The sequence below is a fragment of the Vespula pensylvanica genome, chromosome 21 (genome assembly GCF_014466175.1).
Source record: "Vespula pensylvanica isolate Volc-1 chromosome 21, ASM1446617v1, whole genome shotgun sequence".
Classification (NCBI taxonomy): Eukaryota; Metazoa; Arthropoda; class Insecta; order Hymenoptera; family Vespidae; genus Vespula; species Vespula pensylvanica.
In genome coordinates this window covers 1-59420 of record NC_057705.1, presented here as the reverse complement: position 1 = coordinate 59420, position 59420 = coordinate 1, and the positions used below count along the sequence as shown (strand labels likewise).

Here is a 59420-nt window from a genome sequence, read left to right as displayed (position 1 = left end):
GCGGCTATCGTCGCTCGTAGGTTCGTAGAATCGTACACGTAGCGCTCGTTTTCGCATACTCGACGTCGTTTATGGCGCAAAGTTAGATTAGCTGGTTATAGTCGGATACGCGCGGCGTTCGCCTAGTACGCGATTTGCATTTTGGTCCACCCGGATTTCGTAATAATTAACGGGAAGCTCGCGATCGTCGGGAAACCGCACGGAAAGCGAGCGCGCGAATCTACGGGTTCGATACTACGATCGGGTTTCTCGATATCGAACGTTGAAAAGATGCCATTCGCTTCGAAAACGTATCGCGATATTTGTACAACCGACTGTATGCAAAGAAGGTTAAAGTCTTGTCGCGTAAAAGGTGTCGGAGAGAAGGGAAAGTTAACGCGTCGATAAGCCGCATTCGTGCAGACGGTAGCAGAAACACGTCGTTCGATATTCCATCGAGCGCAACGCTTCGGCGTCGGTCCCTTGTACGACTGCAAAACGGAATATTAAGGAGCAACGGCTCCGTCTTATTGAGACACTTTAGAACGTGATCGGTCTATCGGCAGTCACGTCGATTCATTTCCGACTCCGCGCGATTACGCGCTCCTTTGCAAAGAATTATAAACCGATGTGAATCGCGAAAGGTTTCTTTAAGCGACTTTAAGCCGATTTCGAGATACGGGTAATAAGAGATAATGGATAAAGAAGAAGAAGAAGAAGAAGAAAAAATAGTAAGCGAAGTAAAGACGAAAGGATGACGGAAGTTGATAATTGTTCGTAAAGAGAAGCTTCGTGGATCTCGATGGAGGGACGCGCGAAGAAGTAGCTGCGCAAGCGGCAGCCATACGCAACCATCTATACTCCTCGAAGCACTTCCTTGTTTGCCGTGTTTCTGCAAGGATAGAGATACGTACCACGGCTATGTATACACGTAAGCCGACGGCACGTCGTATGTGCGATGCGTATATAGACGGCGGACGGACGGACGGACGGACGGACGGACGGACGGACGGACGAACGCACGCACGCACCGCGTACGCGTGTGCGTAAGCGGAGCTTCGCCGTTCGTTAACGCGTGTGTGCGAACGTGAAACGAGAGGCATATAGTTTACGCCGTGCATCCAGTCGGGAAACGTGGCGCCAACAAAGAGGAACGAGCCGGCCCGTGGCTATAAATAGACATAAGCGCAAGATAATAATCGATACTCTGATGCCCACATAACGAATCGATTTATATACGATTTATATACGACTTATATACGACGCGCTGTGTACATATGTACCTTAATGCATGACCGTGCATTCGCCTTCTCTCTTCTTCTCTTTCGTGCATGTTCACGCGGACGCATATGCACGCGCAGTGGCGCCAAGAGGACGAAAGCGGTAGAACGTGCAATAAATAAAAGGGGAAACGCGAGTTGCTCGTCGCGTGCGCCTTATATCTCAATCGTTTCGTCATCTCATTTCGATAATCTTTGCTGGAACGTTACGATTCGAGAATAACTTTTCGACCCGGACGATTAAAAAAGATACAAGAATTATTCCCGTTTCGATAGTCCCGTTTTAAGCGCCAATATCATTAATATTTATTAGTCGAAGAACCAACGCGTAGAACCGTTCGCCGAGGGAGAGCGAGAGAGAGAGAGAGATCCTTCCTAGATTATCTTAATTACTTACTTGTTTACTGTCGCAGTATACACAGCTCGTTTGCATGGACGTATTCGAGTGCCGTTTCGAATGTTCGCCTTGCCTTGACGAATGTTTAACGCCATTAAGTCGACGAGCTCGAAGAAGCTTTTATACTCGAGATTCTCGACTAATACGGTCGTAAATGGATCCTCGGTTATAAACGTAAATCGAAAAATTTCATTTTTAAATCGTTACGAATCAAGGAGCTTTTCGTTTCGTTTACGCGAGGCGCGGATAAAAGAATTATAATTCAGTACAAATATAGGGAACTTTCGAAACGTTTTCTCGTCCATTGTAATTCGAATCGTATATCGTAATATCAAAGATATCCGATAAGCGATCTCGTTATGATCGCGATAGCTTTCGCTCGTCATAAATCTCACCTGCATTTATATCGTACTCGCGATGCGGCAAGCGTCGAAAAATTTTCCAAACGATTTCCATTCTAGGACGGAACGGATACGTGGCTTAAACTTGGTACGTATTTCATAAAATCGCGTCGAATGTAGGAAGCGCAGAATTTAAAATAACCTACTCCGAAATTCAAATGATATGAGTTTTAACGCGAAAGAGCTCTATTTCCCGTTTAGTCGGCTGCGAAATCAATTTTACGTCGACTCGTCGAAATATTCGACGAATTTTTGTCCTTACGTAATCCTCGCGGAAAGAACCTCGAGAAATGGCCAGATCGCAATTTTCCATTTCGTTGCGATTCGCAATTCGACGCGATAGAGAAATTTTGTCTGGACTCTCGCGAGGAGGATTCGAAGAGGAACGATCTCGCGCGTTCGGAAGTTGCACGAACGGAATGCATTATCGAGCCGGCTGCGATTGCACACAATTCTAGCCGGGCGCATTGTGCTTGGGAACGCTACGTTTCATTATTCCTCGGAATCTCAAAGGAAGGATTTTTGCATATTACAATAAAAATCTAGTGAAACGGCAAGAGATAAGTCGGAGAAAGACGGATGTACCTACGTACGTAGACCGCATGCGAAAGAAACTTTACTACGGACGAAGGGAAGGATTCGACTACTTTCCTTTCTTTTTTTATCTCCAAATATTCCCCGCGTCCTTCCTATGAATATTAAAGAACGCAGTGGATAAAGGACTAAAATTTCCGACGTCCCGAGGATCGATCCTATAGAAAAATCCTCGACATTTTCGAAACTACGCCAGGCGTTAACTGCTCGTAAATCGATTAAATCGAACGATATCGGGATAGGAAACATCGAGTATTACATGTATTTTTATCCTCGCATAGAGCTCTTTGTTTGGCTCGGCACTTCCATTTACTCGGAGAAAAGGAAACGAAATGCTAGAGTACACGGAGATTGCGCGTGTGTGTGCGCGCGCGCAAGCGAGGAACACCATCGAAGAAGCTTCGCGTATAAATTCGACGGGAAACGTGGACGTGGTCCATTATGGGAGAAAGAACGCCATCGGATAAACGGCAAATCCGGAAGCCGTGACGTAAGACAAAAGCTCTGGAGCGATTGGAAATCCGAAAAGAAAAAACGAATCGTTTCCTACGATCCGGCGATAGCGTTATCGAGACGGAGCATTGAAAAATAGCGAGAGCTAATAAAGTCTTCGAGTGCGTCAAAGAAAACGTTTAGCGAGAAGATTACGAAGGCGAAACTCGTTAAAGATTTTAAATGAGGATTCGAAGCTCGGCGCGTACTCTTCTACGTCGGTATAAAGATATTTTAAGTCGAAAAAGCAAAAAGGTAAACGTAGACGCGCTCTCTCTCTCTCTCTCTCTCTCTCTCTCTCTCTCTCTCTCTCTCTCTCTCTCTCTCTCTCTCTCGTGGCATCTCGAAGGCACGTGCAAAACGTTAGCATAAAGTAAGATGAACGGGGACAAGGAGGAAGACGAACGGAGGCAATAGTTGTCAACGCTGAAAGCGCGAGGGCCAGCCGAGAGAGCCGAGCGATCGAGCGCGAGGCTATTTCTCGCGTACAAGACCTAAAATCCATGAAAGGTTAGAACCTTCACCTTGCCTCGGTTCGACCCGTGAACGAGAGTAAACTCGAGCGCGAATTAATCACCGTAAAGCTCCTATTTCTTCGACGAGGAAATAAGATCTTGGATTCTTCCGCGATGTTAATACAACGTCGGACATTCTTCGAACGAGAAGGAATATTGAAACGCAGGATCGAACAAAGCTCCGTGCTTCGTTCGAGTAGTGTACGTTTATCGAGCCAAAGTAAAACAATCAAAACGGTGGTCTACTACGCTAGATATTCTTGTACCGCAAATAAACCTCTTTTGTTAATATTTCCGAGAAACGGAGGAACTTTATCCGAGGGAAAAATGGAAAAGCGAACGAACGAAAAGGGCTCTTCGAATCGAATAATTCTTTCTCCGATTTCCCGAGTATTCGCCGTGATTCGAGTTTCCTACGGCGGCAGCTCGTTTCCTGCGTGGAATATAAACATTACGCGGCCCTGCTAACGATCCACGATATTTCCGAGAACGTTAGAATATTTCCGACATAGCAGAAAAATCGTACGAGTGAATTCGAATGGAAATTGAACGAGCAAGGGACTCTTACCTCTTATCCCGAACGGCGACGATGTTAGAGAAAGGAAAGCTCTCCGTCACGTTTCGCAAAAGGAATCAAAAGTACACGTATACGTCTATACGAGAGATATACGTCCATCTATATGCGGGAAGAAGATCTTCCGGAAGATTTTGCGCGTAGAGACCTCAGCCGAAGCGTCGAACGTTGTTGCGCTTTGAAGATTCGAAGGCCATGGCTCCTGAATTGTTTCGCTATCTGGAACAAAATAGACACGATGTCAGATTAGATTAGATTAAAGTACTCGAGTCAGCGTCATTGCGTTAACTCTTCTACGAACTTGCTAGCACGCGATTTTTTCTCGATTAGGAAGAAGAGGATGAGTCGTTCGCTGCGTTCGCGAAAACTCGCATATCGTATCGAGCAGGAAAGTCGACGATCGAAAACAGCAAAAGCGATTAAAAAGATGGCAACGAATCGCAACGAAGAGGGAATCGGTAAGAATTCGCGATACGTTTCACGTTCGTTTCCAAGGATCGTCAAAGAACGAGTCAATTAAAGACCACCCAGTGCGGCATCTTCGGCTTCTCTCTCTCTCTCTCCCTCGAGTACGTCGTAAAATGGGAAACGTGCCAAGTCGACGAAGGAACATCGATTTTCCTTACCATCTCTACCGTCCCGCAGCATAATCCGATACTTTCATGTAAAATCTACAACGCGAAAGGACGTTGATTCCGTTTCTCGAGAGATTTTTCAAAGCCTTTGAATTTTTCGTTAAAGACGTTTTTTAACGATCCGACAAGAAGCTTCCTACTCGTTTCGACTCGAATATCGAATTACTCCGAATTTACCGGCGAATTTCGCGTTGCGTGTCCCTTGGACGCGGGGGGGAGAGAGAGAGAGAGAGGCGACAAGACAGAAACGCCGAGGGAGCTCTTCGTATCGATCCTATTTCCCTTCCTAGCTGAAGGAGCGGCCTGCACTTTGCGTTCGAGTCGGTCTCATGATCGGCGAAGGGCAATAAATTCCGAAAGAACTCGAAAGGGAGAGAGAGAGAGAGAGAGAGAGAGAGAGAGAGAGAGAGAGAGAAGGTGGAAGAATTTCAACGAGCGCTCGCGGGGAATCGCGTGCCCTCGAACGATGCCGCTTCCGGCGCTCGAGAAAATGTATTATTTTCACTCTAGAAGGATTAGCGACTAGGAGCAACGATCGCGAGAAAGTTTGAAATAAAAATCTCAAGCAGGCTTACTCTGGCTCTCGAGGAAGCGAGTCGACTTCCGATAATCCCTTCTAATCTTCCTCTCGATCGACGCATCGACCAGATTCGATCTCAAAGACGATCCCTAGCATTTAAATGCTCGTAATCTCGCAAAGTACGGCGCTTTACGAGAACGTAAAAGGAACGACTCGAGCGTGCTCGCGAATTGTCACGAAGAACGAGGACTTTGCGAAGATTAACTTTGACTCGTCGACTTTGATAAAACGGTATTAACGTCGCGCCGCGTCGCGTACGAGCTATTTTATTCGTTGTAAAATAAATAAAGTAAATGGCAATGAGATCGTAACGAGTACGTAGGTTTGCCGTTACGTCGAAACGTTTAACCGCACGTTCGATGGATCGCGAGGAAGATCTCTCTCGGAAAAAAGGGCTACGCACGGTAAGGTGGAACGACCCTCCGTTCGATTCGCGAAAGGCCATTCATTCTTTCGGCCGACACCGAACGCGTACCAACGACGACTGACGGAGAACTTTCATCGGCGTCGAAGGCTCGTCGAGTTTGCAAATTGGGTTCTGCGATAAATATTTACACGCTGTCAAATATTTACGCGCTGTTCGTGCATATCGCGGAGTCGTTAGAGGACAGAAGAGAGCGCGGCGGTAAATGTTATGGATCGGGCACACACCGCCGTCGAGGATACGCGGCGCGCGCGATAAGAGCTTCCTTTTCGGCTTTCGCTCTTAATTGCTCGCTTTTATCGCTCTTTTCTACCGGCCTACCGAACCGCCCCCGGGCTTTCGCGAGGTCGTTGACTCGACGGTCCTAATCGCCTGCCGATACCTTTCCATCGACGATTCCTAAGCGCGATCTACGAGAGGAGTCGGGAGCAGAGAGGAAACGGGAGAGTTTGACATTTTCGTTTCTACGCGAATTGGCCCGTATAGCCGTTCAAACGCTTCTTCAAATTCGGTCCCAGCTTCCGTAACCGCGCATTTGCAAATTTTCCAATCCCGCATTTGCGACGAGTCTCCCTTCTCTCGGGAACAGAGGAGAATAGCCTATCTCGTGGCTCGTACGAGCGTTTACGTACACAAGCCGAATTGGAATTTTCGCGAGTGAACGATCGCGAAAAAGATTCCATAGATTCTTCGCTCCTCTCCGCGATTCCTTTTTACCGTGCGACCGTACTCCCTCTTCTCGCCGATCGGACTCGGAATGCGCGGATATTCTCCGAGGATGCACGCTCTTCGAGCATAGCCGTCTTTCTCGCCTTTGCGAGTCGCTTCCGCTTCACGAACGACTGAAACGGACGGTGAAAGATTTAACGACGAAACCTTACGGACTAATTCTTTCCAATGCGAGCGGACGCTTGCTCGAGTTCCTCGTAACTCGAACGCGTCGGATATTTTCTCGGGATCGAGGGCGAGACGACGTCGCACGTGCATCGTTCGCTTATCAATCTTTCCTCGGCGAGCGAGCTCTCAAATTTGTACCGCGCGCGTAAATCGAGTAAATTCGACTTTCGATTTCTTCGTTCGAAGCGACACTCGACCCAAGAGCGGTCCGAGTGGATCGTTGAACGTGGATACCCTACACTCGAGGACTCTGACAGCGTGTCTGCGAGGAGAAAACGGTCTGGCTTCGCCCCCCGGGGAGCTGGCCGATGGAGAGGTACGAGAAAAAGCGAGCGTGCGAGGGAGAGAGAAATTCGGTAAGGGAAGGCGAACGATCGTGAGAGAGCAAGGGTGAAACGAAAGGCCGAGAAGGAGCAAGAAAGAGAAGAAGGAGAAGAAGCGCGTTCGATATTCATATACCACCTTCCCGTCGATCGATTCGAAACTACTCCGAGGAAAGGACGAATCTAAGAAAGTACGCGTGTAGCGTTCGGGATTATTAAAGCGTACTAACGTTTATATTCTGATCGTCTCTTCCGGAGATCTCCCTCGTAAGCGTAATACGTCTTGACCGTTGCGCAAGGCGATCTCTTCGTTCGAGACATCGATATTATTGCGACGGTTAACGCGTTCGCGACGTCGATATACCTACCTGCTCTCTTCGGCATAAAGAGTACAACGTTTGAATTCGTTTCTAAGAAACGCGTCGTGCTCCGAAACGCGCGAAAATACTTGGGACGAAAGCTACTCGAGCGAACGCGATCTTTCTGTTGGTTTGGCACTTTATATATCGCAGCTACTAGAATCTACTCGAAGAATAGGTCGATCGTATTTTTTTCATCGGAGATGGCATTTTCTCGCGCGTCTTACGATCCGTGCCATTTCAAAAACTCGATAAGATCGACTAGTATTCCCCCTCCCTTCCCCCTTTTCACGTTTGAGACGCCGGACTCGGTTAAACGCACCGTTTGCTTCGTACACGTCCGGTGCATCGTGCTGCATCGATCCGATCGATCTTGCCTCTCCCTCTCTCCGATCCGTCTATCTCTCATCCATCTCGATGGTCCGGAGAGCCTGTGTGTGCCTCCATCGAGTATACCCTGGCGCGTCAATTAATACTTCGCTAACTAATCGAATTATTGCATCGTCGAATGCAACGCGCCATGTCATAGAGGATAGAGAAGGTTCGTTCGTTCGTTCGTTCGTTCGTTCGTTCGTTCGTTGGAGAAAAGCAGCACGCTTCTACTCGTCTTTCAAAAGACAGCTCTTGGACGTCTTTTCCGAGTCGCATACGTTACGTCATCGAGAGCGGAACGTATCTCCCCCCCTCTGACGGATCTCTCGCTTCGATATCCGCACGCTCGGGATTCTATTCGCGCCGATCGACGAATACTTTCGCCGTTCCCTTTGTCCTTTCCGCCGGTTCGATAGTTCGATCAGTAGTTCGCCGAACCTACTTCCGATCGAAATTCTTTCACTTTTCTTTCTTCCTTTTTCATTGAAGGATCAAAGATTTGTCGATCGAGTCGTAGTCTACCTAACGAAGGAAGATATTACAGAAACCGATCGCGAATCGTAACGACGTGTCAATTTTAAATTATTAATTCGTTCGATTCGAACGTTGATATCGAAATTGATATTGAAAATGCTTTCGACGAAAGCGACTTCGAGTCGTCTGTGAACGATTTCGATCGGTTCGCTGCTTAAAGTTTATCGACTTGAAAGCGCAAGCGGAATAAAAAGTACACACGAGCGGTCGAAGAAGGTAAGAACGGTTCGAGGCAGGTGAGAAGCGAACCGGGGTCGCGACCTAGTCGAGGAACGCACTGCGGTACCGTGGATAGAGGCATCGTTTTGCCGGCGCGTATCGTCTCGTATCGTATCGTGCACCGGTCGTGCACCGTCGGTCGGCCGGTCGATCGGTCGGTCGATGCACCGTCCGATGCACCGTCCGATGCATCTCGAAACGTCGCACGCAAACCTTCCGGCGCGGCGGTCGCCCTCCTAGCAGTACAATGATACCGCATTGCAGGTACCGATAGAAACCTCTCTTTTCGCAGTTCGGACGTCGTTCTCGATCGTCGGCTAAAAAACAACGAGCGATCCTCTGCCAACGCAATCGGTTAGAATCGCTCGCGATAATTACCCGTTAAGCATATTTTCAAACGGTTCCGACGTAAGAGATCTTTCTTTCTGCGGCAACTTCGACGCGTAGCTACTTGATATCGCGAATCGTTTCCTCGTTATTTCTGGCATCGACCTCCGGATTTCTCCTACTTCGTAGTCCTCGTTACGACGCTATTATACGGGACGCTTTCGAAAGAGACTCGAAGGGACATCGACTAGGGCGCGGAGGAGCTGCACTCGAGGTAGACTCGATCGTTCCTGGATTATATCGATTCCGTCGAAAATAAAAAATATAGTTCGCCGAGTTTTATCGATTACTTTACTCCACCGGTTAAGTTTTATTCCCGTGTCGACGAACCCGGCGATTCGCGTCTACCTACGTGTTTTCCCCGCGTATCTCCCTCCGCGCCAACTCCTCGAAACTTTATGAATGGAGTAGAAAACTGTCTCTCCCGTACTTTACTCCGTCTACGATGACTTTAATTTCGATCGCATACAGTTTTCGGATTACGAATCCGCAAACTTCAATCTTCCAACGTAAATCGAATCGAGTTTCGTGCCGAAAATTGTTAGGACGACGAGGAAAATTACAGCGACCGCCGAGAATATTCAGGATACGCGATAACGTGCCGTTCCACGGATTTATATCATTCTCTATTGCTACGCGATACGTCTAGTTGCTTTCTTATCGCAAATTAAACCTTGCGATTACGTCGCTTTGATATCGTAGTAGGTGATCGAGCGCTCTCTCGCTAGCTCCTTCTCGTTAATGTTGCCCGAGGACGACGACGGGAGACAGAAGAGCGTGATTTTCTATAACGAGCGAAGAGGCCGACGGAAATAAAGAAAATGAAAAGGAAAATAACGCGAAACGACGGCCGTGGCCATCGATTTATCGTCGTAGAAGGGGAAAAAGGAATAAGAAACCGCTCGTACTTCCTGCGATGCAGCTGCAGCCATTCTCGCGCGAATATCGACGAGGTTTCAACGTCGATGACATTAACGACTGGAAAAGAGAAGAGGAGCCGCCTCCCGGAGGATCGCGCGCTCGGTAGCGACGAACGGCCGCGAACGCTTCGCTCTCGTAAAATCGGCTTTTAACGGATTAGAGAGCGAGCTCGTTTGACCGAGCGACTCGCGTACCTTTGCTTCTCCCCCGGCTAAGAAACGAACCGAATCGAATCGTTCGACCGAATCGATCTACCTAATCGAGCCTCCGAGGAACCGTCGATGGTATCGAAAAGAATGGAACGAGAGCTCTAAAAAAAAAAGGAACGAATCCAACGTACCTGACGTACCTGGCCAAACCTAATTCGTTAGGTTTTAATTTCGTTACGCCAAGTAATTTTTTCGTACGGAGCGACCATCGCCGTAAGCAGTCCCTGCAATTAACGCGCTCCGACGAGAGAGCTTAATTACTTTTATAACAATGATAATGATAATGATGATGATAATGATAATAATAATTCTCGATTAATTCCAACGCGTCAAAAGTAGGATACGAGCGGGCGTAATTCGATTACGGAATAAGGACGGTTTTCTGATAAAATCCAAGGGATGGGAACGCAATAAGAGCGCGTAGTAAGTACCTGAGAGCGACCAGTGTGGTGCTTTGTCGAACGCGAAACGATTAATTCCGATTAGCGTACCTTCGTTAAGCAACCTCCGCTCGCTCTCTTTCCTCGATCGTGCATTCTAATCTCGAGGTGAAAAGGAAGCCGACGAACCTACGGCTCGCATCGAAGAGTGAACGTTTCTGAAGAAATACGACCGACCTGTTCGAACGACGAGCTAAAACGTGCTTCATATTTTCCGTTTAAACATTCGTGAGGATCAAATCCCTCTCATAGCGATGCTAATGAATTTATCGAGTTTAACGAATAAATATTCTTTTCCACGATAATTTCATTCAAGAGGAAGTTTGTGGGACGGAAAGCTCTTGGGCCGATAAGGAGCTTCGTAAATTATTCATGTTCGCAAAACTGCAAAGTCTGAAAATTATACGGCGTCGAATAAAATATTCAAAGTAATGGATTATGCGGCTCGATCATACGCTAGATAGATGCAAACTCGAGATTATTTCGAGAATACAACAAATAGAGGAGTACGTTAGGAGTACTTTTTCTCCTACGATCGGACGCGCGATCCCATGCGATGCGCGATCGATAAGAGTTTAGTTGGCTCGCCAACTTGAACCGGGATGGCACGTAATCGGCTACGTAATCGGCTACGTAATCGGCTACGTAATCGGCTAATAACGCCACGATTCCGGTAGATTCGGTCTTCGACAAAAAGCTTTCGAGGAGCATTTCGAAACGAGAAGAAAGCTTAGTCGACTCGGCGTTTGAACCGGCGACCGTCGGCGCGACGTAGCACCGATCGGTGATTTCGAGCGCCAACTTTCGATGTAAACGTCGAGAAGAGGTCGGTTACGACCGATAAGCCAGTACTCTTGCTCCCGACATGCGGATTACAGATGTAGCGCGTAAGATACGCGTCGGATTATAACTCGTACATACGCCGGAGAGCGGATATTCGCGCGTAGACGCGTAGCCGAGGGAATCTTGCGAGGTGCATCTGCGAGTTAGCTAACGCCGTGCAAGGGAGAGGGAGGTGGCCTACAGCTTATAGGATGCATCGATCAATAACTCGAACCGCACTCGGTCGTAGCTATCGGTTCGATGGATCTTAGGTTAGTTTCCTCCCTCTCGGAGGACGACTCTCTCCGAGCTGTCCCCTCATACGCTTGCAAAACTTTTACGCGCTGGAGACGCGCGTAAAGAGAGACGTGCCAAGAAGAAAAGTAACCGTCTCGCTTCTCGCGTTCGCGATCGAAGATACGATACGCTTTTGTTCTTTATAAAACGGTTCGAGACGCGCCTTCGGCGACGAGAAAATTTCAGTTTTCACGCTGGACGATCGATTCGACGGCGTCAAGTCGCGCGTTCGAGGGTGGGGCCGTTTTCTCTCCCCTCCTCTCTTTCGACACAAGTTTTTTCGGTTTGTTCCTAACGATTCGTTCGATCGAACAGGTACTATGCGGTCTAACGCGGCCGTTTTTCAAGACGGAAAGATACGAAACCGTCAGGTCTACCTTATTTCCTCGAGCGATAACATTTGTCTCGTGCCGATATTCAACGCTTTCCTTTCGACAAAGGCACGATTCGGTCGAACCTATCGATATCAGTTATCGATTAATTTTTGCGAACGGCGAGAGATAGGAAGGCGGAAGAGCAGACAGATAGGAAGAACGGAGGAGAAGCAAGAGAAGAAAGAGAAGAGAGGAGGGGAGGAGAGGAGGAAGGAAAACCACCAGCATGCGGCTACTCCGCTCGTAAATTCCAGCCGCCGTCGTCGATGGGCACGTTTTTACGAGAAGGACGGCGTTAGATAAACGACGCCGCGCGATGTGGACCTAAACCGAATTACGCGATTCAGAGCGAGACTCGATCTGCTGACCCCTTTCGCTCTCCTCGCGTTTCTCGCGTAATTTTATTAAAGAAGAAGAAGAAGAAGAAGAAGAAGAAGAAGAAGAAGAAGAAGAAGAAGAAGAAGAAGTCTCTCGATCGAACGAAATCGCGCGCGATCGTTTCTCAAAGAAACAACGTTGCCGTAAAGCCGAAAACGCAGCAAACTATGGAAAAAAAAAAAAGAAATAAAGAGAGCGGAAATCGTTTAATTCGTCGCATTATGCGCGTTAGTTTCCTCGTGCGTTACCGTCTCAGGGTCGGGGAAATACATTAAAAGCGAAAGCGTATGAAGCTTGAGAGAAGGAGAGAGGGAGAGCAAATCGGAAGCAACGAGGTCCGATTTAGTATAGTCATAAATCCAACCCACGTATGACACGCGTATTACCTACGTATTTACATACTTTGCCGAGTAGCACGTATGTAGGTACGAGCACGTGTCGTTGAAAACCCTCTGTCTACATCTTGACATACTGCCGCGATACCGCATCATAAACGTACGTTTACCAGTTTCACTTTTCGTGAACGTACGATGGAAAGATACATAAATTAGCGAGCAACGCGTTAAGAAAAAGAGAGCAAGGAAGGAAGAGAGGTGGAAAGAGAGAGGAGCTAGGAGATAAGTACTTTGCGCGTAGAAAACGCGAAAGAACTCTTCTCGCGATCGCCACGCGCCATTTACTCGCGCGAAACATTAATTATCGCTAATAATGGAGATATTTCGTCGTTTCGTAACGACGATAAATTCGACGATAAACTCGACGATAAATCCGACGATCGAGAGAAACGCTAGGACGGATCCGTACGATCACCGTGGAAATCGTGTTGGAAGACGCGTATGGGACACCGTAATATAAAGTATCGGGAAAGGCAACGTAAACGTTCTCGCAGCCGTATACCGTTTCCGCGTACGTCCTCGTCTTTAACGAATGTAAAGCGCGCATCGGTTATATCTATTTTAGAGATAGAGATACGATCTACGAGAAGGGGTAACCGTGTCCCCCTTCTACGAGTCGAGCAAACATTTGCAAATTCCTTATGGAAATTCGTTGCCGCAAAGTTTCCGCGGTGCGTTTACGCAAACTTCGCCGCTTTACCTTCTCTAGTTTGTTTTCTCTCCGTCTCTCCGCATCTCCGTGTCTCTTGCACACTCGCGTCCTTGCTCTCGGTTTATAGACTTTTGTACCGGACGCGGTACGTGCCGACACCGAATGCATCCCAATTCCTGAGAGCAATTACTTCTGCCGAGTATAATTATGCGACGACGCGACAAGGACTACGTCTACGTCGACGTCGTCGTCGTCGTTGCCGCCGCCTGATAAGAAGATCCGGACTCGCTCTCTCGTCTCGACTACGGCAGTCGACGAGAGACAGAAAAAGATGGTCGTTCGAGATGCACGAGGAGAGAAGAACGAGAGGAGATGGAGGACCGTGACTCGGAGGAAGTCAGAGGAAAAGAAATTTCCGAGAACGAATCCGGAGTTTTTCGCTAAAAGACAGAGGTTTCGATCTTAGATATGCGATCGAACGAGAACGAGACGTACAAATCCAGAAAAAGTCATTTAACTATAGGTACTTTAGATGTAGGAATAGCGGAATCGTCGATTCGAGCATCTCCGTAATATTTACTTGCTCGAGAAGAGAAGAGATGGAAGCAACTTTGCGTTCTCTCTCTCTCTCTCTCTCTCTCTCTCTCTCTCTCTCTCTCTCTCTCTCTCTCTACCTCTCTACTCGTGCGTGGAGGCAGATAGCGTGCCTAAGCCATGTTTGGTCATAACCGGAGACTCGCTACTCCCGGTTTGTTCCGCAAACGTTCGTTCCACGGCGAAGAGTTACTTGTGCTGAATCTCACTGAAAGTAAATTCTTCTAGGGACGTCTATTACCGGCGAATAACACGGTTTCCCTCGCGCCTCGAATTCCCTCTTTGACGCCATTGAGAAAGAAAATTCAAAGTAAACATTCTTACGGAGAAAACTTCAAATAAAATGATTCCAGAGGCGAATCGTATTACGCTGTCGTCGATTTTTTCCCTAAAATATCACTAAATTATAAACACTTATTCGCAACGTAACGCAAGATGATAATGCGTTTCAAAAGAGACCCTCGTTATTTCGGATCAGTTCGTTGGCGTCGTTGGCACGATCGATCCCAGAACGATCAATCTTCTTACTACGTAACGTCGTCGTACTACGTTACGTAGGACTACGTTAAACTTTTTGTTCTTAGGAAAGAGTTTCTTGCTTAAAACTTTATCTCTCGATGTTCTCTCGACCGTTCGTTTTACGCATAGAGATCGTATTTCTACCTTGTAAACTGATTTCGAGAATAAAGACGCTTCGAAATATACCGTAACGACGGCTGCGGTTACGGTCCGTTTTGTAGTCGCCTAGCGGCTTTACGCGACGGGTCATGCAAATTGGAGATAGCAAATGATGCAAGGCGGAGAAAGAGTTGTCGGAGGAAAGCCAGGAGAATGACGCGTGATGCCGAACGAGTGCACAGATGGTATGCGCAGAATGCGTATGCGATGCACCTGCTTCGAGGCTTCGATTCGAGAGAAGAGAAGAAAAAGGGAGAGAGGGAAAATCTTCGCCTGCAGATGGGGACGCTCGCACGCGCGGGAGTAGGAGGAGAAAAAACGCAAAGATGCACGAGAGAGCGCGGGGGGAGGGTACAAGAGTAAAAAGCAGCAGTTCGGTCATGCAAGAGATTCGAGACTCGATTCTGACGAGCACGTTGTACCGCGGTACGCTCGTGCATGCATGAAAGAGCAACTCGCGCGAGAGAAAGGGGCGTTTTATCTGGCTGAAAGTGAGGCTTATTGACCTGCCGCTAGCCGTCGGCCACACCGATTCGCCTTGTGGCCTTATAAAGGCGCGCTCGCGACCCTAATCAAACTCTATCTACGTCTACGAGCTCGTATAATTTCTATTCGTCTACATTGAAATGTGACAATTTACGAGCGACATAACCGAGTTTTAGAAAAGGAACGTTATATCCTACGTCGTTATACGATGCTCGAAGAAACGTCCCGATTATCCGATGAATCGTCATAGATCTCGTGAAAAAAGTATCGCTCCGTTGACTCTGTACTCTTCTTGCGTAGTTCATTTTTTACGCGTTCGCTTTATAACGATTATTCACGGCGGAGCCGATGCAACAAATAGTAGATCATCCAACGACGTTAGTAAATTTCCGTCAAGCTCCGTCCGAGCGATGACGGAAGATCGATCAATCGTTCGACTCTTAAATTTTCTCAAATTCGATGAATCCATTAGGACGCAAAGTAAAATATCCTCCTTCGTCGAGATACGCGAGGAAGAAACGCACAGCGACACGGAACGTACTGCGATCCTTGGTACTTTCCTGTTTACAAAAAAAATCTGCGAGGAGAAAAGAAAAGAGCATTCGATCGGAAGAGAATTCGTGCGAGAGGCAATCGTGCGTCTTGAAAGGTAGCACAACGTCGATGTAACAACGTCGACAACGCTCGTTCGACAAAAGATCGTTCCTATCGAACCGATATCGATCGTCCCGAGGCAGCCCCGAGACTCCATAGGTTGCAATAGCTCTTTATCTTGCGGTAAACCCGGTTGCGTCTCACGATATACTTATCTTTCTCGGCGCGTACCTTATTACGACTACGGTTCTCGCCTACGTACGAAAGGAAAGATAGAAACGGTAGCGCTGAAGTCGCCTTGTAATAGACTTCTGTTTCTTGTTTTTCCATCAATCGAATTATCGATAAAACCCGAGAAAAAGAGAGAAAGAGGAGGATTTAAGTACTTATCGAGTCGAGTAGATCGAGATACTTGGACGCATTTACGCGGCTTATCGCGCTACCGAGTCGCGATTCGCTGGGAAAACAAAACTATTCGACGCGGGGAAAAAAACGTAATCGAGACCGGGAAATACAGAGGAAAATCCAAGCTGCGTCGAGTGGTCAGGCTCGTAGATATCGCGCGTACTCGTGTACATTCGATATCGCTGAAGCGGGACCGATAGACGGTTTACACGGTTCGTTCGAAAGCGCTCGGCCGGTCGATCGGTCGATCGACTAAATCGCTCGATCGATTACCCTCCTTGGAATCTCTATATTGAAATCGATCGGCTCGAGTGCAAATCGCCGATGTAATTTAGATCGATTCTTTTATCGAACGTCGTTTGAAGCGTCGTCGACGACAACGACGAAGGAAAGTGCAAGGACGTAACTGGCACCATCGATAAAGGACACAGCTCCGTGAACAGGGGCTCGGACGCGCGACTCGCTTGCATCTCGATCGCGCTTGCGTTCGCGACGAGTGCCTCGCGATTTACCGTACCCCCGATTCGAATCTCTTCTTCTCTTCTCCGATTTCTTTCCTCTCCTTCGAGATCGTTCGCGATCGGTCCGCGAACAACGAGGGACATTTAGGCTCGTACGTAAGAACGATCGATTTGAGAAAGAGCAGGAAATTCTCGTGGAACGCGCGTGTTCTCCTGGAAGCGCCGTCTTCCAAGGCACGTTCCTTCAGCGGCGCTGATCGCGTGGGCAAAGCCCATCGGGAGACAATAAAAGCGGCGCCTTCGCCAGACGCTTCTGGAATCCGGCCAGACCCTCGCGATTACCTTTCTCTCTCCCCATCTCCTATTGCATCCTAGAAGAGGCCGACGAGGACCACGCTCGGAAAGTCGATTCCTATCGATCACCGAGGGCAAACGCTTGGCGTTTGGCGCATCGACGCGACGGAATTTCTACGACGGTGAAAGAGTTTGAGAGAGCGCGCTTCCTCTTTGCTTTTTTCTTTTCTTTTTTCTTTTTCTTTTTTTCCTTTTTTTTTTCTTTTTTTTCCTTTATCCCCTCAAATCTCGAACGTTACGACGTTAATAACTCGAGGTGATCCTTTCGTTACGGCACTTTCCTTTACGTTTTACGTCGAAGCTACGAGCTACGGTCCATAAATTTTACAACTGCTCCGATAAAACGAAGCCCGAATGGCCTATCTCGTTTATTTATTAGTTATCAACGTCCAAGTACGTTCCTCTCGACGTTATATCAGAAGCCGCTGCGCACCGAATTCCGGTAGACCGTGCGCGTACCGCTTTATCCCCGGTTGCTCCGCTACCGTTCTCCGTACCTTATTTTTCCTATAAAAGCGAGATGGCGATTCGCGCGAGAGAACGCGCGATAAGCGGGCCCGCCCGTCGCTCCTTTGCCGTTTGCACGAACGAACGGATATGCGTGTACATAAACATAACGTGTATAGGTATATCTCTCTAATTACGACAACGCTTCCTTTCAATGGGATATCATATTCTACCGATAACTCTGGCAGACGCGTTGTTAGCGAGCGTTATTGTAGAACCGTTTGGGGGAATCTCGCCGAAAGATATATAATAAATCCGTTTATCGAGCGCTGTACATACGCGAAACGCACATATTTTCCCAAGTAGAGAAACGTAAAGGCTCGGAGCTCGAGGTACGGGAGTAGAGTTCTCTCGGGTAAAGAGGAAGGTACCTATCCCTGGCCGTCGGGTGGGAAGAAGCACGAAAGTCTCGAGCGCATCGACGAGAATCAAGGACGAAGACGAAACGTTTCCTGACGTTGCGACGAACGGACCATACGGCCCCTCTATGAATTTCCTTTTCTTTCGCTTTCGCGAGAGGAAAACGGAGCGGAATATCAGCGCCGTTCCTCCTTTCGTCCACGATGATATTACATCCTCTCCGCCGATCGAATTATCCTCCTTAATTCCTAACGCGTCCTGGTAAGTGATTTCGATAATCGTAATTTCAGGCCGTCCGGTCTACAATTTCGCCGTTGGAGGGAGAGCCGAGGGAAGGTCGGTGTCAAAAATCACTATAATTTATAGCGAAATTGCGCCAGGAGCGGGTATAAATTTGATTCGGCGGCTCATAGAAGGAGAACGCCTTCTCGCGTCGCGAGGGCTTTACGAGAAGAGAAAAAAGCCTATACTACGTTTGATCGATTTTCGTCTCGCGAGGAGGATACAAACAGGGAAGTAGTCTTGCGCCGACGGGCCATCGAGCGACTCTCGATGAAATTTCTTTGGGAAACGGAGACGTCGTCATTATTAATCGCGAATAGTCGTCGAGCGCGTTCGCGTGGTCTCTAAGCAAAGACAAGATATATAACGCGGATATAGGGTAAATAGAAAACTAAGGGAATCGAAAAGATGGGAGCAAGACGGTGGTTTCACGACGCGGCGAGTACTCGGCCAGGTAATTTTAACCGTCGTTCCAGCCAGTTTAACCACCGTATAGCAATTACAGATCGAGCGTTATTATCATCGGGGCCCACCTGCGGGGTCAACGACACATATCGCGGCTGCATCTGCATCGTCTCTACGTTCTCTACGCGCGACTTTAAAACAAGCGAATCCAGCAGGAGCTCCCTTCGATCTACCAACGCTATCGCAACTTTTCCGCTCGATTTCTCCTTCTCGCTCGTTCCGACGAGCAGGCGCCATCGAGCGTAGCGGTCTCGCGGATCGCGCTTCGATGCTGGCCCGCGAGATTGCCTACTAGGGTAATTCTACTAATCGTCGGTGGGGCGATTAGCATACATCCGCTGCGCGTAACGCGCGTAACGCACAAAGATCGTTCGATATCATTGCCTTCTCCTGGACCGCGCCTTATGGCCGGCCGAGTGCGGTCCTTCCTCGAACGATAATAATCGATTAATCGATATAGTATCGACGTACACTCGACGTATATTCGACTTGGTCTCTCGCATCGATCAACTCTCGAATCACGGTCGGATCGAGATTGTGATATAACCACCCGCGAGATATCCCCTTTTATTAGCTTTATTTAATTAAATTGTACTCGTCGATAAGCGCGATACATGGCGCGCGTCCCTCCTATATACGGGAAACGTTACTTTATTACTTTAATTAACGCGTTGCGCTTCTCCGGCGCAACGTTTCAAAAAGGAGCAATGATCGCGCGAGTCAACCGCAAGAAACATTATTTTACCACGAGCCGCGGTCGAAAGGAAATTCTTCTCTTTTCTAGATTTTTATCGAGTTTTGCATTATCTCTTCTACATAACCCGTGTGTACGTTATCACTCGCGTAGCTCGCGAGGAGCTCGGATCTCTTACGATATCGCATCCGAGCAGGTGGTCGTTTGACGCGTCTCGTAGAGCGATAAGAGTAATAGCAGAGGAGTCGATTCGGTCGGTCTCTTTGCAATGAATTTATCAAATCGAATTTAGCAAATCGTGGCAACGCTCGAACAACGTATTTGCTCCGGAATACGCGCGCACGTTCGAAGATCGACGCAAAGATCGACGTTTATCGCACATCCCTGGTCGCTGCAATAGAATAGACGTTAGGTTGCGCGCTCGAGGCGTGTCCGTGGCGCGACGTTTACCGAATCGGCCGATTCGAAAAGTCGCCTGTACGAGGAACAATCGATCCATTTTCCGGAACGATCGTTCGGAAGCGATAGCGTCGAATGGAACAAATGTTGCAACGGAATCTAGAAAAAGAAACGGACGAGCGCGAGCGAAGAAGTTCTAAAGCGTACGCATTTATTTCGAGCATCCTCTTTGCATCGATGGAAAAACAAATAGACGTGCTCGAAATTACATAAGACCCCTAAGCTCGACGGTATCGCGGTAAAAGGTGCCGGCAAACGAACGATATTCTCTCATTTTCTCTCCTACGAAGCGCAGTCGATTTTTTCTTGCTCGGTCGGACACGAACGCTCGTCGTTGCCGGACGACGTCCAGTTTCTATCACGCATTTTATCGCATAACAGTTACCTCGAGTCTCGGCTTATATCTTCGATGGATGCTGACCGATAAGACCGACTCATCGCCGTTCGCTAGATTAGAAACGTATGGAAAGGCGCGCGATGCTTGCCGCGAACGCGGACGAACGCGTTTTTAAAGGAATTCGGCAGCGCGTTTCTCCTTTTTTTAATATCGAGCAACGAATCGTTCAACGAGAACCGTCAATCGTAAACGTAACTCGTTAATTAATATCGTAAAACGTTGCTTGTGTACGCGCACACTTCGCTATAGATATAAAGCCTGGGCTCTCTAGCTAAATTCAGATAATACTAAAGTATCGTCAATATTTGTACGCGATACACAGAGAAACTGGATTGCGTCGTGGCGATTTCCATTGAAATTCGACTTTGACGCGTTGTAAATACGCGTTACGAATCATCATTCTCCCTCTTTCAAATCTTTTTCCTTGCACCGTGTCCAGGAGAAGGTGGTGTCTCGAACGCTTCCAAACACGAAATTTACTTATACGACGGCCGTTGATCGATCCGAAAATGACGTCGAAAAATGACCAACGATAAGCTTTTAAGAATATCCGAAGGTGACGTTCTCGAAGACGAATCGAAGACTTCGAGACGAGGAACGGTTCCGACTTTAGTCGCCCGACTATCGCAAACTTTTTTCTTATTTCCTCTCTTTTTCTCGCACGATCGAGCTAGAATTTCGAGGTCATGGAATACGCGTCACGCGGACGTCGCGGAACTTGTACGAGCAAACGGCCTGACAAATAAGTAGGCGCTTTGAGATCCTCGACGGCCATCTCCTTCTCTCTTTGCCATCGCTCTTTGCTCCTTTCTCGCTCTCTTACGCGCACGAACGCACGATCGCACGCTCTTCTTTCCGTCTCTTCGGACTCGATATACATATCTACGGGTCGTTGATATCGTTAGCCTCATGTTTTCTCGGATAACGTAAATGCTTACGTACATGCATATACATGTACGCGCACGTATGCACGTACATGCATGTACGTACGTGTATATACACGCGCGCGTATATACGTAGTAGATCTCGGTCTAAGTCTGCCACGTACTTTGCGACGTGCATCGTGCGTCGTCTCGAGGAAGCCGATCGATGTCGACGAGAACGGCGATAATAATTATCGGTAGATGCGATCGAGGGCATCTTCCGCCGCTTCATTCTTACGGTTGAGTTGAATAAGAGTACCTAAGTACGGGTGCATCTTATTCGATTTATTCGAGTAAAAGCGTTGAAATGCGATTGGATTCGGGGGGGGGGGAGCAAAGAGAGAGAGAAAGAGAGAAGGATAAGAGAAGAGTCATCTCTCCCCGGTGCTACGAATTACCGGTGCAACAAACTCGCTCGTACCAAACAGCGTACGAGCTTTTAACCTTCTTTGCGTTCTCGTGCAAATGCACCTGGCTGCAAGCTAGAAAATAGGGTCGCATCGTATGTTTGTTTTTCCACGATGAAAACACGACGCGCGTACGAATGGATGTGATTTCGGGGAAACGCAAACTTTCAACGCAACTTTTCACTACGAAAAGTGCAACGAAAGCGTCGTTTTCTCGCCGTTTTTTCGCAGTTTTCGCGTGCATTTCAATGCGTTAGAAAAAAAAAAAAAAAAAAAAAAACAAGCAGAGATATAAAAGAAGACGAGAGATCGTGGAATTGCTCGCTCGGCAGAGCTTCACGATGTCACGAGCTAGTTTTGACATTCATAGAATAATAATTGAATTAGCATAACAATGGAAGTAGCAGAAACCTATATGCAAAACCGTTGGACGTTTCAATGGAAACTGAGACCATTGAGAAAGCAGAAAGAGAGACAGAGAGAGGGAGAGGGAGAGGGAGAGAGAGATCTGCGAGCAGATCGAAAAGATCGAAGAGATCGAAGAGATCGAAGAGATCGAAAAGATCGAGAAGGAAGAGTTCGTTCCTACCCAAGGTTCAGCGTCGACCTATCGACTCGTTGTCTTTCGCTGGCCGCCATTCGCTCGAAGCGCACCTCCGACATATCTCGATCAATGCGGACCGCTCGATGAGATACCAAACTTTTCGACGGTGAAATTTCTTATCTCCGCGCATCTTGTTTAGGATCAAAGTTCCTCCAGCGTAATTAGGATATTCCTGTAAGATCGCGAAAGGGAATAAATCTCGTTGAAGAGCGTACACGAAGCGTACGCATACCTATATATATATATAAAGAAAGTGCGATCGAACCGTAGCGATTCTCTCGCAACGGAGTAACTCGAGCTTTCGCGTATAACAAAGTGCTTCGCAATATGAACGCGTTGCGATCTGTTGCCAGCAACGTAATATATTACGATAGAGATAATGCGATGCCGCAAATCCGATACCGCGGCGATACCGCTACGATACCGGTGCGATACCGGTGCGATACCGGTACGATGCCATTCGCTCCGTCGTTTCGCGTTCGGAACGTTGCGCGAATGACAAATGATCGCGCGACGATCTCGTCCGCTTAAATTTACTCGCGTCGAAAAATGAATTTTGATCGATTCGATCGATCGCGCGTCCGTTTACACGGCTAACCCGGTACAAATACGATTTATCGAACTCGGTTGTTCGGTAATTTCCAAGGAAAAGAGGAAAAGAATGCGATGAGGAGTCCTTAATGCATTTCCCTTCTTTATGCATCCGCTTACGCGTTTGACAAGAATTTAGGAGTTTTTAACGAATTCTCTTTCTCTTTCGATTTTTTGTTCCTTCTTTCATTGCCGTTAATTACACTTCCGAATTAGTCGTTTTCTTCGTTAAAAATTCGTCGGATATAAACCGACGGACGGAGACAGATGATACATGATACGACGAAGATTAGAACGAAAGATTTAATAGTTCGCTCGATGCACGTCGGCAATGACTACATTAGCTTAATTAATTAACACGGACTAATAGTACACATCGATCGACCTAGAATCTATCTTATAACTTATAAAGAGGCCCGACGTCGACGGACGATGCAGTTGTTAAAGTTTCCAAGTAGAAAAACCGTTCGACGTATGTATTCTCTACGGCACCGCTAGAAAAAGTGTTTCGATGAAAATGAAACAAGCTGAAATAAAAGGCGACGAGAATGCTCCTTTACGTAGATCTTTCTACATTGGCGAAACTATGAAAAGAAGAACTGTAAACGTAACGACTCGCGAGAAACACCGTACTATTACTTTACAGACGTTCGAACGTTCCTCGTAAAATATTTTATAATCCGATATACGAGTAACGCGCGCTGATAATTATACAATTATTTCACATGCAAATATTAAAGTGCATTCGGAGAAGATTAAGAGAAAATGTAATTTAGCTGAATTGTAAACTCTTTGAAAAAACAAAACGCGGATAACAACGCGGAGAGAATAAATAATCGTGATTTTCACCGTGATTGCCATCGTGGCTAAATCGAGAGCCACGATACTACGAGGATCTTGGCGAAAGATGCACTTTGCGAGCTCGTAGAAATCGACGATGCGGATTCGCGGGAAGCGTCGCGTCGCGTCGCGGTCAAGTAAACGACCTCCTCTCCTCTCGCTCGCTCAAGAGCCTCTTTCTCTGTGTGTGTGTGTGTGTGCGTGTGTGTGAGAGAGAGAAAGAGAGAGAGAGACAGAAGCAGGGAGACACAAAGAGAGAGAGAAAGAGAGAGAGAGAGAGAGAGAGAGAGAGAGAGAGAGGCAGACAGAGAGAGAGGAGATAGCGAACTCTCATCTCGACCTTCGGCCATTTCATTCGGTATCACGACGACATTGCTGACGGAGACTCACCGATCTCTCTCGTGGGAAAAGCTCCGATCGTCGATCCTCCTTCCTCCTTTCTAGTCACGAGCGATAACCTCCTTCTCCTCCTTCTTCTCCTTTTTTACTTTTTTTCACAGAAAAATCCTCTCTAACGAAGAAAAGAGCGGACGGCGTTTACGACTCTGCTCACGGTCAACGAAGAGAAAGAGCCTCCTTTCTGGCACGCGGTCTTCCTCTTTTTAAGAGGATCCTGTATCCTCCGCGATCCCCCTGTATCTTCTTCGACGCTCCGACGTCGAGAAAAAGTGAGAAAAAGCGAGAAAGACGGAGGAGGCGAGGGATGGGATGGGATGGGATGGGATGGGATGGGATGGGACGGGATGAGAGGGGGTAGAGAAACAGAGAGAGAGAGAAAGAAAGAGATAGAGAGAGGGAGAGAGAGGGAGAGAGAGAGAGAGAGAGAGAAAGAGGCTCTTTTCTCCTCTCGAAGGAAGAAGCGTCCAACTATCTTTCTTTCCCCGCAAAAGAAAGACACGCTCGTGCGCGCATATAATGTATATTATAGAGTATATCGCGAAGCGTCGTCGTACGACCGAGAGAAAAGAGAAGATGCGCGCGCAAACGAAGGAGCGAACGCGCGAGCGAAACGCGAACGGCACGTCGCACGCTCCTTTGCAATACACTGAATATATTTTGAGCTGTGCGCCTCTCTCCGCGGAGACTCACCGCCTGGCGCTTTGCGCGCGCTCGCTTCCCCTTCGGCTCGGGCTCGGTCGACCTCGGTATTCTTCGGTCAGAACCGGTGACCAATCGCTCAGCTTCCCGGCCGGCTTCCCTCGGTTTCCCTCGGCCTCGTTCGGCTTGACGACGAGTGCAGCGCGCGGCCTCGCTCGATCGGAGCTCGAGGAGCAGCGCATCAGCGCAGAAGCGCAGCAGCGCATCGCCGTACCCATCGTCCTCTTATCGAGTCGCGCGCTACTCTCGACCGCTCTCGACCGCTCTCGACCGCTCTCGACCGCTCTCGGGCGCTCTCGACCTTTCCAATCCTAACGAACCTATTTTCTTTTTTTATCCCCTCTTTGCTTTTCTCCCAACGTCGGCGATTTTTCTCCAGCTTTTGTAGCCCGATTGGATTTTGGCGAGACAACGCTTCTCAACCGCTCTTGTAATCCTCGTCGATCTTTCACACCCACTTTTTCGAATTTGTCGCCTACCCTCGAATATTCCGCGTAACCATTTGTCATTACTGCGGTCCTTGCGATACTGGTTTTGCTCCGTTGAACGGACATACGCGCGTCGGCGACGATATTCGAAGATAAGTAAATCGGTCGCTGCAAAGCGGCGATCAGAAGAGATCTTTATCCTTCGCGTCCGATTTCATTACGCGAAGGAAATCGCAAAGCTGTCGTTCTCTTTCGCGCGAGACAACGCTAAGGCGAAATTCCAGACTAACTTTGCGCGAAAGGAAGACTTTGCGAGAGAAAGGTGGAACGAGGAAAGTCCTCGAGTCGATTTTTTCGATCCTACATCCTGGAGATACACCGTACGACGACGTACGTTACGTGCGACGCATTACTCGAAATCGGTCGTTACGACCGGACCGCAGCATCGCTCTTCGTTAGATCCCAAAGCGAGATTTCGAAGAGATAACAATCGTGAAAATAATCGTACGTAAGAACGAAGAATGTTAATGGCGTTGTCGCCTACGTATCCGTTAACGTCTAGTACGTACCGGTACGCACGTCGATATCGTCGGATATCGTCGACAGAAGGCGCCTCCGCTGGAGAATTCATGTGTACGCGGAACGTACACATTTGCGCGTATACATTATGCAAATTGATTCCATCGATTGCCCGCTTAACCTTACCCCTTACCCTCGAGAAGCGCAAAACTTGTTGCGCTTTATGGCAAGCTCCTCCTCGACGAAAGGTCTTTCGTCGAATCGCCGATCGAATCGGATTCGCTCGCGTTACCGAGTAGACGAAAATCTCGCGAAAGAAATGCACGCGGTCGCGACGTAATCGCCTCGCTGGCGGAAGATCTCCGTCCAAAGATACACCAAGAACACGTTCGATCGAAGGCGCGAAAGGCTACGAGGAGGAGAGCGGGAAATGCATCGGAAGGAAGATCCAGCGTGGACGCTCGGACAGCGCTTCTCTCGGAATCGACACAGTTCTCCTATCTCCGCGCGAACCTTTTCAATTCGCGATAAAACGAGTGGTAATCGCTTCGAGTTTATAGTCGATTAACGGTCAACATAATTATCTTAAAAGGTTTGCGCGTAGGAGCGATCCGACGACAGGTACCGTGCATACGGCGTCGACGATAACGATACCGTGCTCCGCGTCGGGGGGCGTTGCGTCAGCACGACTTTTAGCAACGACTTTTTCAACGATCGATCCGTCCTTTCGTACGAGCACGCGATTAGAGTATCCTCCAAGTTTCGTAAGGTTCGACGACATTAGAGAGAGATTTTTCCTTTCTCCTAGAAAGGCGCGACGCTACCTCGAGAGAAGCTCCCCTTTACCGAAGGAGGCGCAATCCACGACCGAGAGGGAAGATGGCGCGACTCGACGTAACGCGGTCGATGGCGCAGTTTTCGTTCTTTCCCACTGCTCGGGGCGAGCCCTCCGCGTTACGTCTTCGTCGAAAGGGGACCAACGATGGAAGAAAGGTGCGAGCGTCGAAGCGAAGATCGGCAACGACGATACAGTAACGCCGTGCTCGGAAGGTGCCCATTAGGGCGTGTTGGACGTTGCGGCGCAAAGGAGAAAGACGTCCGTTCGATCCTCCTCGCGAAGACGCCTCGCCGCAAAAGAGAGCATCGCGAGAGAGCAGCGGGACGTCGTTGGCCGCGATTGCTCAAGAACTCGGTGGGACGATGACGAGAGAGGCTGCTCTCGAGCGTGCAAAGTCAACCGTACGCAATTACCTGAGGCCGATAATGTGCGGTTGTCGTTCCTACGATCAGCCGTCGTCTTCTTCCTTTGCGAGGACGCTCGCCTTCACCCTGTCGCAAATCGATGCGATTGTGCAACTGGACGCGACATTCTCCCGGCTACTTGATAAAGAGAGAAAAAAAGAATTGAGTTAAAGAGAAAAAAGAAAGAGAAAGAAAAACGAACAAGAGAGTAGATTTACGTTTATTGAAAAATGGAATGAGAGTCGGCGCGTATCTCGATAGGAATACGTAAAGGACAGATATTTGCAGTCGTACGATCGATCGTAAGGGAAAGGAAACGAAGGCGATCAGTACTGCAAAGATCTCTTGGTTTGTATGTCTTCCAGGATCGTTCGTAGCTCCTCGTCCTCCAGACGTCCTTCGAGGCTCGGAATCAAGGCTTTGGCTTCTTCCGGAGTTTCCGGGCACAGGTTCGCCAAGGAGGCGAGTTCGAACTTGTGCAGTTTCTTTTGCATCAACAAGCTGTAACGTAATCAATCGATATGTGGCTTTAATGAACAGGGTGCAAAGACGGCGCGTAAGGGCGGTCAAAGAAGGGCCGATGAAAACGCGCTCTAAATACGACGAAAGGTGGATTCTCGTTAAAGAATCGCCGAGGAAAGTACTCGACGAGGGATGTGTACCTTCGAACCGCTGCGATGGTTTCTTTATTTTTAAATCTTCCAAATCGATTGGTATACGTCAAACTCTTCATAAAGACCTCCGAAAATTCTTGTTCCTCTTCCGCGGACTCGTTCTGAGCTTTCCTATGTTCCAGCAGCATGTACACCTCGGATATTAACAGCGTTTCCGCGTTCTCGAATTCTAAAAAAACCAATCGCTTTATCTACGCTGCAAGCAGAGGAAAGGTGAAATTTGACCGATCGCAACGACGACGACGACGACGACGACGACGACGACGACGACGACGACGACGACGACCAACAAAAATACGGAGAAAATTCGTTTGCGAAGAAACGGTAAAGCACCTCTCCGCCTAGTTCGCGCGTCCGGATATCGCGGAGAGGCGGTACGCATAGGCTATCGTCCTCGAAACGTAATTTCTCAAACGTTAAACTTAAATTTAGCCGCGGCAGTGGGTGCGCGCGGACGACGAACGTGTACGAGGAAACACTTACGCTTATGCAGTTTCGTTCGATACGCTATCGTGCCGTTAGAAATCGTTAATTCGGTTTACTTATGTATCCTTCGTCCGCCAAGAAGTCGTATATCTTGCGGGTTTTATTGACGTCGATTTTTAGGAGAACGCGAGCCTGTGCCAAACGCAGAGAACCACATTTTTTGTTTTCCGCGATTAAAATGTGTTTGTAATCCAAATAGCTGGCGGGTACCACTCTGGTCACGGAGCACAATAGCTTTTCGTCGCTGGTAAGCCTTTCGTAGCCTGGAAGACCGTTGATCACGAGAGGTGGCGCCGCTCTTCTCTGCGGGATGTTATGTCCCATCGACGCGTTGGAATTCGCAACGTTATCCGGCAATACGCTCCTCCAACTGTACTCCGGATTATTCAGATATTGCTTTCTCTCCCTCTCGTTCTCCTGGCGGAGCTTCGATAGTTTTTGAAAGATCGAAACGCTATGGAAACATCTTATCCCGTTGATGCGAAAGTCGACGAGTTTATTGATATAGTTTTTAAGTTCGCCAACGCGATGGAGACCTTCCATGAGGTAATCGAAATCCATACCCCCCGTGAGTTGCATGAAAATCAAGAGCCTCTCCGCGAGGGCTCGCGTTATCGTAGATTCGTATCTCTGCAACCAAGACATCGTTCTCCTTATCGCGATCAGTCCGTGATCTCGTATGATCTTCCTTCGTCTCTTACGTTCCTTCAGTCTGTTGTTGTAAGCTTGAACGATAGCCACTTGCAAGGACTTTCCCAACTCCTCGTCCGAATCGTCCGGATCGAATTGGTCGTAATTTAAGTCGGACACGAGTAGCTCCGCGTGATTGTCGAAGTTCACCTCGAAGTCGGATCTCGCGGCATTGTATCCAGCTAACATTCTACAGTTGAGCGTGTCCGAAGCGAATCTAGGTGGTTCCTCCAAGTCGTGCAACTTGTAGGAATACGGGACTGGCTCGCAACCGAACAGACTGGCTCTAGTTTCGTTGATCTTTGGCAATCCAGGGAGGGTCTGATTGTCCACGTAGTGCTCCAAGTAGTGCGCCTTGCATTCCTCCGTAGACTTGCCGTCTATTCTCTTAGACACGTCCACCCAATTACCAAAGCCGCACTCTTGCACGACGTTTAATAACTCCAATTCTTGCTTGGCCGTCCAACCGCTACCGTCTACCAGTTCGAACTCGTTCTTCGCTATAACGTAATCGTGATCGTTTCTGTGATCGCCTGTCTCGCATCCGTTAGAAAAACAAGAAGGACAGAGTTCGACGTCGAGGCACACGGCGCACCTCACGTAAGGTTCCCTCAGGTTGGTTTTGCACGCGTAACACATTGGATCTGAAGTAAGGATTTCGTCCTTCACGACTGACACCTCGACGAGTTCTATGTCATGGCCAATATTCTCTGTTCTACTCGACGGGCAGTCTGAAAGAGGAAAACGTAGACCTTACTTTAGACCTTTCATGTTGACGCGTACACGCTCCTACACGATTATCTCTATCCGTATCCTCGAAAGTTCGAAACTCCCTCGACGCTCGTCGCGTTTACCTCGCATGCTTTTTCCTCGACTTACTACTGGTCGAATCTTAGGAGGTTATGTTCCGCTCGACTCGATCACCGCTCACATACACACATATCTCGAGAACGAATAGAACATCTTCGGAACGAATAGGGTCGTACGTACCTTTGGGAAACTGCAAGTCCGCCGCATCCTCCTCCGTCATATCCGTTAGATTTGGATTGGCCATGCTTCATCGAATTTTACGAATCTTTCGGACGGACGCCGGGTCGCCTCGAGGTACGCGCAGTAAGTAACAAGCACGAACGAAGAAAGGAGCGCGAGGCGCGACTCGCTAGGAAAGACCGTGGAACGCTTGCCAGATGGCGCTTCGAAATCGCCTCCGTGGCTAAAGAAGAGCCACGAGAAAGGTCTCGACGACGTTGGCGCTGCGATCGGTTTCCTCGATCCGACCACTCGGCTATCGAAGAAATTCAAAGTCATGAAAATTCTCCTTTATCGTTTTCCCCTGCGATTAGTTCGTTCCTTAACGGGATTATTTCTCCTATTTCGATCGATCGAGGATTGGCGAGAAATTTTCTTTTCTCGTGCAACGTCGATAGCTAGGAGCGACCGTTGCCGTCAAAGTCGAACGAATATCAATGATCGATTATTCGTCGACGATGCGAAAACGCGAATCGAATCGTCAAATGACGGCGCGGACGGACAGTACACGCGCTCTTCCGCTATTCCTCGTAGGGGGACGCGGCCGTGAAAAAAGAAAAAGAGGAAAAAGACGCGGTCGAGTGGGAAATGCAACGCGAGCGTGGCGAGCGTAACGACGCGATAAAGTCTATACAAGTACTCGCGTGCGTAAGTACTCGAGAAGAAAGCGTTTTTATCGATCGCGTACGTCGATCGTCGATTTGGTTATCTCGGCGTTTAATTACTACGGCGTTGCCCTTTATCCTTGGCCAAACTCGGATTTCTCAGTTTGAACGCGCGAAGATGCGCGATTACGATTTGGTTATTCGCGATTCCTTCGACGACGCCGACGACGAGCTCGTAAAGTTTATTTCGCGTTCCAGGCGCTCGAGCGTTCGCGCGAGCGTTCGCGCGAGCGTTCGCGCGAGCCGTTAAGAAGTAATTAACACTGACCTTCGTCGAGTATCGACACATAATACTCGAATGCGCGGGCGCAGCAGCGAATGCTACTTCGAGGGCGATTCCCGCGCGCACGAAGCGTGTGTAACGAAAAAAGCTTGGACGATTAGTTGCATAAACCGGTTTGGTTTTACTATGTCTTCTACGAGGATTGGCCGTCGCTGACGGGAATGGAAAAAAATGAACGTCAATTCGTTCGTAAACGTTGCCGAGATTTACGGCCCGAGAGTTACGTGCCGGCGCACGGTTCTCGTCTTTATCATTACGTTTGCCCGTCCGCCGGATAACGACGGACCAGGAACTTTCGGCGTCGCGACTCGTCTCGTCTCGTTCCGAGCGGTACGAAAGAATTCTGCCTCCTCGGCGATGGAGGAGAAAATAAGAAGCGTTAGAGAGATACGGCCTGGCCCGAGAGCGCAAAGAATTTCAAACACAGCGCTACTACCGTTATACCAGCGCCATAATTCCTCGCTCGATACTTCCTTTCTCGTAAGCGGTTTCGCCGGTTGGACGAAAGTCGAAGCGGTGCTTTCGACCATTTTTTCTGCCTATCCGAAAATTCAAAATCGCTGCTAATAATATCACGGCATTGGGGGCCCCTGTACGCGAAGCGCCATGGAAAACAATCAAAAATCGCGGCCTTGCTCGTCGTCAAGGTTCGTTCGTCTTGTTGCTCTTCTCTCTCCGAAGAAAAGAGTTTGCTCGGATCCAAGAGAGATACGCGTCGAGAGCTCGGCAAGGTGATCGACGGTGAGCGATTTCGCGAATATCTCTCTACAAGCTCGTCTTTCTCGTCGTCGCTTTTACGATAATATATAACCTAAATTCGTAGCAGTTCGATCGTAGAAATAAGATGAGAAAAGACGAGCCGGATTTCACGAAGGCGACGACGCTTCGATATCACGACTTCGACGTTGGAGATGGCAGCAGGAAGGCCGATGTTCTCGATGTAGCTCGCGCCTGCTTATACGATAGGGTTTACGAAGGGACTACCACGAAAGGGTAAGTTTTCTTCTCCTCCTCGATTCTATTCCACGCGCACGCATATACGGATTTCGTCGTCCTTTTCGACGAAAAATTTGGAAAGGCGAGTCGAGGAACGACTCCTTTCTCTAAGGGGTTATCGGACCTTTCACGGTTCGTTTGTGACTTGAATTTGTCCCATTAGCATCGCCGCGGGTATTACTATATAACGGGACGCGCACTAGCGCCGAGTGCATCGAAACGATGCCGGGCTCGTTACGAGCCGCATCGTGGTCAGAGAGAGAGAGAGAGAGAGAGAGAGAGCCGCGTAGGCGTCGCGATACCACTCGATACGCGCGACTCGTCCTCTCGAAAGGATATCGACGCCTTTGCCGATCGGAAACTAACCATCCATCGAATCGAATATTCGCATATTGGATCCTCGAAGTCCGAATTCGAGGTCGGGGTTGCACTTTGACGTTCGACGCGGACACGCTTCGACTTTCTTAAAACGCCTCTACGCGTGCTAAACGCTTTTCCTTGACTTTCGTACCTTTATCGCGCCTGGAACAGAAACGGGAGAAAATGTTTTCGTCCAACTTTGTAAGAGCGTCGATCGCTCTTTCTTTCTTTTACCTCGTCTTCTTACCTCCTGTCCTTCCGCGTGACTTCGAATATAGAGCTTCGTATGCAAGTACCAGTAAAACGAGTCGAATTCTTACTCGAATTCTTATTCGCAAACGCGTTCGACGATGCGAATGGAACAATCGATCGAAAATTCTTCTAACGACGCTTTTCCGATCTTCGGAGGAAACGCAGAATCGTTCCTTCCATCGATACGCGTCGTTATCGCAAAGACCGAGTCCCGTTCGAGTTCGATCGAAATAAGAATACTCGTCGTAGCCGATAATCGATGACTATCGTAGTCGAGCTAGAAGTATAACGGGATAACCTGGATCAGCTTCCTTAGCCTACGCGTACTTACGCGTCTAGACTCTTTCGAGCCGCTCCTCCTAGCTCAACTAGGCGCGTTTGTTGTATTCGTCGCAAAGAATCGACCCGGTTCGATCTATCGCTTTAGCCTCCATACAGATCTTCGCGTCTAAAGAACGCGCCGACGACTTTTCTAACCGATTGTAATCGGTTTTTCTTTTCTTTTCTCTGCCCTAAGGACGTTGTTTTCTTCCTCCCATATGCAATTGAAACTAATTTAGCACTACTAATTCGCAGAGATTAACTGTTTCCTCTGTCGCGAACGAACGTCGCCTAGGTCATCCATTGAATTTATTTATCGTCCGATCTCGAACGATGGCGACTCGTCTGGCATCGATCCTGACGAAAATGCGAGGAAATGTCAACCCCCCAGAAGGACGATGGACGTGCGATAAATAGCTACATGCGTGATATTTGCGCGTAACGCCTAAATTTGAATGACGAGACACTTGATTCCTTGCGATAATGGGGTTCAGCAATGTAGGTGTTGCGATTTGTGTGCGTGCGTTTTTGCTCCTTAACAAGCACTCCCGTAATAAGATGACGCGCGCAATCTTCGAACTAGTCGTGGACGAGTGCGTAATCGCTACTCCGAGATATCTCCTTCGATCTTTCGCCGATGCAAATCCTTTTCTTAATCCTAATGCGCGTTCCGATAACCCGTCTACGCTTTTTATTTATTCGTAACGTGCACGCATTTCGAGAGACCGTTTAAAATGAATTCATCTAGAACGACCGGATAAGTATTTCCTGTCTTTTACCGTGTACATGGTTTCTCTATAATTATGCGATAGGTGTTGCTAGAATCGATGGATCAATTTTATGCCCGGAGTTATCGAAATTCTCGTTAAATATCGAATAACTCGTCGAACGATCGACGAAGCTGCGCTTTTCCTAAAGTTTTTCCCCTGGACGTTCCAATCGCGCGATCACTAGTTCCAATGTCGCTCGATAATCCTTTCAGATAAATCCGAATAAATCCGAGATTTCCTTCGTCGGAATCGACGTGTCATCTTTCATATTTCTCTTACCAATCGTCGTGTGCGAATGAAGAACGACGCGGATGGATTCCCATTGAAATTATCGATTTGACATGCACCGAAGACGGATACGGTCCCCTATACAGAATTCCATCGATTTTACCCAATTTGGTAAAACTTGGACGAAAGAGGAGACAGGTTTCTTCGAACCCCCGAACTTAAAAAAGAATCGGGGGTCTAGGCGAAACTTTTCTTCGCAGACGAGAGAGAAAAAGAACTAAAACGAAGTAACGGCCATTTACGGGTAATCGAGCAATAACAGGAACAAACGAAAAGAAAAGAAACTTCTCGTCGGCAGTGGTGCACGGGCACGAGTTGAAATAAATTAGAAACGGGAGATAATGGAATGCCGATAAGGTATCGCCCACGCACCGGTGCTCATTTCGATTCCTAGCGTCTGCAACCGATTCTGAGCGTTCTGCTCGGAACTTGGAAGTTATCCTTTTATCTACGAAGTGGCGAGCTTCCACGCGCGAGGGAAGAAGGCCGAACCGATCGACGCGTTCGATCCGATTCGTCGGATCTCGTCTAAGATCCCGATCGACGCGAATCGACGCGCTCGTCTCTCGTTCGCCCTGTCTCCCTTCTCCTCTTTCCTTCGAAAGAGAAAATGAAGTCGGATCGATGCGACTCCTCTTAAACATTGTTTTTTTCTTTTTTAACTCCGATGAGTCAGAAACGACGCGCCCTGGATTTTTGCCTCCTAAGCAATTCTTCTATCGTAAAACCGCCAAGGACTTTGTAGACGAGCAGACGTTGCGACAAGGAACGTGTGGTAGGTACTTCCTCCCGTCGTACCTCCTTCCCTTCTATCGCATTCCAACGTTCGTGTTTATCGATAAAATTTCGTGCTCTTCTACCGGTCGACTATGAACGTTTAAACGTCTGCGAATGGATCCTCGATCGCACTTTATTCGTCTTATGATTCATATCGCGATTCATTTTCGACTTACTTCACTTTCCTCCTTATGTCGTTAAACGAATTTCATTTCGAGGAGTCCTTAATAAACGATCGCTACGATCGATCAAAAACTCGTGCAAGCCGCTACTATTATTTTTGTTTTGTTGTTTTTGTGACCGAACGCGCAAAACATTGCATAAACGTATCCGTACTTACGGACAATTGGCGACATCCGCGAGGTCGGCATTACGCGTACCGCCGCGGACGATAAGAAAGATTCGCGGCAAGTGCGTAGATCGGTCTTAGTTTTAAAGGTAACCATAGTTACCCGGAACATTTAACTGGAGCACTTACGACGAACCGTCGAAGCTGTTTCTAGGACAGTAGTTTTGAACTTTCTACACAATGGTTTCCAAACTTACAACCCAGTGGCGTTGGGTTGTCTCAACTCCCTGAAACTCGGTCAAATTTACGCACGTCCGCAGCTTTTGTATTTATTCATTCGATATTAAGACGTGTCTCGAGTAACGGTGGGCCACGACCCAAGTAAAATCCTTCCCTTCCAGGGATATACGACGTTAGAAACTTGTCGCGCTGGTTCGTCCTTGCGAATAACGCAGCGGAGAGATCGAGAGCAGAGACATTAACAAGTTCTTTCTTATTTCGATCAGCTACTGTAACGAGAAGCACTTCTTTCTATGCCAATTGCCACGAGTCGCTATCTTACTCTACTCGAATCCTACAAATTTATTGCGCGTTTTTGCTTCGTCTCACAACTTTTTCATATTATAACGAAGAAGAAGGGAAGAGAGAAAGACGAAGCTTTCAGACGTTTCTCGCCGTTCGCCTCGTCGATCGCATATGCGTAATTAATGAAGGATCTCTCTATGGACGGTCGTCGATCTATCCTGTAACGCAACCGGTCGAAACCAGTTTTCTCTCTTTTCTCGTAGAGCCTTCGAACGTCCGATCTCTGTCGGAGCCTCGCGCAGCGACGTGGACTTTCTAGGCTTTTATTAAACGATCACCCTTCGCCGTCGACGATGATTCTTGTACGAGATTTTGAAGAACGTTTGATATACGTTAACCCGGCGAACGGAGAATGATTTCGTTCGCGTTTAACCGCACGTTGAAGATTACTTTGAGATTCCTTTGAATCCCTAGGATTGCTTATAGACGTTGGAGAGATATACTCTGTTGCACGGACGAATTTCTGACAGCGCGCGCGACGTTACGAATTCGCATACGTTTCGGTCGAATTCATTCGAATTTTCATTCGAAGGATATATCGATGGAAAGGCTCGGTGGCGCGGTATCGCCGATACTGGCCAAGGATACGATTAATGCGTCTGGCATAATTTTGATCGAGCGTGCCTTTTCGCGTCGAAAGCAACATGGGAAAAGTGACGAGGACGGAGGAATAAGAGAAAGAGAGAGAACTCCGTGGCGCTAGGAACGAGAGTGACTGAGAGAGGATCACGGAGGTAGGGAGAGGGCGTTTAAATACGAGGAGAAACGCGCGCGCCCGTTCAGTCCGGCGCCACACTCCAAACCGTTCCACGTACTTATGTATGTCCGGACTCGAACGAGGAAAGAGTAGAGAAAGAGAAGAGGAGAGATCCTTTCGAAGGATATAACCTTGGGGAAGAGAGATCAGCGGAGGAAAAATTTTGTCGTAAACAAAAGGATTTCGATCTAACCCGATGAAATCGTAAACGAAACGCATCGAGTAAAAACTTTTTAGTGTGTGTTCGTCGTGTGCTAGTGAGTCATTAGAAAAAGGAAAGCCGAGCAAACGAAGAAAACGAAGAGTTACACAAGGATTTGAAAAAGAATAGAGACTGGGGCAGAGTAATATCGTCAAAATGACGAACAGTATGAAGCAAACCGTCATTAAGTGAGTTTTAGATTTAACTGCGATATTTCTTCTCCTTTATCGCGCGTAATTAGAAGATAAACGTTTAGCCATTTCGTAAAGAAGTTGGAAAATAAGTGACAGTAGGCTAAAACGTTCTACAGTTCAAATAAATATCGTTGTTTTCCTCTATAAGATTAAACGATGGATCCGGTGTCTAATGAAATTGAATTCGCTTCGATTAATAAATTGAAGAGACGTGCGACTAAAACGCGATAAAGTTCATCGAATAGACGTTTGAACTATCGGTACAGGGATCATTTTTTTCCATCGCGTAACGAAGGAGAAGTCGTAAGACGTCGTTTTTATTAGAAGTGCGCAGTGTGCCATTTTTACGTGTATGCAGAGAGAGAGAGAGAGAGAGAGAGAGAGAGAGAGAGAGAGAGAGAGAGAGCGCGCGCGCAACGCGGATTGGCCGATCGTAAGATGCAGCTTTCCCGTATCGAGTTTTATGTTTCTTTTCTTTCCGGTTGATTTTTACGAGGGACCGCCTGTATATAGCAGAAACCCGCGCATTTATACGTTCGTACCGCTTTTATCGGCTAGATAGGTCTACCGATACTTTACGTAACGTCGGCAAAAAGCCGCCGGTCAATCGGTGAAACCAGTCAAGTTCGATCGAGAATAAAAAGTATATCGCGGAAGATGAAAGTTTAACAAAGATCGTTTTTATCGTTTCAATCGTTTCATCCATCGCAGAAACCTTCAAGAGAATAAAACGTGCACCTGCTTCGAGAAATAATTAATTATTCGAATAGACGTACAGCCTTTCTCGTTCCAACGACGAGAGATCGAGCTGTAAATTTCCAAACGAGAGACTCCGTTGGTCCTCGTCAAGCTTCGCCTTATCGCTACTACATCGAGATTAGAAAAACTTATCTTCAGCTTCGTTGGCAACAATTACATCTCGAAAGAAATCGGCCCCACGCGCGTTGCTCCGACAATCAAGGTGTTCGCGAGCAGGTAGCTGGATCATATCGTCGCGTCGCGTCGCGTCGCGTCGTGTCGCGGCGCGTCGCGTCGCGTCGGGCAAAGATCTTGCTTTCACACGTATCATCCTGTCCTACGAATTCGAATCTCTAAGAAAATTACACGATTAGACGAACCTATTTCGCGATGGAAGTAGAAATCTTGTGACTTCGATGCACGCCAGGATTCTGACGATGATAAAACACGTCGACCAGGCATTGATGTTACGGCCGAGAACTTTTCTTTTGTCCTTAGATCTTAAGAACGCAACGTAGATAACCAAGTATCACCGGCCCAAGCATCGCTTTCTCCTTCAAACTCGATCGAAACGAACGTAAATGTTGACGATTTGGTTGTATCGTGGAGTATTAATTCTTTTGCAACTCGTTCGAAATCGACGAAAGAACGGACGGAAATTCTTTCGAAGAACGTTAAAGCACGCGCGCGGGGGCGAGCGCGCGCGCACGCACGTGAACGTACACGTTGATCGATTCAATTATCGAGGTCTTACTAACAATAGAGCTGCATGTTAAACGCATTTTGCGCCAAAGTGGAACGAAATGAGACGATACGGTATAGCACGTAAAGATCGAAATTCAGTTGGCGCGTTACATTTGTCTTTCTCTTCGCGCTCATATAAATAACGAATTAATAGATTCGCGATACGATCTTTAATCGTTTTTCTTCCTTCGCGGTATACCTAAGAAGGTATAAATAAAGGTACAAACGAACGACTATGAACGAATAAGAATATTCGACTTTTCAAAGATACGATGGATCGTTTGATCCTAAATTTAGATCGTTCCTTATTCGATTTTCGACGAGACAAAGCGAACGAATCGTTGAAAAGAAAACGACACTCGTGCGATGCTCGCTCGTAAACACTTCAAATTTGCAAAGCCTATTAAAGGTCGAGTCGAGCATAGCGAAAGTTCCACGATCCCGTTTATCCTCCAGACACCATTAAGGTTCATGGTGCAAGTTTACAAATGTCTACCAAGTCGCAACGCGTTATAACAATAAGCCGACAGAACGAGATTATTTACATAAAGCTATTAGGCTTCGATATTCTTCGTGAGTCTTGCATTAGCGTTTCTCGTTTGCACAATCTTGATCTTGCTCGATGGACGAAACCACTTTGTATAGCCAAAATAACGATCCCTAACGGCGACGATATTTTCGTAATGTCGCGATGTTTGCGATATCATCCTTAAAAGAGAAACATATATAATACTACGAGCCGTAAGCACGTTGATTGCTTTTCCAAGCTTCTTCAGATTCTTCCTTTGTTTGAAAAGCAATTACGATGCGTCTCGTAAAACAAGAAACGACAGACGTGGACGAATAGCGTCGAATATGACGCTCTTTTCTTTAAAAAAAAAACTTCCCTTCCTTTGATTGATCTATTAGACAAAGATTTTCATGCTGCGCCGATAGATGTAAGTATATTGACGAAACCGCTAATTGTAAATGAAAATAAATATGTATATGGTAAAATGGTGACATGACAGGTATCCGTGCATCATCCGTGCATCATCCGTGCATCGGATACGTCACGGATTCGAGAGGGAATGTGGAGGAATAGCTTTGATGCGTTGAAAGGAAAAACGAAGAAAAAAGAAAAAAAAAAACAAACAAACAAACAAAAAGAAGAAAAAAAGAAAGATACCAGGAAGGCACGAAAGAACAAAATAAAGAGGAATTTATATGAGTCCTCTCGCGATAACGAGCGGCCAACGAGCCGTTCGATGGATGATCTCGTGTCTCGCGTAATTATCGAAATTGATTTATCTTCCCCGAGTAATTTCGGACGAGAGTGGATTCTCGTTGCAATCGACGTTGCAATAATTCGTTTTGCTGAACGAAATAGAACGCGTTTGGCGGTGAGAAAAACGAAAAGGCTATAATAGAAATTGACAAGTAAGGGATCACGCGTTATTGGTGAAAAGTCACATTTTACGATTAACCTATGGGTACTTTTGAATCGCGCTCACGCGATGAAATGTAGATCTCATGCTCCGAAATTCATTTGATCATGCCTCTACTACCGTGCGGTTCAAACCCACTCGAATTAATTACCGGCGACTCCTCGTAACGACGTTACGACGTTACGACGTTACGGCGTTGCGACGTTACGACGTTACGGCGTTGCGACGTTACGACGTTACGCTTTAACGCGCATCGTTTAACAACAGTTACAACGAACGTAGTCATACGCGATATTTCGAATATTATCGATTAAATAAATATTGCAGTAGTTATAAATAAGATACGAAAAATCAGTTGGCTCGGACAAATATATAACAAATAATAAAGTTACATTATTTCCATTTATACGTTTATACATTTGATTAGTAGTTATGCATGATGCAACTAAGGATATACTATCCACGTGATAGGATCGTTGAAGCGTTAGCACGGAAACGTGCTTTTGTCCTCGAGCTCGGTTAGGAGTACTCGGTTAGAATACCTACCGAGTATATTTCTTGCGAAATATTCACAATATCGCGGTTCCGCAAGAGGAGATGCTAGAAAAGAGCTACGCAGAAGTTGCATTCGATAATTTCCGCGATATCGCATCGCCTTGTCCGGGTTGCATAATCTCGTGTTTGGTAGACGTAGATACCGTAGACGCATATATACATCGAGAAGGAAAGAAGGAAGAAACGAAAGAGGAAGTAAGAGAAAAATAAGCGGAAGCGGAGCTTCGTGCGCTATTATATCGCACGAAAAGAAGACACGATTCTGTTAGGAGCCACTCTCCTCCTAGTACTACTTAGTACCCTCCTCGTCGCAAGTTCTCGCACTTGTGAAGGAGAACGACTCCGTAGTTCCGACGAATAAATCATAATTCCGAACAGTAATGAAATTATAATCGTTTTTGAATAATCATTCAAGATACTAGTTGCCGTATTTCTATCATCTCGACGACCATTGGCAGACGCGCCTTCGCGATTATTCTTGCTCAAGGGAACGTTACGCAAGTCGATTTCAAAAATATTTTCTTTGGCAGCGTAGCTAATAAAGCGAACGATCAGTGTATCGCGACATCTCTCACTCTTATCATCTTCGCACGATAGATCTGGCGGTTGCCATACCGCCCACGAATTTATTCGTTTCCTTGTATTACGCGAGGGCGAACATCACGCGTGTTTTTTCCCAGATTCATGTTAACAGTCCGTTTCTACGATTTCGGGCTTCCCGGGAGATCGTGCGCGACCGGTTCAATAAGGACGAATCTTCTCCTAATCGGTTCTTTTCTTTCATGATTCCATAAGCGGAGTCTTACTTTCTACAGGAAACGACGTTTCCGCTTGACGAGCAGCAAGCATACGCGATCCTGTATTTCGCGAGCCTATCCAATGTAAGATACATACGTCGTTTATTTGGTCGATTAAAAGTATGCCATCGTTCGTTCGTAAGTACGTATTTCAAAGAGACACCTTGAAATTTGGTATGCTTATAGTAGACCGATCGCTTGTCGCGCACGCGCTCGCGTTTGTGTCCCCGTCGATTCGTATGTATACCTGTAGAAGTATCGAATGGCCTCTGGCTTCCTCTCCATACAAAATTACTAACGTACGCTGATATTTATAAACATATATCGTTCTAGAATAATACCGAGAAGGGATAGCACGAGACACATATTGTAAGAGAAATTTGACCGAATGGAGAGGGAACTACCATCGTACGCCGTTTCTCTCCGCGGGTATACGCATACATCAGCTTTTAGATTCGCGAGGCAGAGGAGAACGAATTCGTATTCCGCGCACCTTTCGAATCGTTTGTACTCGAATCGCATTTGCCTCTCCTCGAGTAACTGGCCTAGAGTTCGGAATAAATTTCAAGCCACGAGGTCTCTTGCCTTTCTTACGTAGCTTATACGTTGTATTCTTGAATCTATGTCGTACCGAAGGAGGAGCGAGTCAAAGGAAAAATTTCATTTGAAAATCGTGAGAAAAGAGTCGGGACGAAATATTATCGACCTTGATGGCAATTGTTAAATCGCGTGAGAACACGATTTAATAAATTGCCATATAGAATTCAAGTGAGCGAATTAATTCCATTTCAAGCGTCTTCCACGATCTTGTAATTTGCGGAAATGAAAAAATCCACTATTATCAATTACCCACTGCACGTCGCATAAGGAATTATAAAAGAGATTGAGAGAAGAAGGTAGAAGATGAAAATCAAGAAGAGCAAGACAAAAGACTGTATAACGCTGAAGGACATCGTTTGAAAGCGAAGAAATAGAAGGAAAGGAAACGAAACGAAAAGGAAGGAAAAATGGAAGATAAAAGAAACGTCCGAAGGTAGTACGTTCGACCAAGATGGTAAGGCTCGCCATGAGCCACTCGTTCTTTTTCGGATTAACATGCGGACTACATTCTTTTTTAGTGTATATACTCGACGTGCTGACGTGGTCGGTCGGTCGGTCGGTCGGTCGGTCGGTCGGTCGGTCGGTCGGTCGGTCGGTCGGTCGGTCGGTCGGTCGGTCGGTTGGTTCGTCCCTCTCTTTTTCATGAAAAGTATGTTAAACGATCGACCGTTCGATTCGAAGCTCTACCAACCGAATCGTTTTGTCAAAGGATTACCGTCTCGATATCGAACGAGACTCCATTACAAATACGATACGACAACGATATACAGCGATGATATATACCAACAATAGCTTTCTGCGACGTTAATACACATACCTAGATACATCTAAGGTCGAAGACTTTGAAATCGATGAAATTTATCGAGATTCAGAATCGATTTAACCGTTAGCTAATTTATTATGCGTGCCCAAATGAGATCTATAGACGTTTTAAAATCGTTATAAATTCATAATTATCGATACTCGTTCCTCGTTGGATCGATTTCGTTTACGATTTCATGAGCGTAGACTCGATTGACTGATCATTGGCCCGACAAATTCGTGATCGAACGCGAATCTAATTTTGATATCCTGGTAAAACGGCTACGAGAACCGTATCTTCGTCGATGAAACTCGTTACTCATAAAACGATGGAAATTTTTGATTCGTTATCTAACGTAATAATGTAAATATGGTTGTTCTTTCATCGAGCATTGTGAAGAATTTATAAAGAAAGAGAAGAAATTATTTCTAATTATAATTTAGAGGATAAACCTTATAAGAGACACCTTACATTTTTCTTCTCCTAATTCCTATATATATCGTACATATATGTGTATATATATATATATATATATGTATATGTATGTATGTATGCATATAGACTTATTTACGACGAGGACGAGAAACCTGTTGCATTTTTACGATTTTTATGATTCTTACGACGTTCTTACAAAGTAAATCGATAACGTTCAAGCGTCAAAAGGAATCTAATTGAAAGCTTTTCTCCTCGTCTTTCTTAACGACTGCGGCGATCGGGAAATAAACTAACACCGGGACCATGGACTTTCTCGTAATTATTCAACCGTGGCGTGGTCGATATATCCGTACGAGCTCTCTCAAACGAACGTTGAATCAAGCGCCGTTCAACGGCAATAACATCTCGATCGTTATTACAGCTCAAACCTTATAGTATTACCATAAATTCTAACGAAGAAGACACTATATCTAATTATATCTTTATTATCCTTCGCCGTTAATATTTCGAAGAATACGTTGAATTAAACACATATGTGTGTCCGAAATCTCGTGTCGATGCGCACCGAAGAGGTCATTACACTCGATTGCGTCGTCCCGTAGATGAAACTCTATTGCGTTGCTCGGCATTGGCCCAAGTAGTAGCTACACCTAAAGATATATCTAAATTACTTAAGTAGATATATTCATGTGCGTGCTCGGCACGAGTCTCGTAGCGGCCATTCAAACGTAGGCCGAATTGAAAGCGTACATCGCACACGGCTATTTGATAAAACAAGGTGAAGATCTTGAAACTCGTATTTTATCTTTCGTTCCAATGAAAAGAAATGATATCTCCAGCTTAATTTGTCAATTTATTTTTCATTCGCAATGATTTATTTGTACTGTTAGAATATTATTAATTATTATTATCGCACATTAATGAAAGTTTTCCTCAAAAAGAAAAATCGAAATTATCATCGACAAATATAATTTTATCGGTTAAGGTGTTCCTACGTCCCCTTTTCACTATCGCGAAATGACCACCGCTCGTACGTTAGCGATAACGATACAAAAGAACGGTCGAAGCGATTGCGACATTCCAAGTAAGTAAGTACTTACGTATTTTATCGCAATTACGTCGAGCGCGGCAAAAGACGAGTTTTTTCCTACGTTTAATCTCCACGCAGGATATTCCTCGGTGCGTTCCTTGACAATGTATTCTTCGGCTATCTCGAACGACACTTTGTTCGTCTTTATCACATTAGATGCTGTGTGTGTGTGTGTGTGTGTGTGTGTGTGTGTATATGTATATGTATGCATGTCTGTATGTATATGTATACATGTACACTGGCTTCCATTTCTTTCGATCGATCTCGTCGATAAAATTGGCAAATCGCAAAAACTATCGTTCCTTCATTTCTAATCCGATAGAGACACGCTTAATTGAACTCTAACGAAAAAGATTATCAGATACGAGTCGCTTGCGACAAGAAATTATTCAATCGTAAAGAATGAACGGACGCTCGGCGAGTAAAAGGAAGAAATGTCCAAATCATTTATCGTGTTAGTTTCTTTTTCTTGATGTAACGACGAAAAGTTTGAGTAGGAAGAAATTTCAATCAACCGTAATTCCTAATCCGTTATTAAACCGGCGGACTTGGAGAGAGAAAGAACGACCAAAACAATTCATAATTTTAGCAATTCGATAGAAATAGCCTCGCGAATTCATCGTACGATCGATTGGAATTACGATTCATTACAATTCCGAACCTCGTACACTCGTATTCCCGAATGAATTGTCATGATGCAAATGTAGAAACGTACGAGCAAATTGTTTTACCTTCGTCTACGTTTCCAGAAATCCAACATGGTGGAAGAGACGATCGGCTTTGGAACGTGGATTAACGGTAATCGCAGTGTCCGGTGTCCTCTTGTGCATCGCCCTGGCCGTCGCGCTCGGTGTATTGGCCGCGAATACAGCATCTTGCGAGCAATCGTCGAACGGTAAGAAATGTTATTTGCTCTTTTCTACAATGCGTCTCCATTTAGATCTGGTAATCCGATTGCCCATTAATAATAGTTAAACTCGTTATAAATATTGTTCAAAGAATTGATGTGATTACGACTCGTGTCGATCATTCGACGCAATGGAGAAAGGAGTGGGTTGCGTGCGACCGGAGATCAAATGATTGAAAAATAAGCAAAGAAAAAAGAAAGAGAAAAATATATTAATCCTATTCTGCTGATTCTGACGCATATCAGTATATTTTTGGAATCGTCGATTACGAGGAATCGCGTCAGAATCAATAGTGTTTTGAAAATTAGTCACTAACCACGTCGGAGTAATCGCGTAAAACTATAAAATACATAAGCGTCGAACGCGATAACGTAGTAGAGTTTTAAAATATTCGAATTAATTTACATTAACATCCCGCGATATTTTTGGTCGATCGACATCGAAAGATTTCGGAAAGATTGAAAAAACAGAAAGGGGTGAAAGAAAAGATTAGATGCTATAATAATTAATTAGTACGTCGGATAAAATAAACGAGACGACTCGAGCAATGCTTCTGATTTTGATTTGACATCATAAAAATACAAATGTCATTATGAAGCATGTGAAATATAACTATATCCTATCATATGGAAAGGACGCGCGTCTATCGACTGCGTTCGCTTTTATTAACGCAATTATTCTCCGGTAGTCAACAAGATAGAGAGATAGATCGCAACTACATCGAGTCGTGTCTTTCGGTTACGATCTTGATCTCGTTGATCTTGCTTTGTTTGTCGCTCGTTTTACCACTTGCCCCCTCGTAAAACCGTTCGATAATCTATGTTGGACGCAATTATTTCAATTCGGTGCAACCATTAAGCGTTGAATTGGCATTAAATAGAGATTAATCGATCTAAGAGCGTAGCTAGGTTAAACGATGCACGTTCACCATTAAATTCAATGAGTCCCGACGGTATCGGATGTACCGAAGCAATCCAGGAGAAAGAAATTTATCGACGAGCGTTGTCTCTTTTCGCAAACGTATCCTCTCGCTTTAACAATTAATACGCACACGCAGCTCATAGTTTACGTTTCATTGCCCTCGAGAAGCTTGACCGCAACGCGCCCAATATTTATCTTTGAGGCAAAGAAAGTGGAGAACGAGCGAATCATTCTGCTTCGTGTTGCTACTTGAATTCATGATCGTCCATCATCGGGTTACCGAACGAGAAAAATGTCTCGAACTAGTCCCGCGATCGGCAGAATTCGCAAACATTAATTCCTGTCATTAATTCTTGTCATTAATCTTGCAATCGTTACCGTACTCGTATTCGTTAGACACTCGTCGCCATACATACTTGCCTATTTTTCGCTTGTGACTCTTTTCTGACCGTTCACGGTCATAGAGATGGATAGCTTTAGAATAGCTTTGCATTAATGTCGCATAATATCGCATATGATTTTTTACACTCGCCAATCCGCATCTGCACGCACAACATCTGCACACGCCATAAGTTGCCGTTAATTCAGAGCAACTACCGTCCACAGCGGAAGCTCTAAAAGTAATCAAAGATACCGCCACCATCGATCGTCAACCATCGGAGAAAGAAAACATATGCTTCTCTCCAGGATGCGTTCACACGGGTGAGTTTTAACTAATAAAGATACGAATGAAATAAAATAAAAGATTTTCGATTAAATAAAGAAACGTGATCGCATTGACTCTCGCGAACCTTTTCGATAAAGCGTCCAAAGTATTGGAGAACATGGATCCCGACGTTGAGCCCTGCGACGACTTTTACAAATTCGCCTGTGGTGGTTTTCTCAAGTCCACCATCATTCCGGACGACAAGACTAGCGTAAATACGTTTAGCGTTATCAGCGATAATCTTCAGCAGCAACTTAGAACGAGTATTGAGGAGAAGAGCCCGCCGAATGAGCCACGCCCGTTCACGTTGGCCAAGATTTTCTATAAGAACTGTATGAATAAGAGTAAGTAACGCGGCTCTTGTAAAATTTATAAAACTTCATCTTGCCATTTGCAATCTAAACTGTGTCGTCTCGATATTTTAGCGGCCATCGAAGAAAAAGGTTTAGAACCGTTGCTCGATATTTTGCAAATATTAGGCGGTTGGCCTGTACTAGAAGGTGACGCTTGGAAAGAAGAGAATTTCAATTGGAAGGACTCGGTTTACAAATTCCGAACAAGGGGTTATTCCGTCGACTACTTCCTAGATTTTAGCATTGGCGTGGACTTGAAGAACAGCACGATACGTATTATCGACGTAAGTTGGACAATCATTATCTCGTTGCGATCCTAATTGCAACGATCAATCAACAACTCTGATATCGATATGCTTGCAGCTTGATCAAGCGTCGCTCGGTTTGTCACGCGAGTACTTATCCAAGGGCTTCGCTGATAAAATCGTCCAAGCTTATTACAATTACATGGTCGATATCGCCGTAATTCTTGGAGCCGACAAGGATAGAGCCGTAACGGAACTTAGAGATTCTCTGGATTTCGAAATGAAACTCGCGAATGTAAGTATTACGCAGTAACGAGGACTCTTGCGTTGTCCCGTTTTACGTCGTAACAGTTTCACCCGGCGTATCATTTCAATATTTTCCCTTCCTTCGAACAGATATCGTTGCCCAATGAAAAACGACGTAACGCCACATTGCTATACAATCCAATGACCATAAAGGAATTATCAAACAACTATCCGAGCATACCGTGGAAGGAATATTTTAACACGCTATTAGCACCGACCGTTCAGGTTGAGGAAAACGAAGTGGTGATCGTTAGCGTGCCAAGCTATATAAAGAGTTTGGAACAGCTCTTGAGTAGGACACCGAAAAGGGTACAAGCAAATTATGTCATGTGGAGGGCGGCAGCTGCATCGGTCAGCTATCTTACGGAGAATATCAGAAAGAGGCAGCTTCAATATTCGACGGCTTTAAGCGGTAAAGCCGAGAGAGAGGCCAGATGGAAGGAGTGCGTCGACATGGTTTCCGGAAGTTTATCCATAAGCGTTGGCGCGATGTACGTGAGGAAATATTTTAAAGAGGACGCCAAGAAAAATGCCCTCGAAATGGTCAACGATATTAGGGAAGAATTTACCAAGATTTTGAAAAAGGTAAAATAATTTCGAATTGTTTCGAAAAGTATATGATACGTACATTAGTACATTAGTGCCGCGGACTCCTTTTAGGTCGATTGGATGGACGAAGAAACTAAAGAGAGCGCTCTGGATAAAGCTGCATCGATGTCCAGTCACATCGCTTATCCTGACGAATTGTTGGACGATAAGAAACTCGAGAAATTTTACGAGAAACTCGAATTGACCGAAGGGAATTATCTCGAAAGTATTTTGAATCTTACGCTTTTCGGAATAGAATATTCTTTCAGTAGACTTAGAAAGCCAGTTAACAAGAGTGACTGGATAACGCACGGAAAGCCAGCGATCGTGAATGCGTTTTACTCGTCTATAGAAAACAGTATTCGTACGTTATCTCCGTTGCCTTAAGAATCTCTCATTATCACATTGAATAGTCATACGACCGATATAACCTTTTCAAACGTATACGCAGAATTCCCAGCTGGCATTCTTCAAGGGACTTTCTTTAACAATGATCGGCCACGATACATGAATTACGGTGCTATCGGATTTGTCATCGGTCACGAGATCACGCATGGTTTCGACGATCAGGGCAGACAATTCGATAAGGAAGGAAATCTCGTCGATTGGTGGGCGCCAGAAACCAAAGAGAATTACCTGGAAAGAGCAGAGTGCATCGTTCAACAATATAGAAATTACACCGTCGAAGAAGTCGGTTTGAAAGTAAGAAAATTTCTCTTCCTCCCTGCGTAATTAGATGCCTTATTCAGATCTTATTGTTTCATTCCTCTCTCTCTCTCTCTCTCTCTCTCTCTCGTCTCCCGAGCATACTCTTGCATTAACGAGTTTTCTTGCTTATAGTTAAATGGCATTAATACGCAAGGTGAGAATATCGCAGACAATGGCGGTATCAAGGAGGCCTACTTTGCATACAAAGAATGGGTCAAGCGAAATCATCCTGAACAGAAATTACCAGGACTTTTCTATACGCCCGAACAAATGTTTTGGATAAGCGCTGCCAATACTTGGTGCAGCAAATATCGGCCCGAAACCATGAAGCTTCGCATCACGACGGGATTCCATAGTCCTGGCGAATTTCGTGTTTTGGGTCCGTTCTCGAATATGAATGAATTCTCGAAAGACTTCAATTGCCCTGTTGGTTCCAAGATGAATCCTGAAAAGAAGTGTGCCGTTTGGTAGACCGCGTCGATCGACGAATTCCTTATCTTATTACCTTAGTCACAAAGAATGCAACGACGAACGACGCGTTTTCGATGTACATGCATAGCTACATCTATGGTACATCGTTGATTTGGCAGATCGCCGATATGCGTCCTCAAAGGACGAAGGTTCGCTCTAAAGATGCTTTATACCAATAACGACGAAGATGTTTCGTAAAAGGGATCATCTTCATTTTTTTTTAACACGGTTAAACGTCTAAACTTGAAAATGAAATATAAGAAGAGTATCTATTCATGTTTCTGACAATAGTCGAATGATTTCTAATCGATTAGATTATAATCGATTAGAATTTTATGTGTTTTAGATAAACCTGATGTTTTAAACGCTACATTTGCTATTGTCTTTTTATATATAAAAAAAAAAAGAACTATATCTCGTTTATCCTACGTGTTATGTAAATAAAAGTGAATGGTAGATATCGAGTCTTTAGCATCTATAGTAACGTCTAGCTGCGAGCACTGTTAATGATTATTTTTTCGTTAAATTTTACATTTACGCATAAATGTCGAAGACAATTGTTGCACGTGCGCGGTAGATTCTATTAAATTTTCTATTCTCAATCTATCGTTAATAATCCTCATCGATATTCACTATTCGATGTTAATAAGGGAGCACATGTATTGGAATCAAATATGGTTTTACTTTGTAACAATTAATGAATATATCATTTTTATAGGATCAACTTCCTCTAAAATTAGACAGTAACGCGAGACTGCTAAAAAGTTTCTGCTGAGGAAAAAAATGTAAGATTAATTTTCTTAAAGATATTTTTTCGTATTAATCAAATGGCGACATACGTTCCATTGGTACTTTTTTAAATGGTAACTATGCTCATCAGAGAACTATACGATTGCTAACTATAGTTACCGTCTCAAAGTACTTAGACTACCTAGTATTAATCATATAATAGTTATATCTCGCAACCAATAAGAAAAATATATGTCCTTGCTTTTTATATTATCACACTCCTTTTGTATATATGTCTTGGATTAGCATTTACTTTTTATCCTTCTCTTTTCTTTTTACAGCGTATCTATAGCAACGCAATGTAGCATTTTAACAGTTAAACATTCGATAATCATATTTATTATAACAATGTAATATTTTCTCTTACTATTCAAATAGACAAGTATACTTATGCATTTGTTTTTGTTATGCTTTCACTTTTAAATGTAAAAGTGAAAAAAGAAAAAAAGAAAAAGAAACGAAAGGAAAGACCTGCAGACCAAATTAACACAATTAAATCCCCTATAAACTTCATAAACAGATTCGTAAAGTACCTAATTATTTAATAATCAATGTGCGGTAAAACAAAGTTAAATGTACATTCTAACTGGAACTTGATTGAACGCTGATGACAATATTGGAACGAAAGGGTAGGTATCTTAGATGCATCTTGCTACATTACAAAGTGTCGATATAATTCGGCTGTTAAACGATCTTTAATTTTACGCATAGTAATAATCAAGACTCGTTTATATATATTCTCTATTAAAATCAATTTTAAATATAAAACAATTTAGAGAAAAAAAAAAGAAACATGATTCTTACAGAAAAATGACTGACCCGAGTCTTGAAAATTGAAAATCTGTGACAAGTCGTAATATCAGGAATAACATAGTTTTTAGCTTATTAAAGTCCAATTTGTAAGATTACAGATTAATTTCGCTATATGTTATATCATTTTGAGATATCGAATGTAAAAGTGGAAAATATTGAATACCATAAAAATATTCGCTACTTGTTCTGGGACCCCGCAACTTGGCACAGCCATGCACTCATTAAATCCAGCATTTTGCTGTAAATACAACTCGTGTTTCTCTTATTATTACATATCAAATTGAATTAATTATTTTGTTGCTGCGGTTTGGACCATTCTACGCTTAGAATAAGATGATCATATCCATAACCATCAAGAGTAGCAATTGCTTTCGCAGCCTCTGCTCTATATTTGAAATGCACGTATGCGAATCCTTTGCAAAGAGTAGTTTGTTTCTCCTTTGCTAAATACTGTTTTACAACTGTTCCAAAAGGTTTGACAAGTTCATCTAAATCTGCATCCGTAGTACTTTGAGACAAATTAGAAATACGAATGGCTGTGGTGTCGTCCCTGCGCTGCATCTGCATCGCATCGCCGCGCTTATTGCCACCATCTCGCATACTCGGCGGTACATATTTACTTCCTTGCGGTTTCAATTCAGCTATTGCGCCAGGAACAGCAGGGTTGACAAGGGGTTTCTTATCATCCGGAACTTTTCCTAAAAATAATAATACTTACGGTTTGAAATCTATCTTTTTGGAATCTATAAAAACTAGCCGTAAGAATACGTACCACCGGCAAGTACAGTATCTTTATATGGACACTTTGAGGTCCAATGATCTCCGTTACAGTTACGACATTTAACAACACCTTTGTCGCCCATATTTTTCAATTTATCAAGGGTATCTTCTTCCACTTTATTTTCTTCCTCTTTACTAGATATAAATTGCATAAACACATCTTCGGCACCAACCGTAGTAGCAGGATTTGGACCAGGCCTGTCGTCCACGGAATCTCCAAACTTGGCCCAATTCTTTCTGGCAGCTATAGTTTTTGATACTATACGACGTTCTATTTTATACGTGCGTACAACTTTTACTTTCTTATTATCTTGATTAAACTTGTATTCTGTAAGTATCTTAAATCCATTCTCATAAACCTCAGAAGGTGGGGGCAATACTCCTCCTTCTTCTTCGACTTCATCCGCCCAACTGGACTTTATGTCAGATGCTACTGGCATTTCTGCAATACACAAATCGTCATTATTATTCAAATATTATGTGCCAATTATTTGTAGTATTGCTAATATATACAAAAATATATACAATTGCCAAATAAAATTTTATTTACGAATTTAGGTTAATATTCATAAATGCATGTATGTATCCACGTACGACGTTGTAAAATCGTTCTTTCAAAGCATCGATAATATTATCGACTTTACTTTAATCTACTCTACTCTATGTGCAATAATTACGAGTAATAAGTATTGTTATAGCGGAATTAAAAACTACACCCAAGGTTGCACAAGACGCGTGCGTATCGGAATAACGCGAGATTAGTTCATGCTAGATAAAAAGAATACTTGGGAAAATTGATACGTAACCTTAGCAACGTTTTCTTGTAAATCGGCAAAAATATATGATATGATTAACTAGAGATATGACTGAAAGACTGAGAAGAACCAAACGGTACGTCAATCAGAAAACGCGAAACTTATAAAAATGGTGGAATATCCGCATGTGAAATGTCCAGTTATTAGAGCGCCACCCATAGCCAAGCAAGAAAGTATCGGTTAATAATGGCGACGTCTAGCGTCTTGTGTCGGTTATGAGAAGATAATGTTTTTCGGAGCCGAATTCCGATCATACAAAAGAGAAGGTCCAATTTTATAAAACATACAACTGTTATTTAACGTGAAAGTACTCGAAAGAAGTCGCGATAATGGACCAAGCGCCCGCAGGTAACTAAAAATTGTTAGGCTCGGCGGAAAGTCAGGCCTCTGAGCGCGATACCGCATATTCCCTGAATAGAAGAAAACACGATTTGTACTCCGTTTTCGTATTAATCGTGATATTTATAATTAATCATTTTTTAGCATTTTATTTGCTCAAAGCTGTAGATCGATGCGTCATGTGTCACCCTTGCGTGGTGTTAAATATGAGCAATTCAAAATTTTCAGGTTACGATGGGCACATTTTAGGACAGGGATATATTTAAACAATATTCTTTTATATTTCTAAACACGTTCCTTTTGTTTCTTTTTAATGGATCTTATGTCAAGCATTAATCGATGTTTCTAATTATTTTTGTTTTCGTATAACATGTAGATACAGAATTACGGAACATCATTGACAAACTGGCACAGTTTGTTGCCCGCAATGGACCCGAATTCGAGCAGATGACCAAAAATAAGCAGAAGGACAACCCTAAGTTTGGTTTCCTGTTTGGCGGAGAGCACTTCAACTACTATCAGTACAAAGTGACTACAGAGCAAGCCAGTAAGTGGGATACAGCCCCTTAACGACAATTGAGAAGCATAAAGGCTATGCTTTATTCAACGAACAAGGAATGACTGACAAAAAAAGATAGAATAAAATAATATAAAATAAATAGACGATGATAATAATAATAATAATAATAATAATAATAATAGTAGTAGTAATAATAATAGTAATAATAATAGTAATAATAATACTAATACTAATAATAATAATAATAATAATAATAATAATAATAATAATAATAATAATAATAATAATAATAATAATAATAATAATAAAAGATATACGGGTGAAAGGAAATTTCTGAATTCATCGTACAAAAGTATTTATCATCAAATGTGAACACTACGTTTCAAGATTTTGGGATTACTATTTGTTAAACGGATTGCTTTTACTAAAGACATCTTGTATTCATCGACAATGGTGATTTTGAGAAGACATAGTTTTAAGATTCTTACTGGAGCTTGTCTAATACGGAGTACATTGTCAGTGTATCGCTTAAATCTATGTGGGACATATTCATTTCTCATAATATACCCTGTAAAACCCTAGTAATATAGAAATATAAAACAGGGAAAGAATATAGTGCTCCCATATGACTTACCGCATTTTCTGATATACTTCTCTAATACTATCAAGAATTTTATTATGCACTGGTAAAAGATAAGACACAACAGAAATTGGACTATTTGTATACTTTTTCAATAACAATTGAAGAAATCAAACATTTTACAATAATCCACCGTCATTCGTTTACAGTTTTAAAGCAAAAAGGAATAAATCCAATGCAAAATGCAGACCCACGTTTAAACGTTTCGCAGCAGCAGCAAACAGCCGCTACCGCCACGCAGCCACTGAATAACGTCAATCTAACGTCTGGCCTAAATACTCAGAACAATGGATTAAATCCAGTGGTTGGAATAGGGCCTGTGGGAAATTCGGCTGGTACGGTGATACCAGGAGTACCTGGACAAATTGGAGGACCAACAAATACTGGACCACCAATTGGATCGGTACCATCTGGCATGGGAGGTGTAAACCCACCTATGGGTGGAGTGACACCAGCTGTTAACATCGGTGGCCCACCAGCATGGCTTCAAACAGAACTGGCCAACCTTCAGTCGCAACAAACGACTCTGCAGGAACAAGTTAGACAATCGGAACAAAATCTTGCTGCGCAACATGCTGCATTGATGGCGCAACAACAAGGCAGAGTAGAGGATGCTGTCAGACAAGCTCAGGAAACAGCTTTGCAAAATAGTGCTCAAAGCACAAACACAGATCTTACCGCATTTGATACAGTTCTGCAACCTATTATTGATAGCTGCACGAAAGACAGCATAAGCGCGGGAAAAGCTTGGATCCTTCAAAATTCTGTAACACCACAAAGCAATCAAGTGGTTGCTGATCATTTATTGAAAAAGTATTGTACAATTTTCATTAAATCATGATTTTTAATTTGAAAATATATTCTTACACGGCATATTTCTATTTCAGAGTTATCCAAGGATCAACGTTTAGTCATAAGCTTCATATTATATATTTGGTAAACGATGTCTTACATCATTGGTGAGTACACGTAAAATTTTTATAAGAATACAAATTTGTTATTTATATTATATTACTAAATAATTATATATTAAATCAGAAAAATGGAAAATGATAATATTTATTAATATTAGATATTTTTTATACTTTGTGTTTCTTGTTTGTGTTTGATAATTGATTAATAATATTAGATGTACTATTACGATTGGATAGATATCTTTATTAATTCTACCTTGAGATCGCGAAATCGTTTAATACGCGTATATATCGAATGTATAATATTTCTATAATAATATCATGTGCGTGTATGTGTGTGTGTGTGTGCGTCTATATATATATATATTTATTTATTTATTTATTTATTTAAACACACAACATACATACATATACATACATAAATACGCGCGCCTATGTTTATGTGTGTGTGCAACGTATAACATTTCTTAGTGCTAGAAAAAAATCTATGGATCTTCGGAAGGCAATGGAAAGTGTTGTTGTTCCCATGTTCTGTAATACTTCATTAGCTGCATCCGAAGAGCAACTTAATAAGCTTAATAAATTGTTAAGCCTTTGGGAATCGAAGAATAATTACTTTGACGAAGGGATTATAGATAAATTAAAACAACCGAGCGCATCTTGGTCCGAATATCAAGCTAATTTGGTATCGCAACATGCAAGTGCTATTACTCCAATCACAACTTCTACGAAGCAAACATTCGATAATTATCAAGCGCAACATCAAGCGTTTGTTACACACGCTTTGAGACAAATTCAAAATATCGAACAGCAAAAAATAGCGATCGATCAGCAACTTAAAGCACCGCCTCCGCCACCTCCGCAAATGGTATTAGTTTTGTTTCACTTTGTCATTTCAATCGATTATGATATCAATGTTTGTGTAACATTCTTATGAAATTTTCGCAGAATCAACAAAACATGTCATTACCCCCTAATCATACTGGCCCAAGCGGACCGATGGGTAGTGACGTTAACTTCAGCCAACCTCCACCTGGTTGGGGTGTGCCACCAGGAAACGAACCACCGCCATTCGCGAACGTTCCTTTACCAGATTTTTCTAAACCTCCACCAGGATTTGGCCCACCTCCTGTCATTCACGAACCGTCTGTCGAGGATCTGATGCCCAGCATGCCTTACTTTGAGTTGCCTGCAGGCTTGATGGTCCCGCTCATTAAACTGGAAGACGGAGAATACAAACCTTTGGATCCCGATGCCATCAGACTTCCACCGCCCGCACCACCCAGCGATCGATTGGTTGCAGCCGTAGAAGCATTTTACGCACCTCCAAATCACGATTCACCGAGAGATAGGTGAAGAAGTTATAATATATAATTTTATCCGATATATAACCAAAGCGTTAGTAGTATTCTGTGGCTTAATTTAATTATCTGTTATATTTTATTAGCGATGGTTGGGAGAAACTTGGTCTCTACGAATATTATAAGGCAAAGAATTCTGCGCGTAAACGCAAGGAGGAAGACATTGTAGCTGGCATCAGACAAAAGTCCAAGTCTCCGTCACCTATTTTAAGGCCAAGATCGAAAAGTCCTAGTCCACCAAAGAAACGTTACAGAAGCAAATCTCGTAGTAGATCGAGATCTAGATCGAGGGGTAGAAGTAGATCGCGATCACCAACGGCGAATCATAGACGTAATAGCCGTAACAGTAATCATAATACCAGAAGTCGTAGAAGAAGGAACAGTAACAAGGATCGAAGTCCAGAGAGGAGATTAGACAGACAAGATCGCAGTCCAACTCCTCCGAGTTTTCTGTAAGTCATCAATTTCATTTGATAAATTTTATTTTCATCGATGAAAATTATTTTATTTCCTATTGACTCTCTAAATTGTTATTTATATACATATTTTATTACTTTCATTACTTTATATACATATTTCATTACTTTTTCCTTTAGCGGATCGACGTATAGCAAAGCTCCGCAAGAAATAAGCTTGGATGAAAGTAATAAGGGGCACCAATTGTTAAAAAAAATGGGCTGGGGAGGTGCTGGACTAGGTGCCAACGAGCAAGGTATTGAGGCACCTATATCGGGCGGTGAAATACGAGATAAAAACGACCAATACAAGGGTGTCGGCATCAATTTGAACGATCCATACGAAAATTTTCGCAAGAGCAAGGGGCAGGCGTTTATCACTCGAATGAAAGCAAGAGCGGAAGAGCGTGCCGAAGAAAGGGGTGAACGGGACTGAATATATATGTGTGTGTGTATATGTATATATATATGTGTGTGTATATATATATATATATATGACATTAAACAAATATGTATATGTACGAGGTGATATCAGGACAAAGTGAGAGATAGACTTATTATCGAGGATGAGAGAGAATTTACTCTTGCTCCGAAAACCGATCGACACAATTTTTCAACGATTTTTGCGACTTTTTGCCTATGAGGGCTGAATTTCAATATACTTGTCCATATATTAGGTCCTATTGATGCACGTGCAACTACTAATTTACTTTTACGCGTATCTTTACGAGATATTGACATTAATAATCGACATATTTTACGTTACAATATATTCTAGCCGAATAGAAGGATTTTATGATTTAGTTACGAATGATAGCTAGATGTTTTAGATTAATTTTAAGAATTTTAATTCACCATAAATCAATGTACCACACGCCATACACGCGCGCGTGTGTGTATATGTATATTTCCATAAAAATTGTGTCGATCTTTTTTTCGTAGACTAAATCATTTCTATCCGTCTATCTGTCGGCTGTTACGAAATAGTTTCATATATCAACGCGGCAAATGGTTTATAATTATTCATAAATTTATAAGGAAATGAAAAAAAAGCTGGCAATACATATGCGTGCGTATTGTCTTTTCTTTATTTCGAAGTTTAAAGGAATTTGTTAATATATTATTGTATTATCATTGTACATTTCTTTCAAAAGAAATTCAAATAATTCATTCATTAGCCTAACTTTAGGCGTAAAAAGAATTAGTATTTAAATGTGAACATTTAAATGAAAGAGATCTCTGGAAAGTCACGTAGGAAAAGGTTTTTATAGCAACATGCTGAATGTATATGTAAAAACCCCACTCTACAATTTGCCCTGCCTAAAAGTTAATTATCTTGAGCATTACTCGAGAAAATTGCGCTCTTAATGAGCGTGTATGAGAGAGTACAACTGTCGTGCAGCAAGTACACGAGACGATTCTGCATGAAACTCGACGCTAAGTATATACTTGTATTTAGTAAGTTAATAAATATTAATTATATTAAATATACACATATATATACATATATATATGTGTGTATATGTATGTATATGTGTGGTATATATATATATATTTATATATATATATATATATCCATACAAACACACACACACACACACACGCGCGCGCGCGCGCGAGAGATTTCAAGAGTGAATGTCGCATAATCGATAACCTCCTTTAGTACTTTGCATAAAACTTTTATTTCACTCATTAATAAATACTTAAAAAAAATCAAAGAGATCAAGTTTTACATAATCGTCTGAATCGTTTCGCATCGTTAAACTACGAATTCTTCTATCGTCAACTGGACATCGTTGGAAATTTATGTGAGCAGTAAGCGATCATAAATATCGTAAACTAATTATATTTTAATCTTTAATTTTTACTAAATACATAATTACAATTAAGTGTATAAATTGTTCATTTTTTTATGAAATTTAAATATATTGCACAAAGCACGTGTAGTATTTTTAAATTAATCTTCATTAAAAAAGTTTTTTTTTTACTTTTATTTATAATCTACACATAAAAATCGATTCAACAGTTATGATATTGCGTTTCTATCTTCCTCTGTGAATTTTATTCAACAGGCACCGTGATGCACATGCGGGACAGTTCACTTGGTTTTCTTACTATCGATGGAATCGCCATTTTGAGTAATTTCATGGCACGTGTCGTAATCACCCATCGTTCTCTCGTTTATTGTAGGTAATTAGATTATTTTATATACCAATCGATTGCCAAAAATTTGATTTTCGCGATTGAATATATTAATATCGATCACGCTTAACTACGAAATGTCTTAGTCTACTGCGTTCCTTAACCTAATATAACCGTATAAGCAATCGTTATTTTTGATGATAGAATAAAGCAAGTACAACGTTCAGAATTTTCGTCGTCAGTTTCATTTATCTATAATAAAAAATGATGTTCGACACTGGATGACGACTGAGAAGCAAATATTGTTATTTATTTTCCCTTTACCCTTTACGAAAACGTTCAATTAATTCTATGTTTATCTTTTCAGGACTTGTGCATAATGATTTCGTTCGTTATCGTTAACAGTACACTGTGGTATATGTACTTAAAAATATGCAAGATGGATTTTGTTACAGTTAAACAGAATTCACAGCTCTTTAAATTTGTACATTCTTTCTTCGTTCGAGCAATATTATTTTATCGAAACTTTCTTTTGTCCTTTTCTTTTAGTTATGCATTTTTTATTGAATTATACAAGTATCGAATAGCTGAGGATTCTGAATTCATTCTACTTTCATAGCAATCTTGCAACTTTATTTCTTTAATTTTACAGTAATAAATTTAATGTGGATTCTTTCAACATTTATTGTTGACTTGTAATTAGTAATGAACATCATTGGAATAAGAAATATCGAGGCATAAGACTTTTATCTCATTCAATGATAAATATTTACTGAAAATCGAAGATGTTAAGTTTTATATAATCGTATAAATTGCATCCTAGAACTACGAATTCTTCTATTGTCAACTGGACATAGTTGGAAATTTATGTGCATGATGAACGATCACGAATATCATTCATAAACTAAATATATTTTATTCTTTACTTTTTATCAAATACACGATTATAATTAAGTGGATAAAATATTCATTTTTTTATGAAATTTAAATATATTACACAGA

General features: G+C 44.1%; 4 protein-coding genes across 14 annotated transcripts; 2 read left to right on the top strand and 2 right to left on the bottom strand.

Annotated features, from left to right (window-relative positions):
- Window positions 1-26938: 26938 nt before the first annotated feature.
- On the bottom strand, window positions 26939-29810 carry LOC122636270 (DNA-directed RNA polymerase II subunit Rpb4-like). 5 transcript variants are annotated; one of them, XR_006328896.1, is made up of 5 exons: window positions 29679-29810; window positions 28055-29419; window positions 27501-27681; window positions 27057-27339; window positions 26939-26973 (listed from the first exon to the last, which is right to left on the bottom strand). XR_006328896.1 is itself a non-coding variant. In XM_043827311.1 (4 exons), exons 1-4 carry the CDS (start codon window positions 29740-29742, stop codon window positions 27165-27167), a joined length of 1785 nt encoding a protein of 594 aa, XP_043683246.1. In that variant the 5' UTR covers window positions 29743-29810; the 3' UTR covers window positions 27042-27164. The 5 variants fall into 5 exon arrangements, 3 of the variants coding, with proteins under 3 accessions (XP_043683246.1, XP_043683248.1, XP_043683247.1); XM_043827311.1 differs by lacking the exon at window positions 26939-26973 and having other exon boundaries at window positions 27042-27339; XR_006328897.1 differs by lacking the exon at window positions 26939-26973 and having other exon boundaries at window positions 27197-27339; window positions 28627-29419.
- Window positions 29811-31473: 1663 nt separating this feature from the next.
- Window positions 31474-49857, top strand: LOC122636268 (neprilysin-2-like). 6 transcript variants are annotated; one of them, XM_043827303.1, is made up of 10 exons: window positions 31474-31658; window positions 44394-44539; window positions 46080-46175; window positions 46278-46523; window positions 46605-46816; window positions 46896-47072; window positions 47174-47668; window positions 47744-48035; window positions 48123-48373; window positions 48512-49857. In XM_043827303.1, the coding sequence occupies exons 1-10, from the start codon at window positions 31510-31512 to the stop codon at window positions 48848-48850; spliced, it is 2403 nt and encodes an 800-aa protein (XP_043683238.1). In that variant the 5' UTR covers window positions 31474-31509; the 3' UTR covers window positions 48851-49857. The 6 variants fall into 6 exon arrangements, with proteins under 6 accessions (XP_043683238.1, XP_043683237.1, XP_043683236.1 ...); XM_043827302.1 differs by having other exon boundaries at window positions 46062-46175; XM_043827301.1 differs by having other exon boundaries at window positions 46047-46175.
- A 303-nt stretch (window positions 49858-50160) lies between these two features.
- On the bottom strand, window positions 50161-52173 carry LOC122636272 (eukaryotic translation initiation factor 3 subunit G). Its single transcript, XM_043827315.1, has 3 exons — window positions 52039-52173; window positions 51225-51674; window positions 50161-51150 (listed from the first exon to the last, which is right to left on the bottom strand). Exons 2-3 carry the CDS (start codon window positions 51670-51672, stop codon window positions 50738-50740), a joined length of 861 nt encoding a protein of 286 aa, XP_043683250.1. The 5' UTR covers window positions 51673-51674; window positions 52039-52173; the 3' UTR covers window positions 50161-50737.
- Window positions 52174-52231: 58 nt separating this feature from the next.
- Window positions 52232-57767, top strand: LOC122636269 (calcium homeostasis endoplasmic reticulum protein). Of its 2 annotated transcripts, XM_043827307.1 has the most exons (8): window positions 52232-52395; window positions 52763-52933; window positions 53696-54359; window positions 54434-54505; window positions 54932-55328; window positions 55409-55812; window positions 55908-56273; window positions 56418-57767. In XM_043827307.1, exons 1-8 carry the CDS (start codon window positions 52377-52379, stop codon window positions 56710-56712), a joined length of 2388 nt encoding a protein of 795 aa, XP_043683242.1. In that variant the 5' UTR covers window positions 52232-52376; the 3' UTR covers window positions 56713-57767. The 2 variants fall into 2 exon arrangements, with proteins under 2 accessions (XP_043683242.1, XP_043683243.1); XM_043827308.1 differs by lacking the exon at window positions 52232-52395 and having other exon boundaries at window positions 52794-52933; window positions 53758-54359.
- The last annotated feature ends 1653 nt before the right edge of the window (window positions 57768-59420 follow it).

Excerpts from the sequence above, each read along its gene's own strand:
- LOC122636270 (XM_043827311.1), bottom strand. The coding sequence starts at position 29,742 with ATGGCCAATCCAAATCTAACGGATATGACGGAGGAGGATGCGGCGGAC. Across the intron at positions 27,682-28,054 it reads GGCGGACGAAGGATACATAA|AATTCGAGAACGCGGAAACG; the intron begins GTAAACCGAATT and ends TGGTTTTTTTAG. Across the intron at positions 27,340-27,500 it reads ACCATCGCAGCGGTTCGAAG|CTTGTTGATGCAAAAGAAAC; the intron begins GTACACATCCCT and ends ATTACGTTACAG.
- LOC122636268 (XM_043827301.1), top strand. The coding sequence starts at position 31,510 with ATGAGAAAAGACGAGCCGGATTTCACGAAGGCGACGACGCTTCGATAT. Across the intron at positions 47,073-47,173 it reads TCGAAATGAAACTCGCGAAT|ATATCGTTGCCCAATGAAAA; the intron begins GTAAGTATTACG and ends TCCTTCGAACAG. Across the intron at positions 48,374-48,511 it reads TCGAAGAAGTCGGTTTGAAA|TTAAATGGCATTAATACGCA; the intron begins GTAAGAAAATTT and ends TCTTGCTTATAG.
- LOC122636272 (XM_043827315.1), bottom strand. The coding sequence starts at position 51,672 with ATGCCAGTAGCATCTGACATAAAGTCCAGTTGGGCGGATGAAGTCGAA. Across the intron at positions 51,151-51,224 it reads AGATACTGTACTTGCCGGTG|GAAAAGTTCCGGATGATAAG; the intron begins GTACGTATTCTT and ends TATTATTTTTAG.
- LOC122636269 (XM_043827307.1), top strand. Across the intron at positions 55,813-55,907 it reads CACGATTCACCGAGAGATAG|CGATGGTTGGGAGAAACTTG; the intron begins GTGAAGAAGTTA and ends ATATTTTATTAG. Across the intron at positions 56,274-56,417 it reads CCAACTCCTCCGAGTTTTCT|CGGATCGACGTATAGCAAAG; the intron begins GTAAGTCATCAA and ends TTTTTCCTTTAG.